Source organism: Oncorhynchus tshawytscha, linkage group LG31 (assembly GCF_018296145.1).
Source record: "Oncorhynchus tshawytscha isolate Ot180627B linkage group LG31, Otsh_v2.0, whole genome shotgun sequence".
NCBI classification, from domain to species: Eukaryota; Metazoa; Chordata; class Actinopteri; order Salmoniformes; family Salmonidae; genus Oncorhynchus; species Oncorhynchus tshawytscha.
This window is the reverse complement of record NC_056459.1, coordinates 1,261,898-1,327,106: the sequence shown is the minus strand read 5'-3', so window position 1 is coordinate 1,327,106 and position 65,209 is coordinate 1,261,898. Positions and strand designations below refer to the sequence as shown.

General features: G+C 40.5%; 3 protein-coding genes across 3 annotated transcripts; 1 reads left to right on the top strand and 2 right to left on the bottom strand.

The window, feature by feature from the left end:
- Window positions 1-5,275: 5,275 nt before the first annotated feature.
- LOC112230018 (apolipoprotein Eb) lies at window positions 5,276-12,659 on the top strand. The gene is made up of 6 exons (XM_024396234.1): window positions 5,276-5,322; window positions 5,666-5,729; window positions 5,976-6,129; window positions 9,536-9,823; window positions 10,135-10,291; window positions 12,035-12,659. The coding sequence occupies exons 2-6, from the start codon at window positions 5,687-5,689 to the stop codon at window positions 12,203-12,205; spliced, it is 813 nt and encodes a 270-aa protein (XP_024252002.1). The 5' UTR covers window positions 5,276-5,322; window positions 5,666-5,686; the 3' UTR covers window positions 12,206-12,659.
- Window positions 12,660-16,679: 4,020 nt separating this feature from the next.
- On the bottom strand, window positions 16,680-28,501 carry LOC112230016. The gene is made up of 4 exons (XM_024396232.2): window positions 28,355-28,501; window positions 27,139-27,203; window positions 26,794-26,943; window positions 16,680-26,680 (listed from the first exon to the last, which is right to left on the bottom strand). Exons 3-4 carry the CDS (start codon window positions 26,893-26,895, stop codon window positions 17,852-17,854), a joined length of 8,931 nt encoding a protein of 2,976 aa, XP_024252000.1. The 5' UTR covers window positions 26,896-26,943; window positions 27,139-27,203; window positions 28,355-28,501; the 3' UTR covers window positions 16,680-17,851.
- A 246-nt stretch (window positions 28,502-28,747) lies between these two features.
- LOC112230017 (basic salivary proline-rich protein 1) lies at window positions 28,748-32,531 on the bottom strand. Its single transcript, XM_024396233.2, has 2 exons — window positions 32,343-32,531; window positions 28,748-31,490 (listed from the first exon to the last, which is right to left on the bottom strand). Exon 2 carries the CDS (start codon window positions 31,405-31,407, stop codon window positions 30,286-30,288), a length of 1,122 nt encoding a protein of 373 aa, XP_024252001.1. The 5' UTR covers window positions 31,408-31,490; window positions 32,343-32,531; the 3' UTR covers window positions 28,748-30,285.
- Window positions 32,532-65,209: the final 32,678 nt, after the last annotated feature.

Genomic DNA, 65,209 nt, shown 5'->3' with positions numbered 1-65,209 from the left:
CTACACCGAATAGGAGGCTAGTGATTGCTTTGCAACGCTTGCACTTAGCCACTGATTTCATTCAAACCACTCATTGTTGAATTTGGAATTTCCAACTATACAATTTCCAACTATACATTCACGTGCACATGCATCTATCTATTCAATGTTGTCATGATTTGTATAAGACATATTATACTTTAGTAGTCCACATGACCTGGTGATGTAAAAGTTTAAATGACATTATCTTCCATATTCCTAGAAATACCTTTAAAAATTGATATTCCTTCAAAAATATTGCCTACATTTACCGTGTAGGGCACTGCAGGTGTTGGGTGATCAGGGTAATCTGGGACTGCCTCCTGGGGGAAATCAGGCATGTGAAGACTATCTGTGTCCTGCGTCACTTAATGAGGATAGACACGAGGACAAGCAGTGGCTCTGAACCTCACCACCGTGTGCCAGAAGTGAGGTCTGCTGCACTGCAGGATGTTTCAAAGATGGAGGCAATCTGTGTGCGAGAGATCTTCACCTCCTACTTCTTTGAAGAGGGTGCTGTTCTCTGGCAACACCATAGATTACACTATGCACAACCAAAGGCTTTTTTAAGAGCCATCCACATTGCAATAAGAGTTTTCTTCCGTTCCTTCTGGAAATAATTCAGTATTTTTCCACATTTTGTTACGTTACTGCCTTATACTTAAATAGATTATGTTATTTGTTTTCCTAATCAATCTACACACAATACCCGATAATGACAAAGCGAAAACTGTTTTTTATAAACATTTGCAAATGTATAAAAATAAATACAAGAAAGATAACTTATTTACATAAGTATTTAGACCCTTTACTATGAGACTCGAAATTGAGCTCAGGAGCATCCTGTTTCCATTGATCATCCTTGAGATGTTTCTACAACTTGATTGGAGTCCACCTGTGGTAAATTTAAATTGATTGGACATGATTTGGAAAGGCAAACTCCTGTCTATATAAGATTCCACAGTTGACAGTGCATGTCAGAGCAAACACCAAGCCATGAGGTCGAAGGAAACGTCCGTAGAGCTCCGAGACAGGATTGTGTCGAGGAACAGATCTGTGGAAGTGTACCAAAAATGTCTGCTGCATTGATGGTCCCCAAGAACACAGTAGCCTCCATCATTCTTATATGGTGATCACTCCATAGTTCCTCTGTGGAGATGGGAGAACCTTCCAGAAGGACAACCATCTCTGCAGCACTCCACCAATCAGGCCTTTATGGTAGAGTGGCAAGATGGAAGCCACTCCTCAGTAAAAGGCACATGACAGCCCGCTTGGAGTTGGCCAAAAAGCACCTAAAGGACTCTGACCATGAGAGTCTGATGAAACCAAGACTGAACTATTTGGCCTGAATGCCAAGCGTCACTTCTGGAGGAAACCTGGCACCATCCCTAAGTTGAAGCATGGTGATGGCGGCATCATGCTATGGGAATGTTTTTCAGCGACAGGGACTGGGAGACTAGTCAGGATTGAGGGAAAGATGAACGGCGCAAAGTACAGAGATCCTTGATGAAAACCTGCTCCAGAGCGCTCAGGACCTGAGACTGGGGCAAAGGTTCACTTTCCAACAGGACAACGACCCTAAGCACACAGCCAAGACAACTCAGGAGTGGCTTCGGGACAAGTCTCTGAATGTCCTTGAGTGGTCCAGCCAGAGCCCAGACTTGAACCCGAACAAACATCTCTGGAGGCCTGAAAATAGTTGTGCAGCGACACTCCCCATCCAACCTGACAGAGCTTAAGAGGATCTGCAGCGAAGAATGAGAGAAACTCCACAAATACAGTTGTGCCAAGCTTGTAGTGTCATACCCAAGAAGACTCAAGGCTGTAAATGCTGCCTGAGGTGCTTCAAGAAAGTACTGAGTAAAGGGTCTGAATATTTATGTAAATGTGATATTTCAACAATATTTTTGATGAAATTATTTATCATTTCTAAAACCAGTTTTTGAATTGTCATTATGGGTTGTTGTGTGTAGATTAATCAGGGGAAAAAACCGATTTGATCAATTTTAGAATAAGGCTGTAACCTAACAAAATGTGGAAAAGGTCAAGGGGTCTGAACACATCCCGAATGTACTGTACACCACATGACCATAAGTATGTGGACATCTACTCGTCAAACATCTCATTCCAAACTCATGGGCATTAATATGGAGTTGGACCCCCTTTGCTGCTACAACAGCCTCCACTCTTCTGGGAAGGCTTTCCACTAGATGTTGGAACATTTCTGCGGGGACTGGCTTTCATTCAGCCACAAGAGCATTAGTGAGGTCGGGCACTGATGTTGGGCAATTAGACCTGGCTCGCAGTCAGCGGTCCAATTCATCCCAAAGGTGTTCGATGGGGTTGAGGTCAGGGCTCTGCAGGCCAGTCAGGTTCCACACCGATCTCGATAAACCATTTCTGTATGGACCTCACTTTGTGCACAGGGGCATTGTCATGCTGAAACAGGAAAGGGCCTTCAACCAAACTGTTGCCACAAAGTTGGAAGCACAGAATCGTCTAGAATGTCATTGTATGATGTAGGGTTAAGATTTCCCTTCACTGGAACTAAGGGCCCTAGCTTGAACCATGAAAAACAGCCCCAGACCATTATTCCTCCTCCACCAAACTTTACAATTGGCACTATGCATTGGGGCAGGTAGTGTTCTCCTGTCATCTGCCAAATCCAGATTTGTCCGTCGGACTGCCAGATGGTGAAGCATGAATCATCACTTCAAATGGAAGCTTTACACCACTCCAGCTGACGCTTGGCATTGCGCATGGTGATCTTACGCTTGTGTGTGGCTGCTCGGCCAGCTTCTGACAAAACAGTTCTTGTGCTGACGTTGCTTTCAGAAGCAGTTTGGAACTCGGTAGTGAATGTTGCAACCGAGGACAGACCGGTTCTGTGAACTTGTGTGGCCTACCACTTCGCGGCTGAGTCGTTGTTAATCCTAGACGTTTCCGCTTCACAACAACAGCGCTTACAGTTGACCGTGGCAGCTCTATCAGGGCAGAAAGTTGGCATCCTATGACGTTGGAAAGTTGAAAGTAACCGAGCTCGTCAGTAAGGCCATTCTACTGCCAATGTTTGTCTATGGAGATTAAATGGCTGTGCTCGATCTTATAGACCTGTCAGCATCGGGTGTGGCTGAAATAGCCGAATCCACTCATTTTAAGGGGTGTCCACATAATTTGTGATGTAGTGTTTGATATACACTGTGTACAAAATATTCAGAACGCCTTCCTAACGCTGAAGCTCTGCCTTATAGTGCGATTGACAATTAAAGGCATTATATTCCTGTGGTCGGGGAAAATTCATTCATGGTAAACGCTATATGTCGAATCAGAAATTACTTTTAAATTCTAAAGCGGATCTTCTGCGATACAGATTGAATCCAGGCCTTTAAGGCAATGTTCCCACATTAGCAGAGACTGCATTCATGGTCAATTCTGCATATATCGGTTCAGTCTGAAATTACCATTTCTATTGCGCACTCTGTAACGCTTCAGCGATACAGATAGAATATATCCCCAAGTATTGTATCAAAGGACACTTCTCTGCACTAAACATTTTATACACCGAGGCTGGATGTAGATATTTCTCTATTTCATTTTCAATACATTTGCTAACATTTCTAAAAACATGTTTTCACTATGGGGTATTATTGTGTGTAGATGGGTGAGAAGAAAATCTATTTAATCCATTTTGAATTCAGGCTGTAACAACAAAATGTGGATTTAATTTGTATTATTTAACCTTTATTTAACTAGGCAAGTCAGTTAAGAACAAATTCTTATTTACAATGATGGCCTACCAAAAGGAAAAGGGCCTCTTGCATGGACAGGGGCTGGAATTAAAAATAAATTAAATTAAAATATAGGACAAAACACACATCACCACAAGAGAGACAACACAACACTACATAAAGAGAGACCTAAGACAACAACATAGCATGGCAGCAGCACATGACAACACAGCATGGTAGCAACACAACATGACAACAACATGGTAGCAGCACATGGCAGCAGCTCAACATGGTAAACACATTATTGGGCACAGACAACAGCACAAAGGGCAGGAAGGTAGAGACAACAATACATCACACAAAGCAGCCACAGCTGTCAGTAAGAGTGTCCATGATTGAGTCTTTGAATGAAGAGATTGAGATAAAACTGTCCAGTTTGAGTGTTTGTTGCAACTCGTTCCAGATGCTAGCTGCAGCGAACTGAAAAGACAAGAGACCCAGGGATGTGTGTGCTTTGGGGACCTTTAACAGAATGTGAATGGCAGAACGGGTGTTGTATGTGGAGGATGAGGGCTGTAGTAGATATCTCAGATAGGGGGGAGAGAGGCCTAAGAGGGTTTTATAAATAAGCATCGACCTGTGGGTCTTGCGACAGGTATACAGAGATTACCAGTTTACAGAAGACTATAGAGTGCAGTGACGTGTCCTATAAGGAACATTGGTGGCAAATCTGATGGCAGAATGGTTGATGTAAATTGAGAAGAGCGTGGGAATAATGGTAGTGGTAATAACACTGCAATAACTTCTCACTCACTGTTCATTACTCCAATGAATTCCTATCCATGTGCTAGTGTCTGAAACACTGACAATGACTTCAAAGGTCAAAAGTATTCCAGGTTATAGACAGGATCAAGAAACATTGACCAATGTATTGGAGACCAATATAAACCATGACAGCATAAGACTTGCTGGCCAAAGGCCGCTAAACAACATTACATATCAGTGTGATCTGAGCGTTCTGATTGATATCAGGCATGCTCTCTGCCATTCTTGTCATTAAACATAAACCTTTGGAATAGTACATTGATAGGACACTTTCCAATTGGCTAAACACTATGAATACTGACAATTGGCTTTCTTTACTCGTCTCCTTACCTCGATCTGAAAAGATAGGGTCGGTTAAACCGGTGACCAAGGGATTTGGTTTCACCTTTTAAGTCTCGTATTAGGGGCTTTTTTTCTAATATGCAACCTTTTAAGTCGCATATTAGGGGCTTTATGGGATGCTTTTACTGGACCGTATTAAGCTGTGAATCACCTGTATGTATCATGTCTGTTCTTTTGAGGGTGCTTGATAACGTTTGACAGTGATAACAGCTTGATGGTGTGACGTGGAACAAAATTATAATCCAGCAATAAAAAATGACAACGCACTTTGTGTTGGGAACTTCGGACACAGGTTGGCCATTCACCGTGCTTTTATGGGATCACTTCAGAGCAATCAAAGTTGTATAAATACTCAGTGAGCGTCTGTCAGTGTTGACTTACCGTAACATCACGACAGAGGATCTCTAAGGTCAGTTATTTACTTAATGTATATTATGTTTTAATCACCCGATCATTGTTGTTTACCTTTCAAGATAGACAAAATTATACTATCCGTACCTCAAGAAAAGTGTGAATACTCATATTCATTGATTCCATGATGTGTAAGTTGTGCTCGGTTTGTTTTTGTAAACTAAGAAAGTTCCAGTGCACGAATAAGGGCATTTATAAAGTCCTGTAATATCATTGTCATAAATCAGTGATCCTGTAAATAACACAAATCAGTGATCCTGTATATAATATTGTTATAAAATCACTGAATCAGAGTGGTATATTACTGTTGTATAAACAGATATTCTCCATTGTGTTCACAGGTGTATTGTCAGCAGGTCACCATGAAGGTTGTCGCAGTAATCCTGGCTCTAGCAGTCCTCTCAGGTGACCTTTTACTTCTACTGAGTTTGTGTCCAAAATACCACCCTATTCCCTATACAGCCTGGTCAAAAGTAGTACACTAAATACGGAATAGGTTGCCATTTGGGATGCCGCCTACCTAAGATAATCAATCATCAGCTCTAGAAAAACATATGTTTTCTGAAACATTACCCAACAGGATAATTGATAGGGGCAATACAAATGACAACTGGTTTTAATCAATCGATTGCTCCATTCTCTTAACTATAGGCTGCCATGCATGGGTGCTACCCATGCAGGATGAGCCACAAACTCCCTGGGAAAAGACAATTGACCAGTTTAAGGACTACATGACAGATCTGAACACTAACGCTGATGAGAAGGTGAAGAACATCAGGGCCTCCCATCTCAGCAGAGAACTGGAGTGAGTTTATTTCTGTGCCAATTTACCTTTACTTTCCTACAGTTGGCCATTAATCCTGGCAAAAACATTTTTAAAAATATGATGAAATATCTCCCTGATGTGCATTTAGCTTCAAGCCTTTTTGCAGATGTCTTCAATACTATTGTGGATAATCATGCTCCCTTCAAAAAGTTAAGGGTTAAAGGTAGATCAAATGCCTGGTACATTCCGGAATTATCATTCAAGTAAGAGATGATGCTTGGGTCAAGGTCAGGCACACAGGTTTAGGCAAGCTTTTAATTAAGCAACTGAGGAATAATTGTGTAAGTCAAATCAGAAAGGCTAAATGATTATGTAACCGCTCTTTCGGATTTTCATGGGAACCTGGCTAATTTCCGGAAAACTGTCAATCCCTGAAGAGTTCTACTTCCTCCTCTGCAACAACAAATTTATTTCAGAAACTGGCCTTATTACGGGACAAAAGGGATGCATATTATCACCATTTTATTTCAGGAGGCTCTTAGAAGTTATTTCAAAGCCTATTCACAATGATGCTGATAGAGGAAACTTGCTGAATGATCAGAGAAATGATAGTCAAAGCTTTTCTTTTAGCCTATTTACAGAAAAAGAGGTCCTGGATGCTTTGCTAGCAATAGACAACAAGAAATCCACCGGGGCTGAAAAATTGGATCCTGGTCTGCTTAAGTGTGCAGAGCCCATTATTGTTGGCTCAATAACACACATTTTCTATTTAATATTATCAGGAAATATTACAAAATTATGGAAATCAGCTCTTGTGCTGGGCGGGAATAGTAGTGTTCCTTGTCTAGCTATGATTCTTGAATCCTTGGTAAATGTACAACTTTGCTCTTTTTTTATCTGAGAAATGTTTTTGAATGTAAATCAATCAGGGTTTAGGCCTGAGCATAACACTATTACAGCAACCAATTTAGTTGTTAATGATCTTTATACGCAAAATGAAATGTGCTGCTTTGTTTTTGGACCCGTTGAAAGATTTTGATACTGTTGATCATGATTATTGAATAAGTTGTCCTCGATAGGCCTGAGCTCTGACACCTGTTCATGGTTATCTTAGTGACAGAACTCAGGCCATCGTGATTGATGGGGTTAAGTCTGAATTTCTTGTACATGAAGGTGTACCACAGGAGGCGATTTTGGGACCTGTTCTCCACTATTTATAAAAACACCATTGATCAATCTGTTAAAAATGTTAAACTTCATCTATATGCAGATTATATTATTATGTATGCTATTGCCCCGGCTGTTGATTTGGCTGTGTCAAAACCTAAGTCAGATTTTACAACTATGCAGGAATCCCTTACTGATTTAAAACTTGTGCTAATTACAGACAAAACTAAATACATGTTGTTTTCAGACTTTCGTAAGGATGCTTCAGATGAACTACATGTTCACTCATTAGATGGTTCTCCAATCGAACGTGTTCCCGCATATCAATACTTAGGCATTTGGATTGATATGGATTTGACGTTTAAAAAACATATAGATGAGTTAAGATTTAGAGTTGTCTTTTTCTACAGAAACAGATATTGCCTTTCTCTAAGCAGTAGGACGCAGATTATTCAGTCAACCTTTTTATCTGTTCTTGATTAAGGTGATATTATCAGCTGCTACTACTTTGAAACATTTGGATGCCATCTTCCATAGTGCCCATTGTTTTGTTACAAGTGACAGTTTTGATACTAATCACTGCATCCTGTATCAAAAAGTTGGCTGGACTTCGCTAAAGACCTGTAGATCTCTACATTACTCCCTTTTTGTTTACAAGGCCCTACTTCATAAACTTCTGTCTTATATAACTTTGCTATTGAATTATAGTCACCTGAGTTGTCTGACCCGTTCACAGGATTGGTTAACTCTTGAGGTTCCTAGGGTCTCCACCGAGCTAGGTGAATCTGCTTTTAGTTTTAATGCACCGTATTGCTAGAACAAAATTCTAAATACATTTCATCTTGATGTTCTGGTGCCGTTCGTGCAATTTAAAGTATTGATTGGGGACTGACTGGGTTTTTCTGGGTGATTTGCAATGTTTTATTTGTTCTTCCCATTACTGTGTTTTTGTATTTTAATGTGTATACATATACAGTGCATTCAGAAACTATTGAGACCCCTTGACTTTTCCCACATTTTGTTATTCTAAATGGATGGCTTTATTGAAGCACATTTGGCAGCGATTGCAGCATCGAATCTTCTTGTGTATGATACTACAAGCTTGACACACCTGTATTTGGGGAGTTTCTCCCATTCTTCTCTGCAGATCCTCTCAGCCTGGGGAGCGTTGCTGCTCAGCTATTCTCAGGTCTCTCCTGAGATGTTCGATCAGGTTCAAATCCGGGCTCTGGCTGGGCCACTCAAGGACATTCAGAAACCCATCCCGAAGCCACTCCTGCGTTGTCTTGGCTGTGTGCTTAGGGTTGCTGTCCTGTTGGAAGGTGAACCTTCACCCAAGTCTGAGGTCCTGAGCGCTCTGGAGCAGGTTTTCATCAAAGGATTTCTCTGCACTTTGCTCCGTTCATCTTTCCCCTCGATTCTGACTAGTCTCCCAGTCTCTGCTGCGGAAAAACATCCCCACAGCATGATGCTGCCACAACCATGCTTCACCTTAGGGATGGTGCCAGGTTTCCTCCAGAAGTAATGCTTGGCATTCAGGCCAAATAGTTTAATCTTGGTTTCATCAGACCAGAGAATCTTGTTTCTCATGGTCTGAGAGTCCTTTAGGTGCCTGCCAAGCAGGCTGTCATGTGCCTTTTACTGAGGAGTGGCTTCCGTCTAGCCACTACCATAAAGGCCTGATTGGTGGAGTACTGCAGAGATGGTTGTCCTTCTGGAAGGTTGTCCCATCTCCACAGAGGAACTCTAGAGCTCTTTCAGAGTGACCATCAGGTTCTTGGTTTTATATTTTTTCAAATTTTGAGAAACCCGCGTTTGCTTTGTCATTATGGGGTATAGTGTGTAGATTTATGAGGAAAACATTTAATTTCATAAATGTTTGAATAAGGCTATAACGTAACAAAATGTGGAAAAAGTCAAATACTTTCAGAATGCACTGTATTGTTTGGTATCATGTGTATATTTAGGTTGTATATACAGGGCACTTTTGTAAAAGAGACGTACATCTCAATATGTCTTCCCTGTTAAAATAAAAAAACATTTAAAAATGTATATTTTCACCCAGTCCAAAGAATAACACTCACCTATTCTGATGTATTTGATAAATGTCCACGTGAGTGTACAAAACATTAAGAACACCATCCTAATATTGAGTTGAGTCAGATTCACCTGGTCAGTATGTCATGGAAAGAGCAGGTGTTTACATTGTTACATTACAAATTAAATAGTAATTTAATAGGATCTATGTGTTAATAAACCTGTCTGTTTTCCCTCCCAGTACCCTGATCACAGACACCATCTCTGAGCTGAATATGTACAGTGATGATATGAAGACCAAACTGGGACCTCTCGCTAAGGACGCCGCTGAACGTCTGGGCAAGGAAGTGCAGCTCCTTGTTAACAAGTTGCAGGCTCACATGACTGAAGCTAAAGACCGTACCACAGTGTACACCCTGGAACTCCAGACCATGTTGGAGCAGAATGCCAATGACGTCAGTCACAGGGTCAACACCTATAGCCGCAAGCTGAACAAGCGCCTGAGCAAAGACACCCAGGAGATTTGCAGGTGTGACAGAGAGAAGGCAGGAGCCGTTTGCCAGACTAAATCAATTAAAGTACTCAAGTCTTTAGATTGAAGTTTGATTGAAGATTGAAGTCTTTATTGTGTCTAAATGTTGGCTGTTATGTCATAATTCATCATGTATTGTTCACCGATTTAAAAAAAAAAAACATTCAATACTATTTGTCTGTCACATAAGTAGTCGTGCACATAGAGGGAGTCATTTAACTGCAAACAAGTTCTAATGAAATGGAATGCTTTACCTTACTTTGACCAGTACCTGTCTTTGACATCTCCTTCCTCTTCACTCTTTTTAGCAAAGTGACCACCTATTTCGAGGAGTTGCAGTCTCGAACCACCTCTGGCGTGGAATCCATGATGGATCGCGTTGAGCCTTACTATGTCCAGATCCGTGAGCGCGCTGAGGATAAGATGGCTACCCTCAGCAAGCTGCTGGCGACCCAGGCTGAAAAGGTGAGCACTGTCTGTCTCAGTAAGTAGAGCAAGGTGCTTGCATTGCCAATAATTGTGGGTTCGATTCCCACTGGGGCTACCCATACAAATAAATGTATGCATGATTGCAAGCGCTTTGGATAAAAGTGTCTGCTACATGGAATATACAGTGGCAAGAAGAAGTATGTGAACCCTTTGGAATTACCTAGATTTCTGCATAAATGTGTCATAACAATAGATAATAGACAAACACAGTGTGCTTAAACTAATAACAAACAAATTATTGTATTTTTCTTGTCTATACTGAATACATCATTTAAACATTCACAGTGTAGGTTGGAAAAGGTATGTGAACCCCTAGGCTAATGACTTTTCCAAAAGCTAATTGGAGTCAAGAGTCAGCTAACCTGGAGTCCAATCAATGAGACGAGATTGGAGGTGTTGGTTAGAGCTTCCCTGCCCTGTAAAAAATACTCACAAAATTTGAGTTTGCTATTCACAAGAAGCATTGCCTGATGTGAACCATGCCTTGAACAAAATAGATCTCAGAAGATCTAAGATTAAGAATTGTTGACTGGAAAGGGTTACAAAAGTATCTTGAAAAGCCTTGATGTTCATCAGTCCACAGAAAGACAAATTGAGTATAAATGGAGAAAGTTCAGCACTGTTGCTACTCTCCCTAGGAGTAGCCGTCCTGCAAAGATGACTGCAAGAGCACAGTGCAGAATGCTCAATAAGGTTAAGAAGAATCCTAGAGTGTCAGCTAAAAACATACAGAAATCTCTGGAACATGTTAACATCTCTGTTGATGAGTCTACGATACGTTAAACACTAAACAAGAATGGTGTTGAAGGGAGAACACCACGGGAGAAGCCACTGCTGTCCAAAAAAAACATTGCTGCACATCTGAAGTTTGCAAAAGAACACCTGGATGTTCCACAGCTCCTCTGGCAAAATATTCTGTGGACAGATTAAACTAAAGTTGACTTGTTTGGAAGGAACACACACAACACTATGTGTGGAGAAAAAAAGCACACCAACATCAAAACCTCATCCCAACTGTAAAGTATGGTGGAGGGAGCATCACAGTTTGGGGCTGCTTTTCTGCCTCAAGGCCTGGACAGTTTGCTATCATCGATGGAAAAATCAATTCCCACGTTTAGCAAGACAATTTGCAGGAGAATGTAAGGCTATCTGTCCACCAATTGAAGCTCAACAGATGTTTGGTGACGCAACACGACAACGACCCAAAACACAGTAAATCAACAACAGAATGGCTTCAACAAGAAGAAAATACGCCTACTGGAGTGGCCCAGTCAGAGTCCTGACCTCAACCCGAATGAGATGCTGTGGCATGACCTCGAGAGCAGTTCACACCAGACATCCTAAGAATATGGCTGAACTGAAACCGTTTAAAGATGAATGGTCCAAAATTCCTCCTGACCGTTGTGCAGGTCTGAAAACGTTTGGTTGAGGTTATTGCTGCCAAAGGAGGATCAACCAGTTATTAAATCCAAGGGTCCACATACTTATTCCACCCTACACTGTGAATGTTTACACGGTGTGTTCAATAAAGACATGAAAATGTATAATTGTTTTTGTGTCATTAGTTTAAGCTGTCTATTTTTGTGACTAAGATGATCAGATCAAATGTGATGACCAATTTATGCAGAAATCCAGGTAATTCCAAAGGGTTCACATACTTTTTCTTGACACTGTATTATATTACAACTAGCTGCACCTAAATGGCATTTATTATATCAGGTGAAGGACAAGCTTGAGTCCCGGGCTGAGGAGGTCCGCAAGCAGCTGGAGAAGACCACCGAGAACCTCCGCAGCAGCCTCGAGGACAAGACGGAGGAACTGCGCACCTGGTTCAACCCTTACGGCCTCATAATCCGTGATAAGGCTAAGGCCATCATGGAGACCATGTAAATCAACATACCACCATACAGGCTTAGGGTTGCGGTCTAGTTCACACACTATGTCAAATATTTCACCCAAGTTAAAAAATATTTTTAAAAAGGGAAGGGAAGTTGCCTTTCAGAAACCATTTAATTTGTCACTCCATAAACAAGACATAATGCATATTTGGCTGAGCACAGAGCTTTTCAGACTTGTAACAGGTTTCCAAGATCAACCAAACAAATCTATAAATCCTCTCTCCTTCATTGTCATCCACCTCTACAAAAGGCACCTTTTCCAAGACCTAGCTGATAAAGTTCACTGAGATGCACACTCTAGCCATTACTGCTTAACATCAAAATGTATATTAGCGGTACAGAACAGTTGTGGTAGGGGAATTGTATAAAGGGCTTTGTGAGTAAGTAATAATAAAAAAACATACATTGGTGAAAGTCTGTCAATCCAATAAAAACATCTATACTAATCTGTGAATTGTTATTCTTATTTTAATTTAGTTTCTGGTGTCCTTTGACAGCTCTTTGGTCTTGGCCATAGTAGAGTTTGGAGTGTGACTGTTTGAGGTTGTGGACAAGTGTCTTTTATACTGATAACAAGTTCAAACAGGTGTCATTAATACAGGTAACGAGTGGAGGACAGAGGAGCCTCTTAAAGAAGAAGTTACAGGTCTGTGAGAGCCAGAAATCTTGCTTGTTTGTAGGTGACCAAATACTTATTTTCTACCATAATTTTCAAATAAATTCATGAAAGATCCTACAATGTGATTTTCTGGATTTTTTTTCTCTCATTTTGTCTGTCATAGTTGAAGTGTACCTATGATGAAAATTACAGGCCTCTCTCATCTTTTTAAATGGGAGAACTTGCACAATTGGTGGCTGACTAAATACTTTTATGCCCCACTGTATGACATGATAATCATCATAAGCTACGTTTCCATCCAATTGGCAACAGATTTATGTGAATATTCTCAAATCTGAATTAAAAAACATGCACATTTTCCCACCAAAGGTGTTTCAATTACAGATATGGAGGACTCGGGGCCCAAAAGCCCGTTTTAGCATGGGCAGCGCCATCGAGGACTTTCACCATCTTGAGGTAGTCAACTGGGTGGGACTTCCTATGGGTTAAGGAAGGATCACATAATTTGTATTCAGGCCCTTTACTCAGTACTTTGGTGAAGCACCTTTGCGACAGCCTCAAGTCCCCAGCAAAAGGTGCACCTGTGTAATGACCATACTGTTTAATCAGCTCCTTGATATGCAACACTTGTCAGGTGGATGGATTCTCTTGGCAAAGGAGAAATGCTCACTTACAGGGATGTAAACAAATTTGTGCACACCATTTGACAGAAATAAGCTTTTTGTGAGTATGGATCATTTCGGGGATCTTTATTTCAGCTCATGAAACAAAAAATGAATAAACCACTTGCTATGTATTGGAAATGTGCATCACCGTCCATCACTTGACCATGAAGTTATTTAAATCTGCTTATAAACGCTAATGCTTTTCTACATCGCACTGGTAGTACAACGTAGCATGCAATCACGTGACTCCCAAGTTTAATTTGACATGGTTTATTATATAAATATTTGCCCATAAAAAGGAGTTTCCACTGCAACTGTGGGATATTTTTTTTTTTTTAAAGATCCCACCATGTTGAAAGAACAAATTGTCTGTGCCGACACGTCGTGTTTCAATCCTCCGTCTTCATTTTTTATACGGCATGGCTTTACTTGCATAAAAACTGTGGATGAAAACGCAGTTACTGTGGAGAAACTTCAGCGGAAACAACACAAAAGTCAAAGTCAAGATACTTTTATTGTAAGACAACTGTATATAAAAACTTTTGCATTGATAATGAGACATCTAAAGAATGAAAATTATCAGCACAGAATCAATATAACAAATCCTTTCCATCACATCTTTGTGTTGACAATAGCTTTGCTGTACAGTGCTTAAAGATGGAATGAGTAATGTTTACTGAATGTCCAGTGACATCTTTGACATTTGAAAATGACTAATTACAATAGTGGCACAAACCACACTTCACATTTCCAGAAAACAAAGATGGTAAGTAATCACCATTTACCAAACAATTGACTGTTTGGAAAGCAGATCTAACCGTTACCCCAAAAGGACACAACATAGGGTGTTTTCACATTTGTTCCCTTTCAGCCAATATTTGTGAACTCTGTGCAGTTCGCTTAATTTATTGTACATTGTTAACACTCCAGAGAAACTCAAACCCCTCAAAAGAGCCCACGAACCGAACAGAGATCATCTCGAGAGGTGGTCTGAGCTGGGTTTGCTTGAATTCTGTGGTCCGGTTCCCATTTTTAGGACAATGTAAACACAAAAGTCCCCAGGTTCGCTTGAAACTATTCCCACACAACACACTAGACTACAGCAACACTGTTTCCCCTGCCATAAACCCTTACATTGGTGCCACGAGATGGAGTTTTTAGTTCAGATGATTGGTTTGCAATATGGTTTGGTTTGCAATATGTGCTCTATATGCTAAGAGAGTTTTATAAGCTGTTTATTGATCGTGGGGTTTGAATAGTGTGAGAAGACAACATATTTGGTGAGAATCACAACCTATAAAATCTATTCTAGCTCTTAAAGGGGAAGTAGTCTACATTGGGTGTAAAATTTTCAATTACAGCATTATTTAATCTGCAGTTACTCAATTGCTATTTGTTCTGTTACCAATAATATTTACAAGTTAATCGTATCATCTGATTACAGTTATGTCTCATATTTGAACTAAAAGCAATCTATTAGCTTCCAAACTGTAAGTATGTATATCTAGCTGTCCCATAACACATTGTGATTGAATGGCTTGTCCTGCATGAGTGAATGTTGGAAAAAGATGTTGGTTCTTTTCAAAACATAGCAATGTGAATGCAAAAAAAGAGGACTCAGTCCACAAAATATAGGTGAAGTGAACTGGTAAGAGTTGAGTCCTCATGCAAAGGCAAGGGCAGTGTAACTACAAAGACAACAACATTTTGTTACCCTCCAGTTGACTTTAAAGAGGACTATATGTGAATACACCCTTAGAGTGTGTTACAACATCTACAACGTTAAACATTAAAAAAAACATGTACAGTGCATTCTGAAAGTATTCAGACCCCTTGACATTTGAGACGTTGTAATGTTACAGCCTTATTCTCAATCAATCTACACAATACCCGATAATGACAAAGCAAAAACAGGTTTAGAAATGTTTGCAAATGTATTAAAAAAAAAGGAATATACCTTATTTACATAAATATTCAAATCCTTTGCTTATGAGCCTTGAAATTGAGCTGTTTCCATTGACCATCCTTGAGATGTTTCCACAACTTGATTGGAGTCCATTTGTGGTAAATGCAATTGATTGTATATGATGTGCACACACCTGTTTATATAAGGTCCCACAGTTGACAGTGCATGTCAGAACAAAAACCAAGCCATGAGGTTGAAGGAATTGTCCGTAGAGCTCCGAGACAGGATTATGTCGAGGCACAGATCTGGGGAAGGGTAGCAAAACAAAATTCTCCAGCACTCCCGAAGAAGTTGGGAACCACCAAGACTCTTCCTAGAGCTGGCCACCCGGCCAAATTGAGCAATCGGGGGAGAAGGGCCTTGGTCAGGGAGGTGACCAAGAACCCGATGATCACTGACAGAGCTCTAGAGTTCCTCTGTGGAAATGGGAGAATCTTCCAGAAGGATAACCATCTCTGCAGCACTCAACCAATCAGGCATTTATGGGTGTGGCCAGACAGAAGCCACTCTACAGTGAAAGGCACATGACAGCACGCATGGAGTTTGCCAAAAGGCACCTAAAGAATCTCAGACCATGAGAAACAAGATTCTCTGGTCTGATGAAACCGAGATTGAACTATTTGGCCTGAATGCCAAGCGTCACGTCTGGTGGAAACCTGGCACCATCCCTTTGGTGAAGCATGGTGGTGGCAGCAACATGCTGTGGGGATGTTTTTTTTAGCAGCAGGGACTGGGAGACTAGTCAGGATCGAGGGAAAGATGAACGGAGTAAAGTACAGAGATCCTTGATGAAAAGCTGCTCCAGAGCTCTCAGGACCTCAGACTTTGGCGAAGGTTCACCTTCCAACAGGAAAACAATCCTAAGCACACAGCCAAGACAATGCAGAAGCGGCTTCGGGACAAGTCTCAATGTACTTGAGAGGCCCAACCAGATCCCGGACTTGAACCCTATCGGACTTCTCTGGAGAGACCTGAAAATAGCTGTGCAGCGACGCTCCCCATCCAACTTGACAGAGCTTGAGTGGATCTCTAGAGAAGAATGGGAGAAACTCCCCAAATACAGGTGTGCCAAGCTTGTAGCGTGATACCCAAGAAGAGTCAAGGCTGTAATTGCTGCCAAAGGTGCTTCAAAAAAACACTGAAAAGGGTCTGAATACTTATGTAAATGTAACATCATTTATTCATTTTTTTGGCTCAAATTTCTAAAAACCTGCTTTTGCTTTGTCATGATGGTGTTTTGTGTGTAGATTGTTTGAGGGGGAAAAAAACAATAGAATCCATTTTAGAATAAGGCTGTAATGTAACAAAATGTGGAAAAAGTCAAGGGGTCTGAAAGGGGTACTTTCCAAATGCTCTTCCAAAAAGAGAACAAATAAAACTGGATAGATTGGAGTAACTGTTTAAAAGTACGACAAGTTCGTAATCTATTCAAAAGGCACATTTTTGTAGTACTGTACAATTTGGGGGTGGGGGGGGAGAATGTATTCCCCGGATATATTCAAATAATATAAATAATGTTTTTTTTAAGGAAAAAAAGTTCATGTCAACGTTAAAGAAATAATCCACTGAAGGAATGAAACACCTCTCAAATTGGTGATAGTCTGTTCTATGATTATTTTCACCATGGCATGATTTAACTTCTGGTCCGAAATTGTGTTGTGCCGCGTCATCACGATAAAGTTTTTGTCTATGGAAATAGGCAATAACAAACTAGCATATTTCATAATTCTTTTAAAACAATTACCTGCACTCCAGATTGCCAAATCAGACAATAGATGACATTGACATACTAGTCTAGAACACATCCAACAGTCTATATTGTCATGACAAAGTATATATTTCATTCAAACTCAAAGTGCACCGTCAGATCAATGTCCTTTAACTACCATCACGCAAAGCGACCTTCGCAGTGCAGGCAGGGTCATTGCGTTGTCATAGCAACCTCACTCACTATTTTGAGCAAGACAATCTCCACCAGGTTGAACATGGTGAGATTGTAACTCCTAAAATTAATAGCGCAGTGTTTCTCAGGGATTTTACAGCTGACTAGCTACTTCACATGCTGATATTGATTTTGATATTATCGTGTGTAGCTATGTTTTGTAGCTAGCCAGCAATCCTGTCCAGAGAGAGCTCCAACAGATTCCTACAACAATTATCATATGTTGCTTCCTGCCTTATAACGACAAAATGCAAAAGGCGTTATTTAACAATGTAAATCATAGTAATTAGGGGTTTTGTGTGGATTATTCCTTTAACCATTGCTATAGCTATTAAGACAACTATGGTGAACTCAGAAACAGATATCGTACTCTTCAGATGTAAATGACCAATATCATCAAAAGCAATTATATACAATAGTGGAATTGTGAAAATATGTATTGACATTCACTTCACCCCCCTGGCATGATGTATGTAATGCTCATGTAACTCTGAGACGTCACTAAATGTTACCCAACAATCCACACACTCAAAGGCATCATACCCCCACTTTTTGCCCCTTGGTATCACAAATGTTGAGGCTCTAAAGAAAGCATCATGATCACCCTTAGACTTGTCTCGTATTTGGGCTGGTACATTCTGAGGACCTTTATCCAGGGGACAGGGTGAGGGTGGTTCATGTGTCGGCATGTGTGTGGTGTCTGTTTGGGGCTTTGGTGTACATTGAGTTGGTTCATCAGTAAGAACACATGAGGAGGGATATGAGGGCTGAGGTAAATCGGAGTTGCTTGCCTCACAACAATCATTGCTAGGGATGATTTGCCCTTCATGTTCAAGGGACACAGTGTTACAGGGTGTGTCGTAGACTGAGGATAAGCTAATGTTTAGAAGCTCTTGAGGCTCTTCTTCTGTGTCTGAAATAATGACTGATGGCTGTGAGGATAATTTAGGGACGACATAAAGACGATCAGGGTTAGGATACCTATACATGTTCCTTTTCTTTGACGGAGGAATTGGTATTGTCTGAGGGGATAGCAGCGTGACTCTCTGTCTTGGCTTGTTTGAAAGCTTGGAGGTAAGGGATGCAGAAACATAATTAGCTGAACTGCTGCTATATGCTTTTTTCCCCCCAATAAGATGGCAAACCTGATGGGCTTGGAGCAAGTCTGTGGTTGTAAATCTGGCATTACATTTTCCACAGCGATATGGAAATAGAAGTGGTTCCAATGGCCCTTCAGGGAGAGGGATAACAGGGCGGGCTTCGTGAGCCTTCAAGTGATTCTGTAAGGCTTGGTTACTAGGAAATGGGAGCATGCAAGGGAGACAGTAGTGCGAGCTAGCACCTCTGTGTAAAAGACGATGTTTCTCCAAGTTTCTGAAACCGGTGAACTCCTTTCCACACGTGTCACATTTCAGGCTTTCACGCGGCTGGTGATTTTCACACAGATGGGTATTTAAGTCTTCTTCAATGACATAGGTTTTGGGACATAATGGACAAGCATATGGTCTCTGTGCTGCATGTTCCTGCATGTGCTCCCTATAGGAGCCAAAGAAGCGAAACTCTAAATTGCACTGATTGCATGAGAAGCTATAGCGTTTTTCTCTGTGTAGTCCCTGATGCAACCAGAGCTTGTTCCACTGGTTAAAGGATTTTCCACATTGTCCACATGAATACCTGTCACAAGGGGCATGGGTCTGTAAACAAGAGCGAACACCTGCAGGCTGTTGAACCACACGTACGGAATTACAGCTCATTACAGAAGGGGAAGATAGAGCAGGACTTGCACACATGGAGTTTGAGGGAGAAGGATGGGGTCTGGGGTCTGGGGTCTGGCAAGCAGGTTTGGGGTTTTGTGGAAGCACATCTGAGGAATACTCCTCCATAGTTTCCGGAGGTGGCAGAGGCTCAGGCTCCTTACATTGGGGATGCTGGTCATCCAAAGATAACATTTCCTGACTATCATTGTACGGAGAATCAATTTCAGGCTCAGGCGTCTGATTCTGCAGAGATTGGGGTTCGTACCAGACCTGTGACAAGGACGAAATGCATGCCCTCTCCTCTCCACTTGATTTGCAACAAACTTTACAATGAACACACAATTCTGTGACCTGGTCATACCGTTGTCCACATACCTCACAAAGGTTTGGCCTGTTATTAGTGTGCGTTTGTAGATGAAGAATATACTGACACCAGTGACGATTAAGTTGTTTGCAAATCTGACATTTAAAGTACATCGGGGTATTAATCTGCCCATCAGTCCTTTGCTCCACCAGGAACCCCTCAATGTCAACCTTGTTTACATCTCCCTCATATCTAGCCTCAAAACACACTTTGGAGACTTGATGTGTGCGCAAGGATGAGAAGACGCTAAAGGCCTGTCCACATTGGTTACAGAAGAAAGGCATCTCTCCTGAGTGCATATGAGAGTGGGTTTTAAGCTCCCTAAGCAGAACAAAGCCTTTTCCACACACAGAGCAGGCATACGGTTTAACAGGCCAGTGTGTTTTTTCATGTGCATTGAAACTTAAGAACTTGCTAAACATCTTGCCACAGACTTTGCAGGTGAAACGACTCACTCCACTGTGTGTTTGCAGGTGTATCTTCAATGTGGCCTTGCTGAAAAAATATTTGAAACAAGTGGAGCATCTAAGGGTTTTCCTGCCATTAAGGGAGACTGGGGAATCTATATAATCAGCGCAGGATTGGATCTGAATTTCTCTGGCTCTTTTCGTTTTATTAATCAAGCTGAACCTCTTGGTGCCCTTCATGTGGATCTTTAAATGATCAATCAAGTCATCTTTGTTTGGAGACTGAGTGACGCAACATGGGCATTGCATGAGTCCATGTTTGTGGATGTTTGAGTGCGAGTTGAGCTTGGAGAGCTGAGCAAAGCTCTTGCCGCACTTCTGGCACCTGTAAGGCTTCTCACCTGTGTGAATGCGCTTGTGAATTGTGTATGCTGATATGTGACGAAATGAGCGACCACAGAAGTGGCATGACATTGGTTTCCTTGTCTTAAAATTTTGTTGAAGTACACTTGAATGCTGTAATTTAGCACGAGCTGTTAGGAGTTGATCTCCACAGTTGATCTCCCTAACATTAACTACATTGTAATTGTTTGTTACTGCTTTCACTTCTTGTGCTCTACATTCTTCTTGTTCAACACTTTCCAATGTGTAATTTTCCATTAATGAATTACAGAGGCTAGTGTTGAGTCCAGTGTTGTCAATGGTAGACTGAATCAAAACGTCAAGCCTATCCCCGGAGTTCACTTTGGAGAGTGGTCGTTTGGATTTCACTTTTGTAGCCCATCCAGTTTTATTTCTCCTGCGTCTCTTCTTCACGCCAGTCACTTTATGAGGTAATTTTGTGAGATGGGGTGTTAATTGGGTAGATTCAATTTGCTGGATTCCTTGTATCGGCCCTGCATCAACAGAGAACATTGTTTCTGAAGATATGGAGGTTTCAAATTCTTGCCCTGAAATACTGGGGGAAATAGTCACAGTTTGTGAGGAGAAAATGTTGCTGGATACATCAACGATCTCCCATATGTCATCTTGCTCTTGTTTAAGAGCAATGTCTTCAATCTTCATTGCCTTGGATGCTTTAGTGTGCCTTAAGGTTGACGACGCTGGGTTCAAATTGTGCTTTTTCCCTCCCTTAGAAGTTCCCTTTGATTTACAGCTCTGTGTCTTATTCACAGAAAGTTCCCCGCTAGTGTTTGACCTCTGCTCTCCACATGACAGCCATTTTGCCATTCTCAAAGTTCTTTTCTTGTATGGCCGACCTTGTTTATTTTTCAGTGCTGTTATGGTGGTCTGAAAATCTTGCCCCACCATCTCTTTTACAACTGATGTGGCCACTGTCGGTTCTTCCGTAATTGTCTTGGAATTTTTCTTACCCTTGTTCTTCATTCTCTGATTCTCCAGTAAGGACGAGTCCACTAATACAGAGCTATCACTAAGATCATCTTTAGGATTTAGGACTTTTATATCTGCATTAACAAAATCAGTACTTCTGGTGTCAACTTTTCGCTTTCTTTGTATTTCTGATATATTGCTGACACACAGAGATGTTTTTTCTGGGGACATATTAATGCATTGCTGTTCACTGGGAACGTTGGTGGTAGATGACATTTTTTGCAATCTCTTGGAAAAACGACCACCTTTTTTACTTTTTGGAATCACAGTACTGATTGTGTCTATTGCAATAGACATAGAGCCCCCTGCTTCATCTATAGGGACTTGTAAAATGAATTTGTCATCTGTTAATGCATTGCCATCCTTCACCTGAGATTGGCTGTGTTTACTTTGTGGATTCACATCGTCTATTTTGAGAATTTTGCCTTTCTTCCCTTTGCCATCTTCTTTCCCCCTATTTTCTGGGCTTTTTTCTTCCTCAATGAGTTCCTCTTTTACAAATGCTGATAAGAATTTGAGAGACATGTTGTCATCTGTGATATTCTTATCAAGACCTGTGCCTTTTGGTCTCTGAGGTTTTATCGTCTTAGGAGTCCTCATTTTATGTGACCGTTTGTCGATACAGTCAGCACTCACTAATTCAGTAATCTGTCCTTGCACTGCAATTGAGGACACTGTTATTGATACAGGACTGGTAGGGTTATTGGTGAGATCTGATGCAACCGATAGAATTACTTGATCTTGCATCGACTCAGTTGTGATATGTGAATTAGATGTGTAGGGCAGTCTGGAATTTCTTCGATTGGATATTGGACGGCTTGATCCAGTAATTCTTTTTCTCACTTTGGAGATTTTATAAGTATCAAGAATATTCTGAACCTGGTCCACATGTGTGAAATTGGTAGCCATTTCAGAGTATCCATATTCCATTCCAAGAGAAAGTTTTGAACTTGGTGGGGTTGGAGTTATCTTCCTTTTCTTGCATGCCTTTGAAATATACTTTTTTTGTGTGGGTGTGACACATCCACTGTTAGATTCTGACTTGATCTCTGATGCCAGCGAAGAAACTTGGTTGGGATGTTTATCTGAGGTAAGAGTTGCTGCTTGTTCTGATATGGAAACATTGCTGTCCTCTTCTTTCAGATTCTTTTTTGACCCCGTACGTGGTTTGCGCTCTGTTTCCATATGTTTTTCCATCACTGATGTCACTGTTTCTTTTTTATGTTTAACTACATTGTTATTGCTTTTCCCATCACACTTTCCTCCTTGCTTTGCATGGATAAGGTTGGGAGGCATTTCAAGACATCCAACTTCTGCTCCAAGAGAAGGATTTGAAGTTAGCATAGCTGCTCTTTTAGCGTTTATTGGGGGTGCTTTTAAAGGGAGGTCTCTTTTCCTGGATGATTTTGACTTATTTGTTGTTGCCATTTCAGGTATGCTATGTTCCATTCCTGATTCTGTCTTTGTCTCTGATGCTAGCAAAGAAACATGCTCTAATGCATTGTGGTCATGCTGTTTTAGCTGGCTGTCTGAGATAGTGGATTCTACTTGATCTGGTTTGGAAACACTACAGTCCTCTTTTTTTAGCTTCTTTCTTGGCCCTTTACGCTGATGTGGTTTGTGGGCTGCTGTTTCCAAATGGTCATCTGTCACTGATATTTCATGCTTTACTACATCATTATTCTTCTTTCCATCACTCTTTCCTCCTTTCTCTGCTTGGTTAAGGTGGGGAGGCATTTCAAGATATCCATCTTCACCTCCAATAGAAGGATCGGAAGTTAGTACAGCTGCTTTCTTATCAGTTTTAGAGAGTTTCCCTTTAAAGCATGCTTTTGACTTGTTCTTTGTTGCCGTTTTGGGTACGGCATGTTTCAAGCCTGATTTTGTCTTTCTTGATGACAGAAAATAAGATTGAGGTAATTTACTATGGTTATGCTGTTCCAACAGGTTATCCAAGGCAGGAAAGGTTGTTGGTTCTAATGGAGCAACATTATCAGTCTCTTCTTTTAACTTTTTTTGTTGATCCTTAGGTTTGAGTGGTTTGTGGAGATCCTCAATCACTGCATCTATAAATGCTTCCACATGTCTCATTTCATCCATTTGTGGGATTTCAGGACTTCTATGTTTCTCTCCAGAGTAGTTTATATCCAGAGTTGACACCTGTGCTTTCTCAACTTTCTGTGAAGGTCTTTTTCTTTCTTGACAAGTAGTGGAATTCTTCTTAACTCTTTTGAATGGCGCATGCACTGTGTCAGATGAAGGACCTGAAGTTGGCATAGATGCTTTCTTATGACTTTTCAATAGGCTTTTTGACGTATGTTTCTCTTTCATGCATATTTTAGACTTTTTGGGTAGGGCATTCTTGATTCTGCCCGATTCTGTCTTTATTTCTAATGTCAGCAAAGGCGATTGAGATAATGTACTATGGTTATGTTGTTCAAACAGGTTATCTGAGGAAGGAAAGGTTGAGTATGCTGATGCAGAAACATCACTGACCTCTTTTTTGTGTAGATCCTCGGTCACTGACTCCATCACTGCTTCCATTTGTCTTGTATGATCCACTTCTGGCACATCAGGACGCATATGTTCCATTCCAAGTGAAGAATCCAGAGTTGATGCAGAAACATTGCTGGCTTCTTCTTTATTTTTGTTTCTTTGATCCACATGTTCCAGTGGTTGGTGAACATCTTTAATTACTGACTCTATCACTGCTTCCACTTGTCTCATTTGATCCACTTCTGGCACATCGGGACGCATATGTTCCACTACAAGGGAAGGATCCAGAGTTGGCACCTGTGCTTTCTCAACTTTCAGTAAAGGTTTGTTTCTTGCCTTACACATCTTTGGAATATTCTTTGTAACCGTTCTCGGTGTCGGGTATACAGTGTCAGATTCTGTCTCAATCTTTGATGGCAGTAAAGGCGTTTCCTGAGATGCACTGTGATTTTGCACCTGCAACTGGCAATCTGAAACAGGAAGGGTAGTTTGATCAGATAATTGGACAAGTGCCTTTTCTGTACCTTTCTTATGTTGAACCCCACGTTTCCGTGATTTCTGGGAGTGTGGCACAGTAGGTGCTGAAGTCTTGGAATACACCTCATCCCTATTAGTCTGGGTATGTATATCTCCCTGAGGAATTCCATTTGTACACGGTAATTCTGATACACCACGAGTTCTAGGCACCCGTTTGCATTTACTTTTGGATCCAATGTCTTTCTTTGTTTCTTTGTCATTCCCTGTAGAGGCAATCTCAGCAAGGGCCTTGGAATCTAGTGCAAATATTGGAGGATGTGGGACTGCAGTGGTCATGTTTTTGTAAAATGGTGTGTTTTTCTTCAGGGGTTTTCCACCTCTGTGACTTTCCTGTTGAGGGGAAATATCTGCACTACATAGAGGAATGACAGACAACGGTGAGATAAGAGTTGTGTCCTCCAATTTGAGAATGGGTTCAATAAGATAGGATGAAACTGGTAACACTGGTTGGGTGGGCGTGTGTGTGAGGATTTGCATCTTTTGAACAGTTTTTGGGGTCGCTTTACACGTTCTGCTGGATTTTCTTGAGGTGCTTGTAGGTGAATTTGATGCCACAGTTCTTGTATCCGTCTTCTTTACTTTTGACTTGGGGGGGTGATAGGCAGGGACCTGCTGGAATTTTGGAACACACTCTTTAATCATGCCACAGTTCTCCGTATCATTAGATCCACCTTCCTGTGCTATCGCTAGCAGTTTAGCCATTTTAAACAATGTCTTTTTCTTGAATGGTCGACCAGCTTTCCGCTTCAATTTCAGCACATCCTCAATACTCTTCAGTCCTGAGAGAGCTTGAGTTCTCTGAGTCATTTCCCCCTGGTTTCCTACAGCTGATGTGTTAGCAGTGACATATTTGATTTCCCTCCTTATGTCACTTGGTGCCCCCTGGTCTTTTTGAGTGATAGACAAGTCAAAGCATCTAGACATCACACCAGGACTTTTACCACTCCCTTCTGTAAAGTTTTTGGAGGGTTCTCTTTTTCGGTGTTCCTTCAAATTGTTCTTGACATCCAAGACACCAGTGTCTGACAAGAATTTGGGCTCTGTTTTTATATACAAGTATTTAGGCTCCATTTTTATGTCAGATGATTGTAGTGGAGTTGCATCTTGAGAGAGTCCCAAATTACAATTTTCTTGGGGTGTAGCGCTGCTACTCTGTGACTGAGTGGTCAAGAGGCTGCTCGGAGTCATTCTGTTTCTTTTGAACGCCTGAGTCCTTCTATTTCCTGCTTTGGACGTTATTGCTGTATTTTTTCCAGGTATCTTTTGTACTTTCAATGCATCCTCTGTGTTATCATCAAACGAGCAGACAGTTTCGGACAGCAACAATGTGTTTTGTGCCAGAGCTTGTACTATAGGAGAATCTTTCCCCTCTGCGGCAGTGGTCAATTTCAGCGCCGGGACTTCTTCTTCTGCTTTTTGTGTGGTCTTTGAAGTTCTCTGTCCTCTGGGCGGTTGGATAAATTCCATAGAAATGCTTTGTCCAGTTATTTGAGATTTAGATATGTCATCTGAATGTGAAATAGTAAGGTGGTTTGAAGAATCAGATGTTGAATTGCATCCAAAGCTTGTGGCACTTGAGGTAGTTGGGGGAAATTCTAACATTTCATCCCATTTCTTCTCATCTGTTTGTTTGCATGAGGGTGTTAGATTATCCTTATTGCGAGTCACCCTGGACATTTCTGTGGCATCTGAATCCCATTCCTGGGCAATTGCTGAAAGTTTAGCCATTTTCACTAGAGTTTTCTTATATGGCTGACCAACTTTTCGCTTTTGTTGCTTTTCCATCACAGGCAAAAGTGATATTTTCTCTTTTCCTTTTTTGGTTTCCGAAAGTGGTAACATTTGATGGGATACATCAGCATAGGCTTTCTCATCCACTACCGCTCTTGAATATTGTCCGGGGTCACTTAGAGAAGAGTCTGATAAAGAAGATTGCTGTAACTCAAGGTCTATGGGTGACTGTGTGACAGTTCCCTTTATATTTTTTGACAGATTGCTTGAAAAGGGGGAGAAAGAAACTATAGTACCGATCCCCACTGCAGCAGAATCTCTACCGGTCTTCTTTTTTACATCAAATCCAGAAGCCAAAATACAACTTTCCTGAACATTGGTTAGGCCCACAGGGCATAATCTTTCTAAGAAAGGGGAACACTTATCTTGGATGACTTCTGTTGCCCCTCGTTGAAGATCTTGAGCCATGATCTTTGAATGACTGTGGATGTCCGAAAAAGGACTAGAGTCATCTTCATTCTTCACCTTAAATTCGGACATATTCTTCTTATATGTTTTGTCAGTCAGGACCTCTTCTCCCCCTTCTGCTCCCTTTTGACAAAAAATGAGAATGGAGTACGAATAAGTGATTATTATTGAGGTTGGAATAAGGTCTATAAAACATTTACATTTCTGCGTTGTAATGTTGTTTAAGGATGTCCTACCTTGTGTTCAGTGATTTTCTGACATAAATGGCTTGGTATATTTCTAGTTTCATCTGTTGAGTAGTCTCCTGCTTCATCTATGCTGTCCCAACTCTTCTCCATGTTGTCAAAGGCTTCCAGGAGAACTTGGACAAGAAGTTCATCTGCAACCTTCATATGAGAAACAAACATAAAATACATTGTCCGCTATGTTCCAAATAGAGCAATCTACACAACAACACTTATATAAGTAGCACTTATATCAGTGCTATTGTATGCAAAAAAAATGTATGTTGGCAATGGCATCATTATGATTAAAATAGCCTTCTAGGATGTATAATTTTGAAAAATATGAAATGTACTTACTGCAGATCATATCCAGACGCCTTCAGTTATCTGGGAAAAGACAGGTGCTCCTTGGTTGGCTATGGCTAAAATATAATAATTAATACATTATATGACATTTGTAAACACACTAACTTTTGTTGTTGAATTTGTGATACATCATTTGATATATTGTAATATTAGTACAGTATAATGTAGTCCAAAGGCCGGCAGTCGTTTCATCTTACCATCAAAAGGGAATATATGCAGCCGCTATACACTCGTTTCCCGTGGACCTGTTTGTGGATAAAACATTATCCATTCAGGCTGCAAAGCGGTCAATTTCCTCCTCAACTCAATTTAATGGCGAGAAGGGGGGGGACAAAAAAATCTGGGAAAATGTGTACTTTCTTTATGAAACACAATTTTCTACTACCATGCTACAGTGCTAATACTAGTCCCGGATGCTAGCCATAATACTAGTATCACATTCAGATAATCAGGTTATAGCAGTCTGTTTTTTCACTACTAATCTGATCGTTTCAAAACTGTATCGTGGACAGGGACTAGCATTAGCCACTGTAGCATGGTGGTGGAAAGAAAGTATGCAAAGAAAGTATGCATAATTTCCTCGTTTTTTTTCTGCCACCTCGCTATTAAAACTAGTTAAGGCGAGAATGTTTCATGTACGAACCTGTCCATAGGAAAAATACGAGTGTATAGCAGGCTGCATAGATTCCCATTGGACGGTAAGAAGGAACGACTCAATATCGCCATCTGCCGGCCTTTTGGGCTAGGCTAACTATAATGAAGCAAACAGTGAGATTTACTATGAACCAAATCCACCCTGCACCATCCTAATTGGTACAGTCCATGAAACACATGCATGCTTGTGACCACAACAAATAGTCCATATTATTCTACACATTGATCTTGTGAGTGCAGTTTTCAGATTAATATTGTGTAGCTAATTCATTTAGCCTGATGCATAGCCTGGTGGACTGGAGAACATAGCTAGCCAACAGGGTTTGTTTATTCAACTAGCTAGGGTGAGGGGTGAAAAATACTAAACTGCCATCACACCAGATGGTTTATCATTTTAATGTATGTAGTTTAAATGATACAAGCACGTGTCACTCGGCACAGAATCATAACCTCTCTAGCTACTAGTGTAACGTGTAGCCTACTAACTGTAGCTAACGCAGGGCTACCATCACCGTACATTCCCGTTCCCCCCGTTTCATATGCATGCACGTACCATTAGCTAGAACGTGAACTCGTGAAGTCTCTGATCTGCAAAATTACGAAATAGAGATACATTTAGGAAACAACGTCAAAGACGTCCATTTCGAAAGTAATTTCATTCGATTTTGTTTTCCTCTGAGAACCATCTGACGACCGGAAGTTGGTGTCTAACCATGCGCGACATAAGCACCGAGTGGGTCCAATAAATGGAGTAAACGTTCCACCAAACTTTTTATTCCTGACCAGCCACGAAGATATGTTTCTATTAAATTTGACTTTTATTCACCACATTCTGCTTTTCAAACAATTAAGCTTCACAATCCTATAAAAATAAAGCCGAAATAAATCATATTTAGGTTTTTATTTAGATTTTTTTTTTTTTTTTTACATCAACAAATAAAACAAATCTTGAAATTTCACTTTATTACAGCAAACTTTCAAAATATTTTCTCTGGAACAAAACCCAAATTCACATTATCCTCAAATTAATGTTTGGTGGCTTCACATACCTATTTCTAATTACAGAGATAGATGCAGTATGTTTTACAATATGTATGTTTTCATCTGTATAGTTCAACTGCATTGTCAAAAACATTATTACAAGACAAGAACATTGAATTAATCGAAGCAACATAGAATAAGAGCCAGACCAAGTTGAAAACATGAAATTGTAAGAAACTTGTTACAGGAATGTGAAATCATACAAATTATAGATTTTGCTGTGTACCTCAATTACGATTTCTATATTACAGAAATTACAAAGTTGCAATGCAGTATGAACTGATATTGTCATGCACACAATTCATTTAAGAAATGAATAGCAGGCTAGAAGACATGTTTAACATACATGCAATCCTGAACAACATTTACATACAACTTTGCCCAGTCTGTGAAACCAAGCCATCCACTTCAGTTGAAAGCCAAGTAATAAAAAAACAAGTAAAAGAGTTGACAGCTAACAGATAAAAGTCTTAAAAATAACTATGAGTAGTGATGTTTAGTGAATTACAAGGATGATACTAGCTAACAAAAAACCCTCACAGTAGACAATAACTATACATCTTCTGGTAGAAATCTTAGTGATGATTGGATTGGAAGTTCACAGTTACCGTCTTGACACCACAAGGTGAAGTATGCAATGACCCAAGTGAAAGAAAGTGCAACTATGTTTAATGGCACCGTCCCAAATGGCACCTTATTCCCTTTATAGTGCTCTACTTTTGACAAGGGTCTGTAGGCTCTGGTCAAAGTAGTTCACTTTATAGGGAAGAGGGTGCCATGACAGTGACACAAACAAAATCTGTATCGAAACAAAGATGGCTGGGAAGGAGAAGTCGTTACATTCAAAGCTTTGGCAATTAAGGGAAATAAAATTACAAGACATTTAGAAAATTGCAGACCCTCAGGAGAGATAAGGCAACAATTAAAAGTATGTTATTAATTATTTATTAATTACAGCAAACAAAACACTGATTTAACCCTTTTTAGCCTCTTATTTACCTATATGAGTAAATAGACAATTGATTCATACATTCCTAATCTTTCCCACATTGTAACATTTTGGATGGAGATGAAGAAACATCTCAGTTAAAGCTCAATGAGAATATCATGACCTAAAGGATGAGCATGGAATTAGAAACAGTATCCAAATGGGATAAGTCTGCACAGACCAATACATTAACAACTGTCAATTGTCTTCACATCATTCGAGCTATGAAAAAAAAAAAAAAAGATTCACATGGTTTCCACAAACCATCAAAAATAATAGCAAGAGCAAATAGACACGTAGGTTAATTGAGAAAACTAAAAAGAGTTAGGTAAAAGCTATCCCATTAATAAAATGTTAAAAACATGTCCATTCATCCTACAAGATGCTACTGATATTTTGTGTTTCCTGGCAACAAGGTGTGTTGTCTTGTTCAGTCTGCTCCACCTAGGTTCCTTTTACTTTAGAACCTTTTTGGTTGAGCCAGGCTTCCTGCCCCTCCTTTTAGAAACAACCCCCACCTTCTTTAGGGCTGCCGCCACCTTACCAGGTTTGCTAGCCTTGTGATGATCACTGTGTGGATTTATTTCCTCTTCAACTGGAGACAAGTCTTCGTCCTCATTTTTCTCTGCATCTTCCTCCTCCTCTGAATCATAAGTTGTATAATCAACTTTCACAGTCTTTCTCCTGCCTCTTCGCCTCTGGGCTTGGATGGCAGCTTCATCTAACACATTTGCTTTACCATTGGTGCAGCGGTAAAGCTTTACTATTGGAGAAACAGTGCACCCCCGTTTGGCTGGGGGTGCACTATTGGAACTATCCTTCTCTGCTGCTCTCTTGGCATTGTTTGCTAGTACGGAGCCTAAGGGGCGGCCCCTCTTTCTCTGGGAACCATCTTTAACGGGTGGCTTGGAAACTTTAGAGGTTGGAGGTGGGTTCTTCTGTAAGTGGGCACCTTTACCTATTATTGCCTTGCGTGGACGGCCTCTTCCCCGTGGCTCGGCAGAGGTGGCTGGGGGATCCATGCAGGGATGGATGCGCGGCCTTCCGAGAGGCTTCGACACTCTTGATCCCTTAGGTTGGCTTTTCGGTTTCTTTCTCTTTTCTTCCTCCTCAGTTGATAGCGGGATCTTCCTCGGCCTGCCCCTTTTTTTGGGTTGTTTAACTTTTTGGGGCCGGCCATGCTTCAGAGGTGCAGTTGGCTCTGCTGAAACAGCATTAGGGTCAACCACTTTACGTGGCCTGCCTCGTGGCTGCTTGTCTAGTACCCTCAGTATCTTGGGTGTCTTAGAGCCTGATCCTTTGGGCCTTCCCTTTCCCCTCTTAGGTGGTATGGGGTTGCCATTAGACAATGCTTCACCTAACTCCTCATCACTACCAGTATCAGAGGCAATTATCTGTCCTTTTTCCGACACTGTTGCCCCTTCTTCCGACATTGTTGCCCCTTCTTCCGACATTGTTGCCCCTTCTTCCGACATTGTTGCCCTTTCTTCAGACATTGTTGCCCCTTCTTCAGACATTGTTGCCCCTTCTTCAGACATTGTTGCCCCTTCTTCAGACATTGTTGCCCCTTCTTTCATCTGTTTTCTTGCAAGCTGGCTCCTTTGTTCTGTCCTTCCAGCTCACTTTCTTGGAGGACTAGTGAACTACTTAGGGCTTCCCACTGTAAAACACACATCTCGAGAAAGTTACAAAACAAACAAATGTTGTTTGTGCACCCCCTCATTGCTTCATAAAACTGACCTACATATGGGCACGAGAAAGTGTAGCTAACATGTATTGCAACATGCACAGCCTAAACACCGATTTTGTGTTTACTGATTTGTAATTTATGTATATGGTAAGGTGCACAATACTAACAAAATCTGATATGAACGTCCCCATGACATCCCTAATTAAGGTTACTGCATTCAAGCGATTCTGAAATCTAGCTAGCTAGTATCCTGAATCAGTGATTTTTTTGGTTAGTAGTAGTTAGCTAACTTTACCAGCTGTTTGAAGAAACATAATATGAATATTTTAGGACAGGGTTTCCCACACTCGGTCCCGCCCACCCCTGGGTGCACATTTTGTTTTTTCCTAAGCACTAAATAGCTGATTGAAATAATCAAAGTTTGATGATGAATTGGATATTTGAATCAAATGGGTAGTGCTTGCGAAAAAACGTGCACACAGGGGGAGGGAGGGGCCCAGGACCGAGTTTGGGAAACCCTGTTCGAGAAGTAACGTTAACTAGTTAACTAAATGGACTCGAAAATAAACTAGCTAATTGGCTCTACGTAGCATCGCCAGCTATTTCGCTAGGTAGCTACCTAAACTAGTTATCTTGACAAAGCCAACTAACTAGCTAGCTAGTTAAATAAAGGTTAAATAAAAAATAAAATAAATAAAAGCTAACATGCAGTAGCACGAACGCTTGCGACAGCCATGGTTAACAAGCTAGCTAGCTGACGCCGTTAGCTTGCTAGCGAAGCTAGTTTAATGACAATACCACACTGCGCAGCATACGCCTCACCTTGGTAAAATCCTTGGTTAGATATCGTTTAATCTCATGAAAATTGACAGATGGTTAATTTGTCCTTGTTGTTGTTGTTTTTAGCTAGCTAGCGATGTAAATTTCAAACGGAAGTTGTGGGGGCTGATTTGTAAACCCCTACTACTAAGGGCAAGTGGGACCACTGTTTTCAGTTCCGATCCTTGAAATCAAAAATCTGTTGTCTATGACCTCTTCCTTCACAGGACACTGATGACACTTGTGGTTAGTGCTACACCTAGAGAGTTCGCCATAGTCTTTGATGCTATTCCATCTGGAACTCTCATGTCGTTTAGAGTTGTAACCAGACCTCATTTTCTTGACCTACTCTCGCTTAATCCAGTTGAGTCTCCAATAGGAAAAATGTGTTTCTCCTTGCTCCCTCAGAACAACAGGTCTATACGTGCTTTATTTCAAAGGGGTATTGTATCCATTCCTTATGTAATATCTGTTGGGAAAAAGTCTGGTTATTATCACACGAAATACCTGCTTGTTAACAAGGTCAATTAACATGGTCAAAGAGGTCTCTTTCAGAATGATCCATAAGTATTACCCTGCAAATCATTACCTGAAGAAACTCAAAAAAGACATTAACTGTACTTTGTGTTGAGCATCCAGAAACAGTTTTGTATTTATTATGGCATTGTCTACTTTCAAAGAAATGATGGAAAAATATTCATAGTTTTATAATTGTTCATATTCTTGAGGACTTTTGTTTTTTTTGTGGGAGAATGTGCTGCTCGGTTTCCTTAACTATAAAAAGGATACAGAAAAACAATGTAAATTCACTAGTGAAAAAACACTCTTCTGTGTTTTCTATAAGGAATTCGAGCAGGACATTAAGACCATTCTACATTCTTCCAATAAGAAAGCTGTTCACCTCTTAAGGATCGGACCCTTTTTTCAATTTTTCGCCTAAAATGACATACCCAAATCTAACTACCTGTAGCTCAGGGTCTGAAGCAAGGATATGTACAGTGCCTTGCGAAAGTATTCGGCCCCCTTGAACTTTGAGACCTTTTGCCACATTTCAGGCTTCAAACATAAAGATATAAAACTGTATTTTTTTGTGAAAAAGGAACACACCAGGCAGGTGTGCCTAATGTGCCTTATTTGTTTATTTATAACTTTTCATGTTCAAAACTGTGCACTCTCCTCAAACAATAGCATGTTATTCTTTCACTGTAATAGCAACTGTAAATTGGACAATGCAGTTAGAGTAACAAAAATTTGTCAGATATGCTTGGGAAATGTTCTTGTTACTTACAACCTCATGCTAATTGCATTAGCCTACGTTAACTCAACCGTCCCGCAGGGGACCCACCAATCCTGGAGAAGTTAAAACAATCAATAATATCTTTTAAGGTCTTTGTATAGTCTCTAATTTGCTTAACCCCCTAGCATATGTTACCATTGTCTGTTTGTATACTTCTTGTATGCATACTGGTTTTTCTGTAATATATAAAAAATAACTTGTGGTTACTACTTCTATTTAGTTTTGTTTTTTTATGTTCATAATAGCATAATGACCTCAAATTGAGTTCCCATGGGGGACCAGTATGAAAATGTATACACTCACTACTGTAAATTGCTGCTAAATTACAATAAAAAATGTAAAAAATTAAATCAATTGAAAGCTGAAGAAAATGCATGCATGCGGTTGCAGTGTCCCCTTGTGGCTACTCTGGAGAAGAGCTGATCTGTCCATCATTGCGAGTGAATATTTTATCCAGTGCCAACAGCAGCCAACCCTGCTAGATCTTGTACAGTACCAACAGCAGCCAACCCTGCCAGATCTACTCGTCTTTGGATAATGAAAATTAATAGCTCATCAATTAATTTGTTATTCATTGCTAGATTTAGCTTTTTTTCTTGAGACTTATCTTGAAATTCCAAACTTTTAGATATAAATATATATATATATAAAAAGTAGTTTATAGTATTGTAGCAAACAGAGGGACAGGGACATAAACCTGTGTCACTGGTGTGTAAGGTAAACATTGCGCCAATAGGGTAACTCACTTGGAAATTGTAGCGAGGATTGCTACACTGCCCCCTCGGAATGGGAAGGCTCATGCTCATACTACTTCTGACACCAATGTAGCGAACGGAGGGACTGGGCCGCGAATGGCAAACACCCTATGGCTCATGCCAATAGGATTAGCCCACTTGTTGGGAATTGCAGGTGGCTCATTAGGGACCTACAGTATGGTTGAGAACTTTTACAGCAACTGGATAAAGTAATGGCATAGGTCTATAACTTTAGAAATAATGAAAATATACAGTATACCAGACACTACTATTGTTAAACTTTTTAGAAGGCTTGATTTTTGCACGACTTGATACCCTAACACCTTTCTTTGGCCAGAATAGAAAGACAGGAACAAGACTGATGGATGGAGGGAGAGAGAGGGTTTATGAGGAGGGAAGGAGATTAAGGGAAAGAAGAGTTATTAGGTAATGGGTGAGTGATGGAAGCAGCCTGAATAAGAAAAAGATAGGCAAATTGTGTGTGTGTGCATGCGGGTAACCCTGTACGTGCCTCTGTGTGGGGTAGGGAGAGAAGCAGGACTGGCTGTTTAGTGTGATGCCAGGACAACAACCTCTTCCTCCATGTGAGCAAAACAAAGGAGCTGATCGTGGACTACAGGAAAAGGTGAACCGTACAGGCACCCATTAACATTGACGGGGCTGTAGTGGAGCGGGTCGAGAGTTTCAAGTTCCTTGGTGTCCACATCACCAACAAACTATCATGGTCCAAACACCCCAAGACAATCGTGAAGAGGACAGAGTTAACCAGCTTTAGATATTAAAGGGTACTGCGAGTTTTGTAAGTTGATACTGAATGACAGGGTAAGGGTGGGAGGGAGATGCTGCCTTCTTAGACTGCAAAAAAGCCACTTATTTTTTATTTTTTATTTAACAACACCTTTTCCCCCTCAGGAGAGGGTACCCAGCTCCTTAAAAAGTTCTACAGATGCACCATCGAGAGCATCCTGACTGGTTGCATCACTGCTTGGTATGGCAATTGCTTGGCATCTGACCGTAAGGCGCTACAGAGGGTAATGAGTACAGCCCAGTACATCCCTGGGGCCACCCAGACTATTTACATTAACACTGCTGATACTCGCTGTTTATTATCTATGCATAGTCACTTTACCTACATGTACAAATTACCTCGAATAACCTGTACCCCTGCACATTGACCCAATACCAACCGGTACCCCCTGTATATAGCCTCGTTATTGTTATTTTATTGTGTTACTTTTTTATTTATTTTAATTTTATTTTATTTGGTAAATACTTTCTTAACTCTTTATTGTACTGCATTGTTGGTTAAAGTAAGCATTTCACTGTAAGGTCTACATCTGTTGTATTTGGCGCATGTGACAATTAAAGTTTGATTTGATTTTGATTTGATAAGAAACAACCCCAGAGAGACTGTATGTTGAACCCTCTTCCCACTAATACTCCCACCACCTCCCTGCGTTCTTTGCCATGGTTACGAGACAGGTCTGCTGATGTAGGCAGTTAATAAAGTTTTTCAGCAGCAGGGGCAAGCAACAGTGGCAAGCTGGGTGCTAATGTGTCTCGGTCTGTATCCCCAGCATATGGCACAATCAATATCAACTGTCCCAGGATGCACAACCACTACCAGAGGGCCAGAGAAACAACCAAACTGCCAGCCAGGGTTGGATAATGTAAGGTGATTGAAATATTCTGCTTTTATAAAATATTATGCTGTTTTCAAAAGCTTGCTTCTAGAATTAATTTATTTCTGGGTTAGTGAAAATAAGAGTAATTAGAGAGTAATTTTCATTTATTTTTGTGCAATTATATTAGTACAATTTATTGTACAAGAGCTTCCTTTTCATGTCACCTAATTTTGTTTTCAGTAAATTATTTTGATACCTACAGTCAGGAATAAAATGATTGGCACCCTTGATAGAGATGAGAAAAAAAGACTGTATAAAATATATAATACAAATACTGAGCAATATTGTATGTTCAATAAAATTGGGAAATTATTTTATTTTATGACTCAGAGAAAGATGTTATTTATCCAAATGATTGGCACCCCTGTTTTCAATACCTCACCTTGCAAGGATAACGGCACCGAGCCTTTTTCTAAAATGTTTCATGAGATTGGAGAACACATTGGGAGGGATCTTAGACCATTCCTCCATACAGAATCTTTCCATATTCTTGATATCCTTTGTCTGCTCTTATGGACTGCCCTCTTTAATTCAAACTACATGTTTTCAATGGGGTTCTCAAGTCCGGAGACTGAGATGGCCATTTCAAAATATAGATTTTATGGAAATTAACAATTTCTTTGGTGGATAATGTAGTGTGCTTAGAGTTATTGTCTTGCTGGAAGACCTACTTGCGGCCAGGTTTGAGCCTCCTTGCAGAGGCAACCAGGTTTTTTGCTAAAATGTCCTGGAACGGGGTAAAGTTCATGATGCCGTTGATCTTAACAAGGGCCCCAGGACCAGTGGAAGCCAAATAACCCCATAACATCAAAGATCCACCACCATATTTCACCATATAGCTCAGTATATGTATTATTTATATACAGTCTTTTTGCTAATCTTTATCAATGGTGCCAATCATTTTTGAACTGACTGTATATCTATTCAGTTATTGCACAACAGGTACATACATAGGTCCCCCATCAGTAAAATATATGCATAATGTATATCATGTACATTATTGAAATACATGATTAAGTGACAGTGAATATTACAGTTCCCAATACCAGTAAAATAATTGGAACAACCAAATTAATCACATTTTATGTTACTTTATTGAAATGAAACATGTTTATAGCAACCCATCAAAGTGTTCTGTTTTTATTGATTTGCAACACAAACTCAACAATAACGGACACAAGATGACTATAAAAGTTCTATCTGTCTCTGAAAGGACTTCCATTGTCATGTGTGTATTCAGCAGCTGGGCAGAAGTCTTGAAAGTCTCAGGTAAAACATACAGTATACAGTGGGGCAAAAAAGTATTTAGTTAGCACCAATTGTGCAAGTTCTCCTACTTAAAAAGATGAGAGAGGCCTGTAATTTTCATCATAGGTACACTTCAACTATGACAGACAAATTGAGAAAAAAATCCAGAAATTCACATTGTAGGATTTTTAATGAATTTATTTGCAAATTATGGTGGAAAATAAGTATTTGGTCACCTACAAACAAGCAAGATTTCTGGCTCTCACAGACCTGTAACTTCTTCTTTAAGAGGCTCCTCTGTCCTCCACTCGTTACCTGTATTAATGGCACCTGTTTGAACTTGTTATCAGTATAAAAGACACCTGTCCACAACCTCAAACAGTCACACTCCAAACTCCACTATGGCCAAGACCAAGGAGCTGTCAAAGGACACCAGAAACAAAATTGTAGACCTGCACCAGGCTGGGAAGACTGAATCTGCAATAGGTAAGCAGCTTGGTTTGAAGAAATCAACTGTGTGAGTAATTATTAGGAAATGGAAGACATACAAGACAACTGATAATCTCCCTCGATCTGGGGCTCCACGCAAGATCTCACCCCGTGGGGTCAAAATGATCACAAGAACGGTGAGCAAAAATCCCAGAACCACACTGGGGGACCTAGTGAATGACCTGCAGAGAGCTGGGACCAAAGTAACAAAGCCTACCTTCAGTAACACACTACGCCGCCAGGGACTCAAATCCTGCAGTGCCAGACGTGTCCCCCTGCTTAAGCCAGTACATGTCCAGGCCCGTCTGAAGTTTGCTAGAGAGCATTTGGATGATCCAGAGGAAGATTGGGAGAATGTCATATGTTCAGATGAAACCAAAATATAACTTTTTTGGTAAAAACTCAACTCGTCGTGTTTGGAGGACAAAGAATGCTGAGTTGCATCCAAAGAACACCATACCTACTGTGAAGCATGGGGGTGGAAAAATCATGCTTTGGAGCTGTATTTCTGCAAAGGGATCAGGATGACTGATCCGTGTTAACGAAAGAATGAATGGGGCCATGTATCATGAGATTTTGAGTGAAAACCTCCTTCCATCAGCAAGGGCATTGAAGATGAAACTTGGCTGGGTCTTTCAGCATGACAATGACCCCAAACACACCGCCCGGGCAACGAAGGAGTGGCTTCGTAAGAAGCATTTCAAGGTCCTGGAGTGGCCTAGCCAGTCTCCAGATCTCAACCCCATAGAAAATCTTTGGAGGGAGTTGAAAGTCCGTGTTGCCCAACAACAGCCCCAAAACATCACTGCTCTAGAGGAAATCTGCATGGAGGAATGGGCCAAAATACCAGCAACAGTGTGTGAAAACCTTGTGAAGACTTACAGAAAACGTTTGACCTCTGTCATTGCCAACAAAGGGTATATAACAAAGTATTGAGATAAACTTTTGTTATTGACCAAATACTTATTTTCCACCATAATTTGCAAATAAATTTATTAAAAATCCTACAATGTGATTTTCTGGATTTTTTTTCTCATTTTGTCTGTCATAGTTCAAGTGTACCTATGCTGAAAATACAGGCCTCTCTCATCTTTTTAAGTGGGACAACTTGCACAATTGGTGGCTGACTAAATAATTTTTTTGCCCCACTGTATATGGGGGTCATGACCAATGTTCCCTCAAATTATTTTCATCACTGAGCAAATTTCAGGTCTGCAGAGCGCAAACTAGAACGTTGTAAAAATTCAGTGCAACTTCCTGCGCACGTTTACTGTGAACACTGAGGCTGTACTCGCTTTAAGTTACAGTTTTAACAGTGGCCAAGAGGATGGTTGAAGTTTTACGTGCTCCTAACCAACTGTGTTATTTTGTTAGTTTTTTTGCGTTGTTTGTTCTTTAAAACTTATTTTGTACATAATGTTGATGCTACTGTCTCTTATGACCGAAAATAACTTCTGGACATCAGAACAGCGATTACTCACCACGAACTGCTGAAGCTTTTTCCTTTAAAGAATCCAACAAGTCCGCCATGAAGAATATACTGATTTCTCGGGAACAGGCCCAAATCCCCCTCACTTGCGTGAAGAGAAAAATGAGAAAAGAGGGGATCAGGCTGCCTTATGAGAATTCATAGGCGAGCGAGTAAACCCCCTTGCTGCCATCCATTCTATTGGCCAACGTGCAATCATTGGAAAATAAAATCAATGACCTACGAGCAAGAATAACCTACCAACGGGACATTCAAAACTGTAATATCTTATGTTTCAACGAGTTGTGGCTGAACGACGACATGAACAGCATACAGCTGTCGGGTTTTACACTGTATAGGCAGGATAGAACAGCAGCCTCTGGTAAGACAAGTGGTGGCGGTCTATGTGTATTTGTAAACAACAGCTGGTGCACGATATCGAAGGAAGTCTCAACGGTTTTGCTCGCCTGAGGTAGAGTATCTCATGATAAGCTGTAGACCACACTATCTACCTAGATAGTTTTCATCTGTATTTTCCGTAGCTGTCTACACACCCCCACAGACCGATGCTGGCACTAAGACTGCACTCAATGAGCTGTATACCGCCATAAGCAAACAGGAAAACGCTCATCCAGATGCGGCACTCCAAGTGGCCGGAGACTTTAATGCAGGGAAACTTAAATCCGTCATACCAAATTTCCACCGGCATGTTAAATGTGCATCCAGAGGGAAAAAACTCTAGACCACCTTTAGTCCACACACAGAGACGCGTACAATGCTCTCCCTCTCCCTCCATTTGGCAAATATGACCATAATTCTATCCTACTGATTCTTGCTTACAGACAAAAATTAAAGCAGGAAGCACCAGTGACTCAGTCAATAAAAAAGTGGTCAGATGAAGCAGATGCTAAGCTAAAGGACTGTTTTGCTAGCACAGACTGGAATGTGTCACGGGATTCTTCCAATGGCATTGAGGAGTACACCACATCAGTCACTGGCTTCATCAATAAGTGCATCGATGATGTCGTCCCCACAGTGACTGTACGTACATACCCCAACCAGAACTCATGGATTACAGGCAACATCTGCACTGAGCTAATGGGTAGAGCTGCCGCTTTCAAGGAGTGGACTGTAAACCCGGAAGCTTATAAGAAATCCCGCTATGCCCTCCGACAAACCATCAAACAGGCAAAGCGTCAATACAGGAGTAAGATCGAATCGTACTACACCAGCTCCGACGCTCGTCGGATGTGGCAGGGCTTGCAAACTATTACAGACTGCAAAGGGAAGCACCTGACGGGCCTCCCCCAGGTGGTAAGGGTAGTTAACAACACATCTGTCACCCTGATCCTCATCACGGGGGACCCTCAGGGGTGGGTGCTCAGTCGCCTCCTGTACTTCTGTACCAACAACGATGAGACAGTCTATGGGGAGGTCAGAGACCTGGCCGTGTGGTGCCAGGACAAGAACCTCTCCCTCAACGTGATCAAGACAAAGGAGATGATTGTGGACTACAGGAAAAGGATGACCGAACACACGCCCATTCTCATCGACGGGGCTGTAGTGGAGCAAGGTTGAGAGCTTCAAGTTCCTTGGTGTCCACATCACCAACAAACAAACATGGTCCAAGCACACCAAGGCAGTTGTGAAGAGGCCACGACAAAACTTATTCCCCCTCAGGAGACTGAAAATATTTGGCATGGGTCCTCAGATCCTCAAAAGGTTCTACAGCTGCACCATCAAGAGCATAATGACTGGTTGCATCACTGCCTGGTACGGCAACTGCTTGGCCTCCGACCGCAAGGCACCAGAAAGGGTAGTGCGTAAGGCCCAGTACATCACCGGTGCCAAGCTTCCTGCCATCCAGGACCTCAATACCAGGCGGTGTCAGAGAAAGACCCCAAAAATTGTCATAGACTCCAGCCACCCTAGACATAGAATGTTCTCTCTGCTACTGCATGGCAAGCGGTACCGGAGCACCAAGTCTAGGTCCAAGAGGCTTCTACCCACAAGCCATAAGACTCCTGAACCTCTAATCAAATGGCCACCCAGAAAATAACATTGCCCCCCCACCCCTTTACACTGCTGCTACTCTCTATGCATAGTCACTTTGATAACTCTACCTACATGTACATATTACCTCAATTACCGCAACACCAGTGCCTCCACACATTGACTCTGTACCGGTACCCCCTGTGTATAGCCTCGCTATTGTTATTTTACTGCTGCTCTTTAATTATTTGTTACTTTTATTTAGTATTCTTATTTATTTTATGTTTTTTTTTTCTCTGAAATGACTTTTTTTTTGGTTAGGGCTTTGTACTTGGCGCATGTGACAAATACAATTTTATTTGATTCATTGTGGCTATTCGAACATAACCAGAGTTGCCTACCATCAAAAACAATAGAAAAAATACATTCCATAACATTTTAACATGGAAATAGCTGTCATTCAGCCTACATTTTAACATGGAAATAGCTATCATTCAGCCTACAGTAGCAGTCAATGTAGGCCTACATTCCATGAGACTTGCAGGGCTTGACATTAACTTGTTTATTAATTTGTCCTTCAGATAAGGAGGTGACTGAAAATGTTGTTGTGTTGTTTGATGCAAGAAACCACTTTACAAAATAAAATGTATTATTATTCCCATGCCTTTATTACAGAGAATCAAACCAATTATGCTACCCTCTGCTTATTGGCTACTTAGTTTATTCAAGCCTGTCTCAAAATACAACACTGCCCCTTCAAGAACAAAAAAAAGCTCTTCACCTGACTCCCTTTTCAAAGATGTCTAGAAATGGACACGTTTTGTGCTCTTTTAGGAAGCAGTCACTCCCCTATTGCTGACTACACATGATCTATAACTGGGTTAATAACTCACCAACTAGCAAATAATATTTAAAAAATGGTCTCTCGCTCTGATCTCAAAAGAAGCGCAACTACTCACAACCGCTCATGCCGTTAACAGTCCAAAGTAAATGGCACAGATCCATAAATGGCAATGATCTATTTGCATATAGGCCTACTGCAGCTCTGATTGGTTACGCCGCACTGGTCTGTGTGTAGAGTATGGGCTGAGTCGTGCGTGTCAATGCAATATAATCCTTCTCCTATGCGTTCTGCCTACAACAAAATCTATTGGATAATTAGATTTGCATTGAAAGTGGCTAATATTGCGTTGATTCGATCACAATTGCCACAGTAAAGGGGAACATTAGTGGTGTTACCTAACAGGGAAAACTGTAGAAAGAAAGTTGAGTGAACTTCAATTTCATGCTTCTCTCCATGGGCTGATACTGTATTTGTTGTGCGCGGCAGTCCGGGGAGATGCGTTGCAAGAAGGAACGTTGGTCATGACCCTTAAGCGTTCTTCTTATTGGACCATATTAGTGGTCAGAGCATAAATCCGGCCAATAGGGAATGCCCCTCCAGTGGTATCCCATTGGTTGCTCATGGCGTCTAAAAAAAACAAATACAATTTAACCAGCAACCCCCCAGAGTTTGGAGAATAAACAGAGCGCCAGAAAAGTGTTAAATACGTAAACGAAAAATAAATAATACCTTTATCATTACAAATGTGGACATAGAGGACAGAGAAAAACTAACCCCCAATAATCATTTGGGTTGCCAATCAGCCGTACATTAGGGGGATGATAATCTCATACTCAGCAAAAAATGACATCTGATTTAGAAATGAAAATGAAAGACAAATAAATCACTATTTTAGAAAAAGACCATAAAAAATCTTTACAGGGTAAAGAAGAAAAAAAGGACGGAATTTAAGCAGGAATACGATCTTTTACTTTGAAGAGAGCCAACAACTACAGGTTAAACTCAAATAAAGCATGCTGTTTAATGGCAAATCAACCTGGTAAATATCTCGCAGCTCTCACAAAACGAATACATGCTAAATAAGTTATAATTTTAAAAGTTAAAGATACAAAAGCACTAATTAGAAACAACGTGTTTTTAAAAGATTCTCGGAAAATGTATGTAAATCAGAATTGAACAACAGTTGGACAGATCCTATAGCATTCTTAGACTCAACAACTCTGAAGCAATTATCAGCAGACAAACAAATAATCACTAAAAACAGAGATCACCCAAGAAGAAATATTAGAAACATTTGCATGGAGAAAAGCACCTAGAATTCTACTCAACATTTTGAGACAAAGTAGCCCCCCTATTTACACAAATGACAGCACACATCACTCAAGTTGGTAGAGCATGGTGCTTGCAAGGCCAGGGTAGTGGGTTCAATTCCCGGGACCACCCACACCAAAACGTAAGCAGCATGCTGTAAGTCGCTTTGGATAAAAGCGTCTGCTAAATGGCATATATTATATTACTCAATTCAGTATTTCCTAGTTCCATGTATCAAACAGTTACTTCAGTTATATTGAAACCAGGAAAATCTGCATAGTCCCTTGCTGATTATAGACCCATACGTTAAATAAATTGTGACAATAAAATAATAACAGAGCTTATATGCAATAGAATGGCAAAAGTCTTACCAAACTTGATACATAGTAATAAAACAGGGTTTATTAAAAAATAGACACCTACAAACAAATACAAGAACATGTTTCAGTTTAATACAATACACACAAGATATAGATTCATCAATAATGGCTGTTGATGCCGAAAAGGCTTTACTGTATGATCCTTCCGCAGGTTCACCTACGGAACACTTGTAACGACTTTTACTTCCTCTAGATAGTCAAGTTTGATTGTCTTCAAAAAATAACATTTTTGACAGCACTGGACCGAATACCTCTGTGCCTTTCATTCAAGGCAAACAGTTCATTCCCTAAATGGAAAAATAATGTAGGTTTGATACAGGGCAAGTGAAAGATTTTGGAGAGGCAGACCGTGGCTGGGAGGGTGGGGACTGGGATAGAATTAACTGTACTTGCATACTCATCCTTTTCTATTCAAAACTTTGGAAGCTTTTAACTTTCCAGCTAAAATAATACATTTCAAATAAATATTATATAAATGTCCTGAAGCAAAAATATACACAAATAATACATTATCTCATTAAATTGCTTTGGAAAGGGTCACAAGACAGGGATGTCCCCCCTCCCCCCTCCTGTTTGCACTGGCAATTGAATCGACAGGACCTAAACGTAACAGTTATCAGTATTGATAACCATGAATATAAGCACATTTTATTTGAAGATAATCTTCTGATATACCTGACCAATATTGAAAGCTCAATGCCCCCTTTTTGCTACAAATATTTTCAGAATACTAAAAAATCTCATGATATAAAATTAACGTGGAAAATTAACGAAATAATGGCAATAGAAAAAAAAAGAAAAAAACTCAAATCTACAGAAATCAGTGGACCACGAAAAATATGAAATAATTAGGATAATCAATAAGTGACATCCGACAACAAATATATATTGAACAAAAATATAAATGCAACATGCAACAATTTCAAATATTTTACTGAGTTACAGCTTATATAATGTTCACAGATACCTTTAAAAAAGGTAGGGGCGTGGATCAGAAAACCAGTCAGCATCTGGTGTGATCACCATTTACCTCATGCAGCGCGACATATCTCCTTCTCATAGAGCTGATCAGGCTGTTGATTGATTGTGGCCTGTGGAATGTTGTCCCACTCCTCTTCAATGGCTGTGCAAAGTTGCTGGATATCGGCGGGAACTGGAACATGATGTTGAACACGTCGATCCAGAGCATCCCAAACATGCAGGCCATGGAAGGCCAGTATGCAGGTCATGGAAGAACCAGGACATTTTCAGCTTCCAGGATTTGTGTACAGATCCTTGCGACATGGGGCCGTGCATTATAATGCTGAAACATGAGGTGATGGCGGCGGATGAAAGGAACGACAATGGGCCTCAGGATCTTGTCACGGTATCTCTGTGCATTCAAATTGCCATAGATAAAATGCAATTGTGTTCGTTGTCCATAGCTTATGCCTGCCCATATCATAACCCCACCACCACCATGGGGCACTCTGTTCACAACGTTGACATCAGCAAACCACTCGCCCACACGACTCCATACACATGGTCTGGGGTTGTGAGGCCAGTTGGACGTACTGCCAAACTCTCTAAAACAAGGGTGGAGGTGACTTATGTGACAAAACTCCACATTTTTGTGGCCTTTTATTGTCCCCAGTACAACGTGCACTTGTTTAATGATCATGCTGTTTAATCAGCTTCTTGATATGCCACTCATCAAGTGGATGGATTATCTTGGCAAAGGAGAAATGCTCAATAACAGGGATATAAATACATTTGTGCACAAAATATGAGAGTAATAAGCTTTTTGTGCATACAAAACATTTCTGTGATCTTTTATTTCAACTCACGAAACATGGGACCAACACTTTACATGTTGCATACTTTACATATTTTTGTTCAGTGTATGACGATAACTTTATTCTATTACTCAACAATATGAAAGCAGATCAAATTAAAAACAATAATCTTTCCATAAATCTTACAGGCAGAATAAACCTCTTTAGAATGGCATGGCTCTGAAGGTTTTTGTATTTATTTAAGCAATATAAATTACCCCACCGAAGACATTCTCTAAAAAAGTATTCTCGGTCATAACAGACTTTCTATGGTCTAGTAAAATATTGACATTTTCCAGTCTTGGAATTGTATCAACTCGCTACTCAAGGCTTTTACTTGCGACATGCAGTTAAATGCACTAAAGAGGAACAATGGGTACATATTGAAGATGTGCAGACTCATCCACAGAATCTTTTTAAGTGTCTATTTTCAAAGGATAAAGCAAAGAACATTAAAAACTTCATAGTTAAGAAAACTATAACAATATGGAAGAAAATTGTTGTACAAAAACCAATATCACTTCCTAAAAACACAACCTTATGGCCAATCCTTTGCTTTCAGCATTCCACGATAACTTGGTCCACATGGAAAACTAAAGGCATAGACACCGTAAATTACTTGGTAAAAGGAAATACATTTATTTCCATTACAGAATTAAAGTAATTTTGGACTGGCCAATAAAGGACCAGTCAAAAGTTTGGACACACCAACTCATTCAAGGGATTTTCTTTATTTTTCTTATTTTCTACATTGCAGATTAATAGTGAAGACATCAAAAATATTAAATAACACATATGGAATAATGTAGTAACCAAAAAAAGTGTATTTTGGCTGCAATCTGAGGTGCAGTTATTAATTAATTTATCCTCTGCAACAGAGGTAACTCTGGGTCTTCGTTTCCTGTGGCGGTCCTCATGAGAGACAGTTTCATTATAAAACTTTTCCGGATTAAATGACCTTTATAACTTAAAGTAATGATGGACTGTCATTTCTCCTAACTTATTTGAGCTGTTCTTGACATAATATGAACTTGGTCTTTTACCAAATAGCTGGTTGAAAGAATGCCAAGAGTGTGAAAAGCTGTCATCAAGGCAAAGGGTGGCTACTTTGAAGAATCTAAAAATCTATTTTGATGTTTTTGGTTACTACATGATTCCATATGTATTATTTCATAGTTTTGATGTCTTCACTATTATTCTACAATGTAGAAAATAGTTTTTTTTTAAACAACAACACTGGAATGTGTAGGTGCTTCCAAACTTTTGACTGGTACTGGTATATATTTATATGGCCAATCAACCAATCGCTCCAATCTTAATTCCAACCCTCAGATGTCCATAGACTAACCCATCTTTCCCAGTACACTACCATTTTACTATTTCCCTTTGCAATACATCCTTCTATTTTACTGTGATGTTTTACAAGGGTCTTGAACCTCTCTATTTGTAGCATTTCTATCGAGATTGCCCTAAAAATAAATATTTTTTACCTAGGAGTATAATCATATTTCCCATTGATTGATGCTTGTTTTTCAAATCTCTTAACAATACTGTTTGTAGGTCCATCTGATGACAGATTTTATGATTTATTATAGAACGGGTGGGCCTAATCCTGAATGCAGATTGGTTAAAACCACATTCCGGCTGGTGTTTATTCCACAAGTTCCACCGGTGCCTGTTCCATCTGCGCAATCTACTCTCTCATCAGCCCAGCCAAGAAATGTATAAACTTGATCTCTACTATAAAAAGCATCTAGACATTATCTCATATTTCTTCTAGACTAACATTTCATTTTCTACAGCGAAGATTTGTATAAACCTTGCTGCCTGTCTCTCGGACATTTGCAACATTGTTTCAATATTCAAATTCGATCTCCAGCTGTCCCATAGTAATGAATATGTCTGGAGTCCAGACGAGACAGACAGGCAGGCAGCGTATCTCAGCCAGTCGTAATCATGAATCAGCTGGCATAACTTTTTATGGATATATTCAAAGAAATGTCAATTGAAAAAAGGTCAAACAAAACGAAGATAGTTTGCAGTCTTTCCAGTTTCAGTTTGAAGTGATTGTGCTAGCTGTGTTGTTGGCTAGCTCCTCTGAACAACAGTGTCCTGATGAGTGAGCAAATTTTCTTTGCCAGGCGAAATCGCACCTCATTCGCTCATTGTTATGGATGTATCGAAATTAATGTCACTAAGAAAACAGTTTAAACAAATGCAAACGTGGTTACTTTGCTGTTATTCTGGCTGCACTTTTTGATGTGACTGTAAGTTAGCTAGTTAACTAGTTGGCTAGCTAGCAAGCAGAATGTTGCCAGCCAGTATGTCAATGGAACATTTAGAATGAACGACTGGGTCGCGTCCATAGATACAGAACAAAAAATACTGAAAGTTTTTAAAGAAAATATGTCAATCATTATTTGAATATGTTGGTAAGCCGTTGTATAAAAGTGATAATGCCCTCGAAGCCGGTGTTTGAAGGATATATTGGCACGGTTTGCTCGACTTCGTCACTGTCCTAACAACACCCGTGCCAGTATTTAAATCCTAACACTGGCTTCTCTGGCATTATCACATAAACAACAACTCTTGGACCTCTCCAAAAGTGAGTCACCGAAGGACAATGTCAAAAGAGATTATCTATTGATAATCCTCATGGTAGAGTCCGCAAAGAGCCGACTGTTCAATGCCCCATATATTGAGCATTATTTTAGTGGGGAGAATGTAAAAAAAAAAATAATAATCTCCCCAATTTCATGATATCCAATTGGTAGTTACAGTCTTGTCCCATCCTGCAACCCCTGTACGGAATCGGGAGAAGTGAAGGTCGAGGGCCAAGCCGCACTGCTTCTTGACACACTGCTTGCCGAACCCGGAAGCCACACGCACTAATGTGTTGTAGGAAACACTGTACAACTGACGACCGTGTCAGCGTGCATGCGCCCGGCCCGCCACGGGAGTCACTAGAACGCGATGGGACAAGGACATCCCGGCCGGCCAAACCCTCCCCTAACCCGGACGACACTGGGCCAAACGTGCGTCACCTCATGGGTCTCCCGGTCACAGACGGCTGCGACACAGCCCGGGATCTTACATGGATCTGCAGAAATGCCTCAAGCACTGCAGTGCCTTAGACCACTGCGCCACTCGGGAGGCCACGTGGTGAGAATTTTATATAATGGTTACATTGAAAAGAACGGATTAATGCGTCAATTGTTGTTTTGTATATCAGTTCATAAACCTGATCCCATGGTATTGGGACATCAAAAATCTGTTCCCAACTATCTTGAATTTTATGCAGAATAGTTAAATGAAACTGATATATTTTACGATTTATACTATTCATTTTAAGCCATGCCTGGTTTTTCATTGGAGGCAGAAAAAACAATTAATTCCTTTCTCTTTTGAGAAATTGTCTTTCATTTTTGTCGTAGAGCTGTGATGAGTTGGTTATATGCCATACATACCTTTGTTAATTGCTTGTGTGACATCATTTTACCATCCTGATTTACAATGCCATTCATTGAACATGATTACCTTCCTTATCCATATTTTCCAAGAAAATTGGTCTTTCCTCTATCTAGTACATTGAACTTTAGCGATATTATTTGCTAATAGTACACATATGATTATTCTATTAAATCATTTTGTGAGGGCAACCTACTGGAAATGTAAATGCTCAAAACTTGTTTGATATACTATCATTTCACAATAACACATTTTCTTGTAACACAAGTCGTATTTTAACACATTAAAAAAGCATTCCACCCGTCTTTGCTTTCACAAACACCTTAAAGGTTGTTTGGAGTGCCTTTTTAGTTTCTAAATACATTGCAAATGCATTGGACACAGGTTATCAAGTCATGTCACATGCAATGGAACATGTTTACAATTCTGGTAGGGTAACTGATGCTTTTGGTGATGATACTTCCATGCTTTCTTGCTTGTTCATCTGATGACATCTTCTTGATCCCGATTATATCATTCAACCCCTCTTCTAGTTTTTTTTCATTCACCCAAATTCTGATGAACATGCATGCAGCCTTGTTCCCAAGGACCTCACCTGTGTCCTTTAAAGTAATCACAGGTTAAGGGTCTCAGGGACAACGAAACACCCGTAGATATGTCTCTAAATAGACTCGTGTGAATCTATTTGAGGATTAAAATACAACACAACAAAGATAATGAGAGTATATATAATATTAGCACGTCACAATCAGAGACATTGGTTGAATGATGGTGGGAGGTGTATAAAGGCTTTTGTTACAAAATGGCGTACAAAAGTTAATGGTAAACTTACTTATGACGTCCCCTGAAAGTAAGAGTCAATCTGACACTAGTTTGGATACCATAGTGTTGAGTGTGTTCTTGGGTTGGTGGACGGCTCCACCTCATAATGGCTCATCTCTTTAAACTCCAAACTTGCTGGAGATATTACCTGAAAGAGCAAAAGAATACAGGGGTAAGAAATAATTGGGAGGTACTGATACACAGAACTATTCTAGTGTTTTCATTTGAATCATTCAGGGACACAGGATATGGGACACGAAGATTTTGTATATGCATTTCATTCCTGTCCATCCAATATCTATATACAGTGGGGAGAACAAGTATTTGATACACTGCCGTTTTTGCAAGTTTTCCTACTTACAAAGCATGTAGAGGTCTGTAATTTAACTGTGAGAGAAGGAATCTAAAACAAAAATCCAGAAAATCACATTGTATGATTTTTTTGTTATTAATTTGCATTTTATTGCATGACATAAGTATTTGATACATCAGAAAAGCAGAACTTAATATTTGGTATAGAAACCTTTGTTTGCAATTACAGAGATCATACGTTTCCTCTAGTTCTTGACCAGGTTTGCACACACTGCAGTAGGAATTTTGGCCCACTCCTCCATACAGACCTTCTCCAGATCCTTCAGGTTTCGGGGCTGTCGCCGGGCAATATGGACTTTCAGCTCCCTCCAAAGATTTTTATATTGGTTTCAGGTCTGGAGAATGGCTAGGCCACTCCAGGACCTTGAGATGCTTCTTACTGAGCCACTCCTTAGTTGCCCTGGCTGTGTGTTTTGGGTCGTTGTCATGCTGGAAGACCCAGCCACGACCCATCTTCAATCCTCTTACTGAGGGAAGGAGGTTGTTGGCCAAGATCTCGCGATACATGGCCCCATCCATCCTCCCCTCAATAAGGTGCAGTCGTCCTGTCCCCTTTGCAGAAAAGCATCCCTAAAGACTGATGTTTCCACCTCCATGCTTCATGGTTAGGATGGTGTTCTTGGGGTTGTACTCATCCTTCTTCTTCCTCCAAACACGGAGAGTGGAGTTTAGACCAAAAATCTCTATTTTTGTCTCATCAGACCACATGACCTTCTCCCATTTCTCCTCTGGATCATCCAGATGGTCATTGGCAAACTTCAGACGGGCCTGGACATGCGCTGGCTTGAGCAGGGGGACCTTGCGTGCGCTGCAGGATTTTAATCCATGACGGCGTAGTGTGTTACTAATGGTTTTCTTTGAGACTGTGGTCCCAGCTCTCTTCAGGTCATTGACCCGGTCCTGCCGTGTAGTTTTGGGCTGATCCCTCACCTTCCTCATGATCATTGATCACCACGAGGTGAGATCTTGCATGGAGCCCCAGACTGAGGGTGATTGACCGTCATCTTGAACTTCTTCCATTTTCTAATAATTGTGCCAACAGTTGTTGCCTTCTCACCAAGCTGTTTGCCTATTGTCCTGTGCCCATCCCAGCCTTAGCCCTCCTTACACAGTTCTCTGGTCTTGGCCATTGTGGAGAGGTTGGAGTCTGTTTGATTGAGTGTGTGGACAGGTGTCTTTTATACAGGTAACGAGTTCAAACAGGTGCAGTTAATACAGGTAATGAATGGAGAAGAGGAGGGATTCTTAAATAAAAAACTAACAGGTCTGTGAGAGCCGGAATTCTTACTGGTTGGTAGGTGATCAAATACTTATGTCATGCAATAAAATGAAAATTAATGACTTAAAAATCATACAATGTGATTTTCTGGATTTTTGTTTTAGATTCCGTCTCTCACAGTTGAAGTGTACCTATGATAAAAATGACAGACCTCTACATGCTTTGTAAGTAGGAAAACCTGCAAAATCGGCAGTGTATCAAATATTTGTTCTCCCCACTGTACCTAACGTCACCCCCTAGTGGTAGACAGACAGACAAACAGTTACTGTTGAAAGAGTCTGGCAGGCTAATTGTTTAAACAAACCAGACAATTAGTGTTTGAGGAGCATCTGATGAACATACAGTCACCAGGCTCCACTCAATGTGTGACTGTCCTCATTGAACTCAGTAAAACAAAACCTAAGTGTATCGGCTACACCGCCATGACGTACATACCGTGTGTCCTTGTATGGCGCACATCAAAAGCCAGCTGTAGCAAGAAATTTAAAAAAAATCTATGCATACATACATGTGCAAAGGAATACAAATAAACCCAACACAAGAAAAGTGCATGGAGCATGTACTGCGCTGTCTGTGAAATTAGACCCCTCTTTCCTCTTTTCCCCTTTGGTTTCCCCTGTCCCAGTTTTACGAGCTCCTCCTTTCTTGCCAAAGCATGAGAGCACAAGAGGGAGGTTGATGGAGAAAACCAGAGAGAGGGTGAGTATAACAAAAACAAATTGTGAAAAAAAAGAAGAAAAAAAGAAACGGAGAGAAAAAAATGTAAAGAGGATAAAGGAGGCTAGCCCGAAGAGGTCAGATAGATAGCTTTCGATAGATAGGCTACAGCCCTGAAAAAAGGAAGACAGTGAAGATGGAGCAGTTTTCGATTATGTCCACTCACCATTTTGGCTCTAGCTGGTACTTACGTGTGTTGCTTACATGAACACACACACATGACTGTGTGCACATACTGTACATACATACACAAGAGTGAGCCACACACACACGCATACATGCACAGTTGCACACACACACACTTGATAAGTTATTGATCCATTATGCCCCTGAGAATTTTTTTTATTATTCAATCGGTAAAGGAAATAAAGCACAATAAACCCTAAAACTGCTCCATCTTCACTGTCTTCCTTTTTTCAGGGCTGTAGCCTAGACAGTAAAATTAAAAAGGTGGCCGCTCTACTCCCCCAGCTTTCTCTTTCTTATTTGTCTCTCTCTCCTGCTTCTTTTCATCTCCCAGGCTCTGTCCCTGCCTGTTGTGGCTGTCTCCCTGTGCTAAGTCAGATCCCTAATTCTCTGGGCGATTAAAGTCCAAGCAGCCAGGGTGTGAGACAGGTACACAAAGACAATCACATTGATTCCATTACTGCTGCACCTATAGCCATAATTTCCCAACACAATACCACAAACACCAGCTGGCGCCTCCATCTCTGACCCACTCCCTTGATAAATCTGTGTCACCTACATGCATCCCCCACATACAAACACACATATGCAAGCCTACAGTCCCTATCTTTCTCTGTCGCCTGCTGACTCTCTCACCACTCTGTCCCAGCCTCCCTATCTCTGTCTCTCACTCCATTTCCCCTCATCTCCATCTATTTCCTCTTCCTACTCCCCCCTCTCTTTCTTGCTCATACTCTCACCCTTTTTTCAGGCGTGACGTCTTGTCTCGCCCATCTTGAAGTCTAAGTGTGTGCGCATGTGTGTCTGTACGTGTGTGCACGTGCACATGTGTGGTGTGTGTGTGCACGCTGCTGTGCTCGTGCATTTGGGAAAGAGAGCAAATGTGTGTGAGAGCTGGAGGGAGGAAGAGTGGAGGACGTAGGCATTAGCGGGAGCAGATAGACACTAATGCCCTGTTTACATCCAGACATATTTCATTTTGCCGTACGTCATATTCACAGAGTCTTGCCCCACTACTGAACAGTCAAGTGTAGCACAGATAGAACAATGAGACACATATTTCACTGGATGTATAAATGTGAAGCATCCGGTTGGAGTTTCCACTCACTACCAGTGAGAAGAAGCCCACTGGCGGGCAGTGGGAGAAGATGGAACGAGATTTTGGCCGACATTCTGCAAATGTTCTCATCGATTTAACATTTATTCTCAATACAGTTTTCTGTTCCCAAAACTAGAATCTGTTAAGAACAGAGTGGACTAAGTTTTGTAGACTTTATCCTTTGCAAAAGTTGTAAAAAGAAATTGCTCTGTTTAAAAGGAGTGCAAGGCAAACTGAGTTATTTCACATGCTCTTCACACTTCAATCTCAAATATAAAATATATTTTGATTTGTTCAACACCTTTTTTTGGTTACTACATGATTCCATATGTGTTACTTCATAGTTTTGATGTCTTTATTCTAAAATGTAGAAAACATCCAAACGTATGACTGGTACTGTGCATCTATCATCATCTCTACATCTGAGCAACACTCAGTCCCTCTGCAGCAAATATGTCCCTAAGAATCTACCGCTTATAAATATCTCTTAATATACATATTTTACAGTTAGAATCCCAACTATAATATGCATACATCTGCCATCTCTTCATAGATAATTTCTATTTGGCAGAGGCACATTTATCTTAACATACAATGAACAGGTTCACATGAACACATGAACAGGTTCACTGTGAAATTATTTTCATGTTACGTTGTTCACTTGTTCTGCACTACACTTGAGTAAGCACTTTTAATCAACACAAGTTCAAGATAATTCCATGTGAGACAATTGGTTATCATATCAAGAATGGCTGACGGAAGAAAAGTCGAAAATAATAAAAATGCCCCAACAAGCCCATGAATGGCAGGCACACAGTTCCAAAATAGCAGACAATAGTTGGCCTTCTACTGGAGGAGAGACCAAGGCAGTCTTTCTTTGTCAGCGTAAAGAAAAGAGCAGTGGCAGGCACAGATTGCTGATATATGCTCTTTTCCCCTCCTTACTGGAGCACTGCGCAATGCGGATACTGACTGTCTGAGCCACTAGCCAGACACACTGGGGGGACTAAGGGGAGTGGAGGGGGGATATAAGGAGAGGAAAAGGAGAGAGGGGGAGGCGGTACGGTGGGGGAGCTCCCACACGAGCTCCCATGCATTTGGACATTTTGATACTAATGACCGTACATATTGTCACACTTCCTGCAACCACACAGAACAGCACTCTTGTGAAGATGGCAGATTTAAGAGATTACAGTATAACAATGCTCACAGTCCATTTTATTCAAAGGCAGTGGCCATATAATCCAGTCTGTGTGCCTTTTTTAAATGCAACTTTTATTTAGTTAGGGGAAACCAATTGAGACTAGGGTCTACCTTTCAAATAGTACAAAATTAGCACTAAATTAGCACTCTAACAAAGAAAAAACATTACAACCACAAAAATCTCTTAATTCAATCCAAAAAAATGCAACTCTCATTAAACACATCGAATATTAGAGTCTGTAGCGGTTTCAGGGGTTGTGTGGTGGATGGATGGTATGTGCCTGCGTGGTTTCTGTGTTTTCTGGCTGCCAGGACCGCGGACAGCATTGACAAGTATTCCCCAGAGGCAGGACCAGGGACAGATCAGGGGAAACTTCCAGACTGCAGCAGAACAGCCACACCTGTCTCCAGTTGTAATTAGAGACTAAACTGCAAAGAGGTGAAACCACTCAGGGCCTCTACTTAACCGCGCCCTGGGTTTGCTTTCTTTGTCTTTCCTTTGACCCCGGCAGGTGAAGGAGGAGGCGGCGGCGGCGGCGGCGGCGGCGGCGGCTATTGGAGAGACTGAGCATACGGTGGAGAAGGAGGTTTACCGGAATAACCTAACTGAAGATTTCAACACGGAGTGAACCCCAAAGGACCTTCCACTGGTGAAGACATATTTACTTTGATTGTTTGAGTTGTGTATATCAGGAACACTGCCGGTAGCTAATAAAGAATAAACTGTTAACCCTTCACGTGAACTGGTGGTGTGTGTTTGTATGTGTAAACCCTGCCTTACCAAGAACACCATGACCTCCACCATTTATAATGGTAGAAGTTTGGAACCACCGAGACGCTTCCTAGAGCTGGCTGCCCGGCCAAACTGAGCAATCAGTGGCAAAGGGCCTTGGTCAGGGAGGAGTTAATAGTGCCAGAGGAGATGGCTGCTGTTTCACGGGCTCCTAACCAATTGTGCTATTTTTGTATATTTTTTTTCACAATGTTTGTTTAACTTATTTTGTACATAATGTTTCTACCACTGTCTCTTATGACCGAAAAGAGCTTCTGGATCGGTGTCCCTAAACCGGGACAGTTTCTAATGTGACTAGAATGACGTAAGTAACAGCCAACTTTCCAGGACATAGACATGTCTTATGGGCAGAAAGCTTCAATTCTGTCCAATTTACAGAAGCTATTACAGTGGAAAAAATACCATGCTCTTGTTTGAGGAGCATGCACAGCAATAACTTTTATCACGGCAACTGGTTTGATACCACCTCTGAAGGTAAATAATCTAGTTACATTCTATAATCTTGCTCCGATTTGTCATCCTGAGGGTCCCAGAGATAAAATGTAGTATAGTTTTGTTTGTTAAAATTCATTTTTACATTCAAATGTAGGAACTCCTTATTAAAACTTCTTAGGGCTGCAATTCAGTTAACGGGATTGATATGACAACAGCCAGTGAAAGTGCAGGGCGCCAAATTCAAAACAAATCTCATAATTAAAATTCCTCAAACAGACATCTTGTTGTTTAATCCCACCACAGTGTCCGATTTCAAATAGGCTTTACAGTGAAAGCACCACAAATGATTGTTAGGACACCACCACAGTCATTTTTCCAGCCAAAGATAGGAGTCACAAAAAGCAGAGAAGAGAGAATTAATCACTAACCTTTCATGATCTTCATCAGATGACACTCATAGGACTTCATGTTACACAATACATGTGTGTTTTGTTTGATAAAGTTCATTTATATATTAAAAAAAGTTTACATTGGCGCGTTACATTCAGAAGTTCCAAAAACATCCAGTGATTTAAAAAAAATATCTATATATTTTTATGCATAGCCACATCAATTTTACAGAAATGCTCATCATAAGTGTTGATGAAAATACAAGTGTTACACATGGAATTATAGCTATACCTCTCCTTAATGCAACCGGTGTGTCAGATTTCAAAAAAGCTTTACGGAAAAAGCAAACCATGCAATAATCTTTTTTATTTATCCGCCATGTTGGAGTCAACAGAAATAACAAATATTCCCTTACCTTTTGATCTTCATCAGAATGCACTCACAGGAATCCTAATTCTACAATAAATGTTTGATTTGTTTAATGTCCAAGTAGCTACTTTTGTTAGGGTATTTAGTACACAAATCTAAACGTTTGTGCAGTTCCAGCCAAACGTCGGACGAAAAGTTCAAAAAGTTATATTACAGGTCGTAGAAACATTTCAAACGATGTATAGAATCAATCTCTATGATGTTTTTATCATAAATCTTCAATAACGTTCCAACCGGAGAATTCCATTGTCTGTAAAAAAGCCATGGAACGCAGGTCGCTCTCATGTGAAATGCGCATGACCAGGACCTGGCTCTCTGCCAGACCACTGACTCAAAGAGTTCTCATCTGGCCACACATCAGTAAAAGCCTCATTCAAGTTTCTAAAGACGGTTGACATCTAGTGGAAGCCCTAGGGAGTGCAACTTGAACCATATCCCACTGTGTATTCGATAGGGCTGAGTTAAAAAACTACAAACCTCAGATCTCCCACTTCCTGTTTGGATTTTTTTTTCTCAGGTTTTTGCCTCCCACATGAGTTCTGTTATACTCACAGACATCATTCAAACAGTTTTTAGAAACTTCAGTGTTTTCTATCCAAATGTACTAATAATATGCATATATTAGCAACTGGGACTGAGGAGCAGGCCGTTTACTCTGGGCACCTTATTCATCCAAGCTACTCAATACGGCCCCTGCAGCCATAAGAAGTTTTAACAAGTCAGACGCAAAGGGTTTACTCCAGATACCAGGCCGGGTGCCTTGTTAGAATTCGTCGGCGAGTGTGTAACCCCGCCTCTACCATCCGTCCTATTGGCCAACGTGCAATCATTGGAGGTTTTGCTTGCCTGAGGTAGAATATCTCATGATAAGCTGTAGACCACACTATTTACCAAGAGAGTTGATCTATATTTTTCATAGCTGTTTATTTACCACCACAAACCGATGCTGGCACTATAACACCACACTCAACGAGCTGTATAAAGCCATAAGCAAACATGAAAATGCTCATCCAGAGGCAGCGCTCCTAGTGGCCGGGAACTTTAATGCAGGGAAACTAAAATCCGTTTTACCTCATTTCTACCAGCATGTTACATGTGCAACCAGAGGGAAAAAAACTCTAGACCACTTTTACTCCACACACAGAGACGTGTACAAAGCTCTCTCACCCTCCATTTGGCAAATCTGACCATAATTCTATCCTCCTGATTCCTGCTTACATGCAAAAACTAAAGCAGGAAATACCAGTGACTCGCTCAATACAGAAGTGGTCAGATGACACAGATGATGACCTACAGGACGGTTTTGTTAGCACAGACTGGAATATGTTCTGGAACTCATCTGATGGCATTGAGTATACCACATCAGTCACCGGCTTCATCAATAAGTGTATCAATGACGTGGTCCCCACAGTGGCCATACGTATATATACACCAACCAGAAACCAATGGATTACAAGCAACATCCGCACTGAGCTAAAGAGTAGAGATGCCGCTGTTAAGGAGCGGGACTCTAATCCGGACGTTAATAAGAAATCCCTCTATGCCCTCAGACGAACCATCAAACAGGCAAAGCATCAGGACTGAGATTGTATCCTACAATACTGGCTCCGACGCTCGTCGAGGGTACGTGCTTAGTCCCTTCTGTACTCCCTGTTCACTCCCTGACTGCATGGCCTAGCACGACTCTAATACCAACATTAAGTTTGCAGATGACACAACGGTGGTAGGCCTGATCACCGACAACAATGAGACAGCCTATAGGGAGAAGGTCAGAGACCTGGCAGTGTGGTGTCAGGACAACAACATCTCGCTCAACGTGATCAAGACAAAGGAGATGATAGTCGACAACAGAAAAAGGACGGCCGAGCATGTCCACATTCTCATCGACGAGGCTGTAGTGGAGCAGGTTGAGTGTCAAGTTCCTTGGTGTTCACACCACAAACAAATTATCATGGTCCAAACACACCAAGACAGTCGTGAAGAGGGCACGGCAACGACTATTCCCTCAGGAGAGTGAAAAGATTTGGCATGGGTCCTCGGATCCTCAAAATGTTCTACAGCTGCACCATCGAGAGCAATCACCGCCTGGTATGGCAACTGCTCGGTCTCGGCGCGTACGGCCCAGTACATCACTAGGGCCAAGCTTCCTGCCATTCAGGACCTCTATACCAGGCGGTGCAGGTGGAAGGCCCAAAAATAAAAATGTTTATGTTTTAAATGTCTATTTCAATCTAATTGACATTGTGGTTACCCCCCCCTAGAGCAATATAGCATAGACCTGACACTTTCTAAATGCCCCACTCTGTCTAAGAACTGCCATGGGTTCTTTAGTCAACTGTTCATACTTACCACAAGGGAGTTGAGAGAAGGGGTCCATCTTTGACTGATGTATTGGTGACACCGCAGGGAAAGCTAGAAGGTTGTACAGTTATCTCCGGACTGTTTATTATGCGAAACCATACAACCAACTACCTCACACTGCAGAGCCCTCTTAGAGCAGGGTCATCGCTGATGTCTGTCTTTAATGGCCTATCTGTTTCTCTGACCATGTCCCTTTCTTTGAGTATTTTCACTCTAAATACAGTCAGTGGTGGAAAAAGTACTCAAAATTCATACTTGAGTAAAAATAAAGATACCTTAATAGAAAATGACTCAAGTAAAAGTCACCCAGTAAGTTTTAAATATACTTAAGTATCAAAAGTAAATGGAATTGCTAAAATATACTTAAGTATCAAAAGTGAAAGTATTAATCATTTCAAATTCCTTATATTATACAAACCTGTCAGCACAATTTCTTAATTTAAAAAAATGTACAGATAGTGTTGTAGTGAGCCCATGGCTAACATTAATTTACAAACAAAGTATTTGTGTTTAGTGAGTCCGCCAGATCAGAGGCAGTAGGGATGAACATGGATGTTCTCTTGATAAGTGCGTGAATTGGACCATTTTCCTGTCAAAATGTAAATGGAAAATGTATGGAGTAAAAAGTACATTATTTTCTTTAGGAATGTAGTAAAAGTAGAAGTTGTCAAAAATTTAAGTAGTAAAGTAAAGTAGAGATACCCCCAAAAAACTACTTACGGAGTACTTTAAAGTATTTTAATTCAGTACTTTACACCACTGAATACAGTATGTCTTTCACCTGATTGATCATCCAATTCAATACTTGTTCAAAAGTCAGCCTGAATAAAATGTTTATTTGTGTATTTTCTAAACAGGTTTGTTAACTTATATCCTAACATTGTACAGGGTGGCATGATAGAACTCACAGACTCAAAGTGATCAACAATGCGTTTGGGTTAAGCAATGTAGCCACCCAATGCATTTCTGTGGTATTGTCTCCCTCTTGTGGTAAATGACTGAACCTTCAAGATATTCCCTCTCCCTCACTCACGGTAATACCTTGGCTAAGTCCCAAATGGCTCTTTATTGCCTTTATAGCACACTACTTTTGACCAGATCTGGCACTATTTATGGCTCTTTAGGGAATAGGGTCCGATTTGGTACGCAATTTCACTGTCTCACAGCCAGGCACTCTATCTGCAGTCTGTCTGACCTACATAAAAATAATGTGGTGCATCTGAAATCTTCACCCCCTTGAATACGGAGAAAACTTCATTATTCTGAAGCAGCCTAGAAAGACTGGGTTCAGTATCATAATTTTTCTCTCACTTTCTCTTTCGTCAACCACAAAAAGTACATTGGAATGGAAGTATTGTCGCTCTTTGAATTGTTAATCATCACTTTACTCAGGCAAAAGGGTCTGTATTCACTAGAATATCAATTGGTGGAAATAAGAGTGTGATAAAACAACATCCAATATAGTGTGTAGTGATTTGGAAATTATGTTATATGATTTGGAAATGATTATGGTAGATACAGTACCTACTTTTAGCACACTTTCAATCACCACAACATGAAGAATTATTGTATCAGTGGAAATTATGTCTTAATAATCACTTGTAAATAATCACATGAGAGCACCTAACACAGGGAGTACATAATATATATACTATACTAATATGTACTAATATATTATATTCCCTTTTCTCAATCCTTTCAATGATGCAGCAATTGCTCTGATGGTAGATCCTGTATTTATCCGGGTTTTCTTTTAATTCCTAAAATATATGAGTAATCATGGGTTACAGATACAGAACTACACCTCAATATTGATGACATTTATGAGCGCCATTAATCAATCTATCTCACTCCACAACATACAGTGCCTTCGTAAAGTATTTTTTCTGCATTTTGTTACGTTACAGCCAGGGTTGGGTTACATGTAATGGATTACAAAAAGACAGTAACTGTAATCCGTTACGTTACCAGAATAATATTGTAATCAGATTACAGAAACTTTTGGAAAACTAGATGATTTACTTTGAGGATTACTTTTAAATTCGGGAAAGGATGTTTGCAAAAAAAACTTCTCTGTTTTCTCAATGACATTCAAATCAGCATTGAAAAAAGGCGCAAGTTTAAATTTGTTCCACCTGAGCGTGTCTGACCACAAGTCAGAGACCACTATGATGACACACCAAATGTGTTAGATGGATTATGGGAAAATAGCAGGAATAGGCTTTTGTAGGCTACAGTCCAAGCTATGTCTTCCAATAGTGTGACTGCTATCAGCATCCAAAGATTACCCAACTTGAATAAACGCTTGGAGGTAAAGATGAGACCGTGGGTGTAGTCTACGGCGATGATGTGAATCACACTGCTGCTCTTTCATTTAGCTATTCGCACCTAATGGATTGTGGTTGTTGTGGATGGCTGTTGAGCAATCCAAATGTTTATTTAAAACCAATAATAGTTGAATTCAAGAAGTTTAAGCTGCCTATCAATCATTGTTTTTGAAACCAGTGGACAGTCAGTGAAAAATGTGCTCTTGCAAAAGCTGCATAGTGTGGATCCCAGCCTATGGAATAAAAGTGGGTATTTTATTGCTCAATCTAATTCATGCTGCTAAAAAAAAAAAATCCATAGGCCTAATGGACACATGCTCAAACTCGCATCCTTTTGATAGACTTAAAGGGTCAATCTGTAGTTGCTACATCTATTTTTGGACTTATAAATGATATACATGTAGTAGAAAGCGATGGGTTAGAAGAAGCATACACAACCAACCCATGAAGTAATATTTAACATTGATTTATCCTGCAATAAATGTCATTCTATTGATGAAACACATTTTTGTCTTCTTCTAATGCCTCTTAAGGGGAAAGTAATCTAAAGTAACTGAATGTAATCAGATTATGTTACTGAGTACCAAAAGTAATCCAAAAAGTTACGTTACTGACTACAATTTTGGATAGGTATCTAGTAACTGTTACTGTTATTCAGAAAGTAATCTACCCAACCCTGGTTACAACCTTATTCTAAAATGGATTGAATAAAAACAAAAATTCCTTAGCAATCTACAGACAAAACCCCATAATGACAAAGCGAAAACAGGTTTTTAGAAATTTGTGGACAAATGTATAAAAAATAAAAAAAACAGAAAACCTTATTTAAATAGCTATTCAGACCACTTGCTATGCGAATCGAAAATGAGCTCAGGTGTATGCTGTTTCCATTGAGCATCCTTGAGATGTTTCTACATGACAAAGAAAAAACAAGTTTAGAACTTTTTGCAAATGTGATATAATATATATATATACACAGTTGAAGTCGGAAGTTTACATAGACTTGGGTTAGAGTCATTAAAACTTGTTTTTCAACCACTCCACAAATTTCTTGTTAACAAACTATAGTTTTGTCAAGTCGGTTAGGATATCTACTTTGTGCATGACACAAAATAATTTTCCAACAATTGTTTACAGACAGATTATTTCACTTATAATTCACTGGGTCACAATTACAGTGGGTCAGAAGTTTACATACACAAAGTTGACAGTGCCTTTAAACAGCTTGGAAAATTCCAGAAAATGATGGCTAATTGACATCATTTGAGTCAATTGGAGGTGTACCTGTGGATGTATTTCAAGGCCTACCTTCAAACTCAGTGCCTCTTTGCTTGACATCATGGGAAAATCAAAAGAAATCAGCCAAGACCTCAGAAAAAAAATGTAGACCTCCACAAGTCTGGTTCATCCTTGCGAGCAAATCCCAAATGCCTGAAGGTACCACGTTCATCCGTACAAACAATAGTACACAAGTATAAACACCATGGGACCACGCAGCCGTCATATACCGCTCAGGAAGGAGACGCGTTCTGTCTCTTAGAGATGAGCATACTTTGGCGCGAAAAGTGTAAATCAATCCCAGAACAACAGGAATGGACCTTGTGAAGATGCTGGAGGAAACAGATACAAAAGTATCTATATCCACAGTAAAACAAGTCCAATATCGATCAGCAAGGAAGAAGCCACTGCTCCAAAACCGCCATTAAAAAAGCCCGACTAGTTTGCAACTGCACATGGGGACAAAGATCGTACTTTTTGGAGAAATGTCCTCTGGTCTGATGAAACAAAAATAGAACTGTTTGGCCATAATGACCATCGTTATGTTTGGAGGAAAAAGGGGGAGGCTTGCAAGCCAAAGAACACCATCCCAACTGTGAAGCAAGCAGGTTGCAGCATCATGTTGTGGGGGTGCTTTCCTGCAGGAGGGACTGGTGCACTTCACAAAATAGATGGCTACATGAGGAGGAAAATGATGTGGATATATTGAAGCAACATCTCAAGGCATCAGTCTGGAATTTAAAGCTTGGTCGCAAATGTGTCTTCCAAATAGACAATGACCCCAAGCATACTTCCAAAGTTGTGGGAAAATGGCTTAAGGACAGCAAAGTCAAGGCATTGGAGTGGCCATCACAAAGCCCTGACCTCAATCCCATCGAAAATTTGTGGGCAGAACTGAAAAAGACAGAAGAAAAAAAAAGAGACAGAAGCTTCTAAAGTCACAACATCATTTTCGAGAATTTTCCAAATGTTCCAATATATGTAATATTTGTATATATATATATATATATATATATATACAGTGCCTTGCGAAAGTATTCGGCCCTCTTGAACTTTGCGACTTTTTGCCACATTTCAGGCTTCAAACATAAAGATATAAAACTGTATTTTTTTGTGAAGAATCAACAACAAGTGGGACACAATCATGAAGTGGAACGACATTTATTGGATATTTCAAACTTTTTTAACAAATCAAAAACTGAAAAATTGGGCGTGCAAAATTATTCAGCCCCTTTACTTTCAGTGCAGCAAACTCTCTCCAGAAGTTCAGTGAGGATCTCTGAATGATCCAATGTTGACCTAAATGACTAATGATGATAAATACAATCCACCTGTGTGTAATCAAGTCTCCGTATAAATGCACCTGCACTGTGATAGTCTCAGAGGTCCGTTAAAAGCGCAGAGAGCATCATGAAGAACAAGGAACACACCAGGCAGGTCCAAGATACTGTTGTGAAGAAGTTTAAAGCCGGATTTGGATACAAAAAGATTTCCCAAGCTTTAAACATCCCAAGGAGCACTGTGCAAGCGATAATATTGAAATGGAAGGAGTATCAGACCACTGCAAATCTACCAAGACCTGGCCGTCCCTCTAAACTTTCAGCTCATACAAGGAGAAGACTGATCAGAGATGCAGCCAAGAGGCCTATGATCACTCTGAATGAACTGTAGAGATCTACAGCTGAGGTGGGAGACTCTGTCCATAGGACAACAATCAGTCGTATATTGCACAAATATGGCCTTTATGGAAGAGTGGCAAGAAGAAAGCCATTTCTTAAAGATATCCATAAAAAGTGTTGTTTAAAGTTTGCCACAAGCCACCTGGGAGACACACCAAACATGTGGAAGAAGGTGCTCTGGTCAGATGAAACCAAAATTGAACTTTTTGGCAACAATGCAAAACGTTATGTTTGGCGTAAAAGCAACACAGCGCATCACCCTGAACACACCATCCCCACTGTCAAACATGGTGGTGGCAGCATCATGGTTTGGGCCTGCTTTTCTTCAGCAGGGACAGGGAAGATGGTTACAATTGATGGGAAGATGGATGGAGCCAAATACAGGACCATTCTGGAAGAAAACCTGATGGAGTCTGCAAAAGACCTGAGACTGGGACGGAGATTTGTCTTCCAACAAGACAATGATCCAAAACATAAAGCAAACTCTACAATGGAATGGTTCAAAAATAAACATATCCAGGTGTTAGAATGGCCAAGTCAAAGTCCAGACCTGAATCCAATCGAGAACCTGTGGAAAGAACTGAAAACTGCTGTTCACAAATGCTCTCCATCCAACCTCACTGAGCTCGAGCTGTTTTGCAAGGAGGAATGGGAAAAAATTTCAGTCTCTCGATGTGCAAAACTGATAGAGACATACCCCAAGCGACTTACAGCTGTAATCGCAGCAAAAGGTGGCGCTACAAAGTATT

Coding starts and splice junctions, on each gene's coding strand:
- LOC112230016 (XM_024396232.2), bottom strand. CDS start 26,895: ATGGAGAAGAGTTGGGACAGCATAGATGAAGCAGGAGACTACTCAACA. Junction 26,681..26,793: donor AGAAAATCACTGAACACAAG/GTAGGACATCCT, acceptor TTTTGTCAAAAG/GGAGCAGAAGGGGGAGAAGA.
- LOC112230017 (XM_024396233.2), bottom strand. CDS start 31,407: ATGAAAGAAGGGGCAACAATGTCTGAAGAAGGGGCAACAATGTCTGAA.
- LOC112230018 (XM_024396234.1), top strand. CDS start 5,687: ATGAAGGTTGTCGCAGTAATCCTGGCTCTAGCAGTCCTCTCAG. Junction 6,130..9,535: donor CATCTCAGCAGAGAACTGGA/GTGAGTTTATTT, acceptor TTTCCCTCCCAG/TACCCTGATCACAGACACCA. Junction 10,292..12,034: donor TGGCGACCCAGGCTGAAAAG/GTGAGCACTGTC, acceptor TTATTATATCAG/GTGAAGGACAAGCTTGAGTC.